At 36.7% G+C, this 62,088-nt stretch overlaps 6 protein-coding genes across 14 annotated transcripts in view; 3 read left to right on the top strand and 3 right to left on the bottom strand.

The window, feature by feature from the left end:
- Positions 1 to 1,999: 1,999 nt before the first annotated feature.
- Positions 2,000 to 11,440, bottom strand: LOC132180249 (putative disease resistance protein RGA4). 9 transcript variants are annotated; one of them, XM_059592999.1, is made up of 13 exons: positions 7,916 to 9,314; positions 7,701 to 7,821; positions 6,850 to 7,210; positions 6,417 to 6,662; positions 6,268 to 6,292; positions 6,006 to 6,125; positions 5,577 to 5,710; positions 5,408 to 5,452; positions 4,030 to 4,155; positions 3,650 to 3,900; positions 3,501 to 3,512; positions 2,448 to 2,594; positions 2,000 to 2,304 (listed from the first exon to the last, which is right to left on the bottom strand). In XM_059592999.1, the coding sequence occupies exon 1, from the start codon at positions 9,263 to 9,265 to the stop codon at positions 8,237 to 8,239; it is 1,029 nt and encodes a 342-aa protein (XP_059448982.1). In that variant the 5' UTR covers positions 9,266 to 9,314; the 3' UTR covers positions 2,000 to 2,304; positions 2,448 to 2,594; positions 3,501 to 3,512; positions 3,650 to 3,900; positions 4,030 to 4,155; positions 5,408 to 5,452; positions 5,577 to 5,710; positions 6,006 to 6,125; positions 6,268 to 6,292; positions 6,417 to 6,662; positions 6,850 to 7,210; positions 7,701 to 7,821; positions 7,916 to 8,236. The 9 variants fall into 9 exon arrangements, 8 of the variants coding, with proteins under 8 accessions (XP_059448982.1, XP_059448981.1, XP_059448976.1 ...); XM_059592998.1 differs by having other exon boundaries at positions 6,090 to 6,125; XM_059592993.1 differs by having other exon boundaries at positions 6,268 to 6,662.
- Positions 11,441 to 16,583: 5,143 nt separating this feature from the next.
- Positions 16,584 to 21,757, bottom strand: LOC132181345 (uncharacterized GPI-anchored protein At1g61900-like). Its single transcript, XM_059594526.1, has 8 exons — positions 21,565 to 21,757; positions 19,802 to 19,981; positions 18,625 to 19,224; positions 18,196 to 18,438; positions 18,047 to 18,058; positions 17,281 to 17,424; positions 17,096 to 17,140; positions 16,584 to 16,949 (listed from the first exon to the last, which is right to left on the bottom strand). Exons 1-8 carry the CDS (start codon positions 21,629 to 21,631, stop codon positions 16,876 to 16,878), a joined length of 1,365 nt encoding a protein of 454 aa, XP_059450509.1. The 5' UTR covers positions 21,632 to 21,757; the 3' UTR covers positions 16,584 to 16,875.
- Positions 21,758 to 28,744: 6,987 nt separating this feature from the next.
- LOC132182853 (uncharacterized) lies at positions 28,745 to 29,987 on the top strand. Its single transcript, XM_059596207.1, has one exon. The coding sequence runs from the start codon at positions 28,893 to 28,895 to the stop codon at positions 29,370 to 29,372; it is 480 nt and encodes a 159-aa protein (XP_059452190.1). The 5' UTR covers positions 28,745 to 28,892; the 3' UTR covers positions 29,373 to 29,987.
- Positions 29,988 to 30,755: 768 nt separating this feature from the next.
- Positions 30,756 to 40,155, bottom strand: LOC132180412 (aconitate hydratase, cytoplasmic). The gene is made up of 20 exons (XM_059593219.1): positions 39,659 to 40,155; positions 38,481 to 38,585; positions 38,194 to 38,354; positions 38,023 to 38,115; positions 37,433 to 37,618; positions 37,105 to 37,266; positions 36,777 to 36,921; positions 36,530 to 36,672; positions 36,387 to 36,443; positions 36,197 to 36,276; positions 36,005 to 36,080; positions 34,743 to 34,928; positions 34,472 to 34,539; positions 34,270 to 34,388; positions 33,958 to 34,079; positions 32,782 to 32,880; positions 32,219 to 32,698; positions 31,700 to 31,798; positions 31,369 to 31,611; positions 30,756 to 31,049 (listed from the first exon to the last, which is right to left on the bottom strand). Exons 1-20 carry the CDS (start codon positions 39,939 to 39,941, stop codon positions 30,981 to 30,983), a joined length of 2,976 nt encoding a protein of 991 aa, XP_059449202.1. The 5' UTR covers positions 39,942 to 40,155; the 3' UTR covers positions 30,756 to 30,980.
- A 13,203-nt stretch (positions 40,156 to 53,358) lies between these two features.
- Positions 53,359 to 54,040, top strand: LOC132183235 (uncharacterized). Its single transcript, XM_059596638.1, has one exon. The coding sequence runs from the start codon at positions 53,411 to 53,413 to the stop codon at positions 53,828 to 53,830; it is 420 nt and encodes a 139-aa protein (XP_059452621.1). The 5' UTR covers positions 53,359 to 53,410; the 3' UTR covers positions 53,831 to 54,040.
- Positions 54,041 to 56,954: 2,914 nt separating this feature from the next.
- LOC132182711 (NEDD8-activating enzyme E1 regulatory subunit AXR1-like) overlaps positions 56,955 to 62,088 on the top strand; it is a 5,945-nt gene continuing 811 nt past the window's right edge. The window contains exons 1-13 of the mRNA XM_059596030.1: positions 56,955 to 57,091; positions 57,444 to 57,616; positions 58,046 to 58,209; positions 58,509 to 58,619; positions 58,875 to 58,954; positions 59,152 to 59,302; positions 59,409 to 59,502; positions 60,116 to 60,204; positions 60,838 to 60,911; positions 61,028 to 61,190; positions 61,453 to 61,538; positions 61,808 to 61,891; positions 61,991 to 62,088. The exon at positions 61,991 to 62,088 is cut by the window's right edge and continues 83 nt beyond it. Of these exons, the coding sequence (XP_059452013.1) occupies positions 57,054 to 57,091; positions 57,444 to 57,616; positions 58,046 to 58,209; positions 58,509 to 58,619; positions 58,875 to 58,954; positions 59,152 to 59,302; positions 59,409 to 59,502; positions 60,116 to 60,204; positions 60,838 to 60,911; positions 61,028 to 61,190; positions 61,453 to 61,538; positions 61,808 to 61,891; positions 61,991 to 62,088 (1,405 nt within the window). The 5' untranslated portion in view covers positions 56,955 to 57,053. The remainder of the gene's footprint in view (positions 57,092 to 57,443; positions 57,617 to 58,045; positions 58,210 to 58,508; positions 58,620 to 58,874; positions 58,955 to 59,151; positions 59,303 to 59,408; positions 59,503 to 60,115; positions 60,205 to 60,837; positions 60,912 to 61,027; positions 61,191 to 61,452; positions 61,539 to 61,807; positions 61,892 to 61,990) is intronic.

Here is a 62,088-nt window from a genome sequence, read left to right as displayed (position 1 = left end):
ATATTTAGTTATAATTAAACTGCGATAAATACTATGATTCCTCATTAAGTTCTCACAATTAATATACGTTAATATTATTTTTTTAAAATATATATATATATATATATGAGGAACTGTCTTTTATAAAATAATATCCATATAGGTTTAGGAGAACACCATAAAAATACCAAGAAGAACATACCCTAACATATATCATTAAAAAGTACTACAATGTCTTCTTTGTGTGTGGCCAATCTCAAATCCTTCTCAAATATAATGTGATCTTCAATTTTTTTTTTCCAATTCTTATTAGTTTCCCTGTCTCCTAATTACTTAATTCCCTCTAATTGCTTACTCTCTTCAATTTTCTCTAAATGCTCATTCTCCTCAATTTTCTCTAAATTAATTTCTGAAATCGGTGAACATAATTCATGACTAGGTGAAATAATTGTGGGGGTAGAAACAACACCCAAATTTTTTTAATTTGCTTCTTTTTATTGATAATTCTTAAAAGATGGGAATGAATAAAAAGGAGTGTACGTGTATAATTAAATTTTTCTTTGACAATTTCTTGCAAATTTGATTCTACTTTAATTGCTTTTTGTTCTACCAATTCTTTTTTTTTTTTTTTTTCTTATCAGACTTCAATTTGTCAACTTTATTCTATTATCAATTTCAACTTTCTCTAACCATTCAAAAAAATTTAACATTCTCTTTAATTTCATTCATATATTTATAATAATCATTTCTAATTTTATTTATTTTGAATTTCAAAAAATATCCTAAAAATCCATTCCATTTTTTCATCAATTTCTTTTGATATAAATTCATTTTCAGATAAATCAAGAGCGCTTAAAAGATACATAAAAGGGCGTATATGCAGGAAACATGATTAGGATCAATGTGTAAACACTATAATAAACCGGAAAATGTTTAGGTCACAACATAAATCCAACTTATGGCTAACTTCTCTCTTACGTGTCATTTAAAAAAGAAAAAGTGACAGAGAGAATTTTAGGATTCTGAAAATTTGGGACAAAAGACAATTTGTTTGGTTTAAAATTCAAATTTTGTTTACACGTAGGAGAGAAATTGGCCATGAGTTGGGTTTGTGTTGTGTCCCTATCAAACCTCAAATAAACCACTCAATCCAACCTTATACAATGGATTGAACAAAGTTCCAAATTTCACTGGAGGGTTGAAAAATGAAACAGGAAAAAATAAAAACTCAATCTTGGGATGGGAAGCACCACCATTTTGCCTAATGCATCGTTTGAAATGGGCCCAGAAATGCTTGATTTTAGGAAAATAAATATATAAAAAAGCCTCTCAAACCGACAATCATTTGGGAGTTGGCCTCCTAATATTCAAAATGTACTAAAATAGCCCCACAAAGTACCAAAATTTATCAAAGTGGCCACTCCGTTAGTCAGCCCCGTCAATTTGGATGAAAATTGCATCACGTGCTATTTTTTGACTTGAAGTTACCAAAATACCCTTGTATGAAAACAGCAAATTTCTGCCTTATGCCCTCTAACTGACATCGTTTGGCCTAGCTTATCATATGTTATTTAGCTATTGCATAATAACCTGAGGGAAAAAATCTCCACACCTCACTCGTACAGCCTGAGCCTCCATCGTCTTCTCCAGTCTCCTCCCATTCCTATCACTGGTCATCGCCAAAGGGATGACTTAAACTTTCGTCAAAGTTTGAACCCAAAATGACAGGACCTTTGGCTTTGATATCATATTAAATTACTACTTATCTCAAAAACTTAAGCTTATATGAATATGTAAAGTTTAATATTTAATCAACACTTTAACAAGATTGTGAAAAAAAAAAAAAAAACTGCAAATCGCTTGCCGACAGAGTACCATAGATTCCCTTTTAATATGTACAACAAAAACTATTGAACCTAGTTTTTATGTCATCACTCAATTGGCTAATCCCGCTCTAACAACAAGCTTCTTGACACAATACACAATTTTCAAGCATCTTACTCCACTATTACACTCTGGATCCTCAAGTCTCTATAGATTTAATATGTAGAAGTAAATAGAGTTTAGCCAGCAGCTTGAAGCCTGACATATTAGAGACATAGGTTTCCAACTTTCATATCATTGCCAAATTACATTTCATTTTATTTGTATAATCTCCTAAGAGGATCCATGCAGCCCCAACTTCCATTTAGTGGGGAATTAAGAGTAAAGATGTGACTTGCTGCACAAATTAGAAAAACTGATTTTTTTTATGCAGCAATATAGGTCTAAGTCCCTTACCACTTTGTGCAGATGTTGCTGTGGCGAGTGCCGGATGCTTGGTAGCTGCAATTCCACAAAGTGCAGAAGAAATCAATAAAAAAGTGGGAGGGAGAAAGAGGGAGGGGGTGCAGTAAAAAGTGGACGCAGAATATTGTAAGCAAAAATAGAGTCCATTGACAAATGAAGATTAAACATTTAAGCCATACTTTTATTGTTGCAGGTAGAAGCAGGTAAGTAAGATTTAGAGGGCCAAGGAGCTGCAATGTTATCATTATGATCACAAACGAAGCCGATCCCTGAAGTTTTATCATATGTTGCATCCGAAGGCAGGCTTGGTAAAAGGCAGCCAGACTCTAAAGAAAGACGGGTGAAACAAGGTTAACTTTACAGAATTCTCACTAAGGAATAAAGAAAGGAATTTCCAGAAGCATTTTAAATGTAACGAACAGATTACCATCAACACCTACATTTTTCAGTGTCTTCCATGGTATAAAGGGACTAGTAAGCTAATCATTTTTTAAAAAATAAAAATTTAAACAACTCCTTTTTTTTCTTCTTTTACGGGGCGGCGGGGGGGACATTGCAAGTACATGCTAATATTTATTAGCATAAGTTTCCAATGTAGCAGAAGCTGAAGGTAGCAAGGCCAGGAAAGTTTTCGCACCTTTGATTTTCAAAGAGATGTAGACTATCAGAAAACCAATCTTGAAAGGTAATCAAAGTAAGTAATCAAAGGAATTTCCAGAAGAATTTTAAATGTAACAAACAGATTACCATCAACACCTACATTTTTCAGTGTCTTCCACGGTATAATAAGGACTAGTAAGCAAATCAGTTTTTTTAAAATAAAAATTAGGATTACAACTAATAGTACCTAACTGCATTTCTTCTTTTGCAGGACGGCAGGGGGGAACATTGCCAATTACATGCTCATATTTATTAACATAAGTTTCCAATGTAGCAGAAGCTGAAGGGGTTGCAAGGCCAGGAAAGTTTTCGCACCTTTGATTTTCAAAGAGACTATTTCTTATGTAGACTATCAGAAAACCAATCTTATAAGGTAATCAAAGTGAGTAAAAGACACATCCTAGAAAACCAGGAGACGCTAAAAGCAAACCTACACAAAGGAGTCAAATAAAGGCCTCTCCTACAAATCTTGAGATGCAAGCAAGATAATTACACGGAACATCAAACTGAAACCTCCAAGATTATGAAGTTTAAATAGCTAGAAAACAGCATTTTCAAAATAAAAGCATTACCTTGTGTTCCCACTGGCATATTCCATTAGTAAATTCCACCAGCATCAACAACGAATCACAAACAAAGCACACTTATCAGAATCATTTCTTTCTACCACGCTGAAATAGGAATGCATTTGCTCATTTAAGTGCTATAGAGTACAACTAACCTGGAAGAGAGAAATCCTTGAGGTTTATATGACAGAGATTATAAACATTGTAGGAGACATTAGCTTTTTGTAACCTCATGCCAAGTGATGCAGAATAATTCAAGGCTTGCAAGTTTGTGAGGAAGCTCTGTTGTTGCAATTAAGACACATAACTCTCCATGGCTTTGCAGTAAGCTGTCTGGTTGTTTATCAGATTTCCACATTCTTTCACAATGTTTGTCATGTTGGGAAAAACCAGTGGGCAGACTGAACTAAGTAATTAAACAAAATTGAAGATCAGCAATTCATATCTATACAAGGTCTTTGTCAGAGTCTTGCCAAATTTTCAAGACAGACATGTTCTTTCTTTTTGGCATTTTATTTATTATTTTCATGCTAACCTTTATTTACATTGCAATTTGGAAGTCTTCTAAAGAAAGATCAAGTTTACTGGCCAGCTACCGACAGACAATATTCTTGCAATCATCAATCCTTTGTTGAGTGCTCAGGTGGGACAGGGAACCCATCTATATTTGATATACCATTTAGGGCAATTTTTCTAGCAGTATCTAGAAAAACAAATAAATAAATAAATGAAGAAGAAGTAAAGCTAAATGTCATCCATTTTTTCTAACTGATTTGATGCGGCCATGGCGTTTATCTCGGTGCTCAAAGTGATAATGCTATTTGATTAGGCCCGAAACCAGTTGTGTTGTTACAAGTTACAACCATTTGACAACCCAACAACTCCCCAAAGAAAATTAGTATCTCCATATCTTTCCACGAAGTTTACCTTCAGACGAGTTTGAAAACCTTTTTTTATTAATGCATATAATTTTTATTTGTATTTTTAAGAAAGCATGTGATTCTCATGTGTAATTTTTAAAATACATGTAAAAACTTGAAAAGAAAAAAAGAAAAAAAAAATTGCAAGAATTACATGCATTTTGGACACGTACATTTTAATTTAATAAATTGAGTTGAAGAAAATTCTTTTGAATAAAACTTTATCCATCTCAGAATTTGAGTGGGTAAATGACTGATTCTGAAACATGCTTATTTCCCCGTCATTAGTTAAAATGTTTACATATTTGATTTCCGATGCCACTTACCATCCCAAAAGGTATGAGAAAATGAGAGACTTCTTCAAGATATTAAATATTCTTATGCATACAAGTAGTTAAGATTTATGAAGCTGTTTTCAACAAAGAGCAGCTTCTGTTTGTGGCCAAAAGAAGCAAGTAGCAGTGAATACGAATATCAAAGAAGCATGTTGAGAAGCAGTAATGAGGTCACAAGCAGGTGAAGCATCAAGTTGTCAATGTAATGTGACTTGATGGAGAAATTATGAGTGAAAGATTTGAGTGAAGCTATTACTTAATGGAGAAATTATAAAAGAATGAATGAATTATTAGTCAGGATAAGCTTCTAACTCTACTTGGGTCAGCAATTTTCTTTAGTATCATACCAGAAGACAATTATTAGCATGATCTTTAGAATGAAAGATCTAGCAGATGACATTTAATATGCACAAGTGAATAGAGTTTAGCCAGCAGCTTGAAGCCTGACATATTAGAGACATAGGTTTCTAACTTTGATATCACTGCCAAATTACATTTTCATTTTATTTGTGTAATCTCCTAAGAGGATCCATGCAGCCCCAATTTCACTCTAGTGGGGATTAAAAGTTAGTTGAGTTGAGTAAAGATGTGACTTGCTGCACAAATTAAAAAACTTAACTTTTTTTTTATGCAGCAGTATAGGGCTAAAGTCCCTTACCACTTTGTGCAGATGTTACTGTGGGGAGTGCCGGAAGAATGGTAGCTGCAATTCCACAAAGTCCAGGAGAAATCAATAAAAAAGTGGGAGGGGGAAAGAGGGGGATGCAGAACATTGTAAGCAAAAATAGAGTCCATTGACAAAGGAAGATTAAACATTTGAGCCATACTTTTATTGCAGGTAGAAGCAGGTACATAAGATTTAGAGGGCCAATGAGATGCCATGTTACCATTAAGACCACAAACGGAGCCGATCCCTGAAGTTTTATCATATGTTGCAGCTTGGTAAAAGGCAGCCAGGATTCTAAAAAAAACAAACGGATGAAACAAATTTGACTTTACAGAAATCTCACTGAAGAATAAATAAAGGAATTTCCAGAAGCATTTTAAATGTAACAAATATATTACTATCAATGCCTACACTATAAGCGCATGCCACAACTAATTTCAAGTTTCAGCATGATTTAAACGACTCCTCTTTTTTTTCTTCTTTTGTAGGGCGGCGGGGGTGGGACATGCAATTCCATGCTCATATTTGTTAACAGAAGTTTACAATGTAGCAGAAGATAAAGGTAGCAAGACCAGGAAACTTTTCGCACCTTCGATTTTCAAAGAGACTATTTCGTATGGAGATTATAAGAAAACCAATCTTATAAGGTAATCAAAGTGAGTAGAAGACTCACATGATCCTTGAAGATCAGGAGGCACTGAAAGCAAACCTACACAAAGAACTCAAATAAAGGCCTCTCCTACAAATCTTGAGATGCAAGCAAGATAATTACATGGAACATCAAACTGAAACCTCCAAGATTATGATGTTTAAATAGCTAGAAAACAGCATTTTCAAAATAAAAGCATTACCTTGTGATCCCACTGGCATATCCCACTGGTAAATTCCACCAGCACGAACAATGAATCACAAAAAAAGCACACTTATCAGAATCATTTCTTTCTACCAGGCTGAAATATGAATGCATTTGCTCATTTAAGTGCTATAGAATACAACTGACCTTGAAGAGAGAAATCCTTGAGGTTTATATGACAGAGATTATAAACATTGTAGGAGACATTAGCTTTCTGTAACCTCATGCCAAGTGATCCAGCACAATTCAGGGCTTGCAAGTTGGTGAGGAAGCTCTGCTGTTGCAATTGAGACACCTAACTCTTCATGGCTTTGCAGCAAGCTGTCTGGTTATTTATCACATTTCCACACTCTTTCACAACGTTGGTCATGTTGGGAAAAACAAGTGGACAGACTGAACCAAGTAATAAAACAAAAATTGAAGATCAGCAAGTCAGGGGTAGAATTTAGTATTCCTAATTGATTTTTTGAGATCATGGTGAAAAAGCATATCTATGGGAGGTCTTTGTCAGAGTCTTGCCAAATTTTCAAGACATACATGTTCTTTCTTTTTGCTTTTTAATTATTATTTTCATGCTGACCTTTATTTACATTGCAATTTGTAAGTCCTCTAAGAACACTATTTGCTGAAGGAGGATCAAGTTTACTGGCCTGCCACCGGAGGACAATATTCTTGCAATGCTCAGGTGAGACAGGGAACCCATCCTTATATAACATACCAATTAGGGAAATTTTTATAGCAGCATCTAGTATAGCATTTTGGCAAACTTGGTCACAACACTCATTGACAGGATCAATTCTTCCACAAGCAACCATAAGTGCACCCAAACTCATCAACATCCGGAACAGGGCAAGAGAATTCTGTGAGGCTCTCTGGGTGAAACGAACAGATCTTTTGGAAATTCTCATTTGCCCCTTGACTCTCTACGATCTTTTCAACACCTGAGAGGCAGTGAAGTAGCTTAGATACATCATTCATTCAATTTTTTTCACATGAATATTCAGGATTGCTTCCATATCCGAGCATATTGCAGAAATCCCCCAATGATTCTCACACCCATTTCATGAATTGATGCTTTTCTATGCATGTCGATCTGACCATCAAAAAACCAAATAATAAACTCAAAAATTTCCAATGAAAACAGTAAAGAGGTAAAATCAATCCATGAACAGAGAGAGTTGCAGTTAGACTTCAGTAACAATAATAATAAAAAGTATCTGTTTAAATCAGCATACATTTGATTCTGAGAAAACTCATAGTTATGCGGAATTTCTATTGAGTGTTTTTTATGAGAATTTGGGGTGGGAGTGACTTCCTTGATCTATCATAAGTCTTTTACCCGATACATGATGCTACCACTTGTAGAATAGAATTTCAAATGAAAACGAAAGAAGCATTGAAAAAGAAAAAGGAAGAAGCAAGATATTTTACATGGGAATGTCATTGAAGTGAAAGATAGGAAACAATAGTGGAAATTTGAGAGCTTTGTGCGAATCTGATTGTCGGCAAGATCTGAAAACATGTATATTCTTAAACCCTTGTTTGTTCCATCCTATAGTTAGTTCCACATATGAAATCAAATAATATATATAAAAAACCCAACAGAGTAAAACGAAGATGAACAAGAAGAAGAAGAACAGAGTTACCATCTAATTGGTGACTCAAGGCAACGTATTCGAAAAGTCTGGGACGTGAGCAATCTTTGGCCAATCCTCTCCTGTTCCTTGGTCACATCTTTTTTCCAAGTGAGGACACCCCGTAATTCTCAAAAGACGTGAGACGGCGAATACCTTCAGGCAGTGATATTAAATTGGGACAACAGAAGATCCGAAATGTCTGAAGTGAAGTGAGGTCGCCAGTCCACTCCGGTAAAGACTTCAGTGTAGGGCAGTTGTTTATGTCAAGCTGTTGCAAAGTGGTAACATGTCTAAGCTCCCTTGGGAGGGACACCAAGCTTGTAACATTTTTTATAGATAGATGACGAAGTGTTGTAGGTCCAAGGCATTGTGCTCTTCATCCTCATTGCTGATAAGTTCCATTAAGTCATCAATCCACAGATCTTCAAGCGCGGTGAGATGTTGAAAGAGCGGGGACATGGATATTCGTAGTTTACAACACTTGACAATATGCAACCACTTAAGAGAAGTGAGATTTGGCAGCCACTCCTCTGGCAGAGATTCAATTTCCTCTAATCCCCAAAGAGTAAGACGCGTCAATTTGGAGAGATCGGAAAAGGGAGAGGAAGACGAGTGTGTTGTTTGGCTCCCTGGTGCTATAAGCGGTAGTAGAGACATGATCGGGCAAACTCTAAGTCTAATATCTAACTCAGAAAGGCATGGAAATGACGGAAATAATGGAAGATGATGATGTTCATCATGCTCTGCTGTTACTGCTTCCCTCATCCTCCACCATCCCCTCAACTTTGGCAAATCCTGAAGGAAAATACTTTCGAGGGAAGAAGAGGACACGTCGCTGCCATCATTGCCTATGTACTCCAGCGCGCTCAAGTTCTCAAGCGAAAGACACTTGAGAGAAGGGAATCGGTTCAAAGGTGGGATATGTTGGCACCATTTACAATTCAATATGAAAATAAAAACCAAATTCGAGAGCGAGGACACCCAGCTAGATAACCTCACACCTGTATACCCACTTATAGATAATTGTTTCAAATTTAGTTGTGGTCGAAGGCTTTGCAACAATTTTTCATCATTTTCAATTGCCTTATCCCTATCATCTCCAGCTTCTACATATGAGCCCCACTCCAATTTCAAAAATCGAAGGTATTGCTTCCTCTCCAAGTGTGCATTCTTGGCTTCTAATAATGGAGAAAATCTCAAGTGCTCTAAACCAACGATACGTAAATCTCCTCTCAATTCATCTAAACTATCTAGGTCGCCTAGCCCACCCCTTCGCTTTGGAATAGAACTTTCCTTCTTCCCCAAAGTGTATATCGACAGCGTCCGGAGAGCAGTCAACTTTCCTAGTCCATGCGGCATATGAGTCAAGTTGGAACAATGAACAAGCCCAAGATGCCTAAGATTGATCAAGTTTCTAGTGTCTTTTGGCAATTCTTTAAGATTGGAACACAAGTCAAGTATCAGTGTTTGCAAATTCTGCAATTTACTTATAGAAGCGGGGAGTAGTTCCATTTTATCATTCCAAGAAAGATCAAGAAGTCTTAGATGCTTTAACTTGCCAATGGAATTCGGCACTTCTTGAATATTCGACCTACTCAAATTCAAGGCACGCAAGCATTTAAAACTTGAAATAAGTTTATCATCGACCAGTTTATTCACCTCATGTACCCCATGAGTATAGAATGAATGAAGTGGACTTACCGTAAGAAGCGTGTGCCTTGAGCAAGGGAGCTGGAATGTCGGGAAATGAATGTAAAGAATCAAATGCCACATGACGAGTTCTTTCCATTACTTTTTCTGCATCTGGATTTGAAATTATGCACTCATCCCCTGCCACTAACTGCGCAAGATCATGAATAATCATGCATTTTGCACGTTTCTATATCACCATATACATCTCTTTGTATATCTTGGAAAAATGACCTCCAAAGCAACTCCATAAAATACTCGCGACCAACATCTTCAAGACATCTGGTTCTATCTGACCAATAAATAAAGCCTTGAGCTATCCATAGCTGAATCAACACCTCCACTTTAATTTCAAAATCTTTTGGGAACAGGGAACAAAAAGCAAAACATTGCTTCAATTGTGACGAGAGATGATCATAACTCAACTTAAGTATAGGAAAAATATCATTTTTCTCTTGTTGAGTTATTTTGTGAAGTTCACTATTTTTAAAATACAACCATTCAACTTCCGATTTTTTGAAATATAATAGCCTCCCTATGCTCCTTATGGCAAGAGGAATTCGTGCACACTTTTGTACGATCTCCTTTCCTATTTCTACTAACTTTGGATTCTTTGGCTCTTCCCCGTCTTTAAATGCCATTCTCTTAAATAAATCCAAAGAACTGCTTTCAGATAGACCTCCCAGAAGATACAGTGACACTGTGCCTGTAATCTCTGCAACTTTCATGTTACGTGTAGTAATCAAAACCTTGCTTCCCTTCAGGCCACCCACTAACAGTCTTTTGAAGCTCAACCATGTTTCACGATTCTCATTCCATACATCATCTAAAACAAGTAAATATCGCTTTCCATCAATTTTTGCTCGAAGCTCACGTTGCAACAAATCCATCTTAAGGCTTTCAGTTGTAGACTCTATAAACTTTTGAACAATAGTTTTCTCGTCAAAAGAATCAGAAACGCACACCCACACTTTTAGATCAAAACAACTTTGGACCTCAAAGTCGTTGAACACATATTGAGCAAGTGTGGTCTTGCCTAGTCCACCAATCCCAACAATGGGAATGATGGAAACGTCCTCTTTCACATTGGAATCCAATAACAACATTTTAACATCCTTTTGTGCATCCTCTCTTCCAATGACTTCTTCCTTTGATATAAAAGAGTGTGTATCTTCTCTCTTCATATGCTCAGACTGGATCGCCATAGGACGCTCAATTAGGCCAAATGTGTCCCTATAAGCAGCGATTTTAGACAGTCTCTTCCTGATTGCCTTGATCATGTGACCCATTTTAAGGCCATATATAAGTTGGTTCGATTTGGAAAAGAAAATGTGTACCTGTAAATAAACCCCCCAAATATTTAGTATGGTCTATTCCTAAATATTTAGTATGGTTCGATCATTGTGATACATTTGGAATTCTCCTAGGAACAGTACTTTTAAACGTTAACAATTCTTTAGCTAAAAAAAAAAAAAAAAAATTGTTGTTGTGAATTTCTTCTTTGGAAATGTTGTTAAAAGTACCTGTGTTGCCTTCTTATCCCGTGTCATCACCTGCCGGCGTTGAAGTTGAGTGGAGAAGTCGTCGAGCAAGTCGTCGGCTTCGTACATGACATCCTTCAGATTCCCAAGCCATTCTTTGACCGCATGGTTATTGGCCTGCTTCTCCTCCGCATCCAAAAGCACAGCTTGGATAGCGAAAACCGTGTTCTTGAGCTTTCGAAGCTCATCTTCGAAACCCCAGAGCAGTCCAATCTCCTGGAGAACCAGAGAGCCCAAACTCTTAATGATACTCCCAGCAGTGTCGAAGAGAACTGTTTCGGCCATTTCTTTGGTGGTGAGTCGAGTGATGAGAGAAGGTGTTTGAGCGTAGAAGGAAGATGCTTTGGCTGTTGGCTGCTGCTGCTACATATATTCTTCCTGGATGAAAGTCCTTGAAAAATTGGTCGGACATTTTTGTCTTTTACTTGTATTATTTACATTTTAATACAACTCAGCATGGACCCACGGCTTGACTTTTCTTTTGTTCACGGTTGCTGCCTTTAAATTTCAGCATTATTGGACAACCCCACTCATGCATGCATAATTAGGGCTCATGCATGCATAATTAGGGGGGTAAACGAGCCGAGCTTAAGCGAACTTTTCTTGTTCAAGCTTGGCTCGTTTAAATTTTACTCGAGCTCGAGCTCAAGGGCGAGCCAAAAAAATCGAGCTCGAGCTAATGATAAGTCGAGCCAAGCCGAGCCAGCTAGCGAGCTAGCTCTTATATTTAATGTTTTTGTTTTAAAAGAAATTTTTAACTTCAAGTACTCTTAAACGGCTTAAGAAGTTAGTTTGCATATGAGTATTTGCTTAGCCTGACTAGTCGAGTATGGAGCCTGAGTCAATACAGCAAGGCATTTGGTTTCAAAAAGAGAGGATATGCATCATTTTATAAATAAGCAAACTTGGAAATTGATGTTTTCTTAACAATGTGGGACAAGTTAACAGATTGCATTCAGACTGCATTGGGACAACGCCCCCTACAAAAAAATATTTTTTTAACGTCTCTCTCTCAATCCCCCTCACCAGTCACAACGGATCTTCTACCTGAACTCTCATTTCCCACTCTCTCACTCTCACTCACTAGACATGTAGTGATAGTGTTTGGGTCTGTTTGATTCATCAATAGTTTATGCCTTTCGCAATCTCCCTCAATAGTTTCTGCTTGATTCTTCTTCCTTTCGTTTGGATCTGCTCTAATTGAATCGAGGTTTTTTTAATGATTGCTCTCTTTCTCTTTCATCACGAATGGTCTAGAATTTTTCATTCTCTAACGCTTAAATATAAATGCAATTTTAAGGTTTTAATAATTATGAGATTTATAATTAATTATCTATTACTTAGTTTATATATATATATATATACACACACACTCGAGCTTATACGAACTGTTCACGAGCTTAGCCGAGTCGAGTCGAGCTTACTTCGTTTAATATTCGAGCTAGGATTTGTGTTCATGAAGTGCTTCATTTAATATTCGAGTCGAGCACGAGCCGAGCTTATGCGAGCCGAACCCGAACTTGCTCACGAGACGCTTCGCTCACTTAACAGCCCTATGCATAATTGAGTCAATTGACCCATGCATCATCATGCATGCTTTGTTTCCTTCTCTTTTTTCTTTTTCTTTTTATTATTTTTATTCCCTTCTTTTCTTCCACACTAACCAACGGGTAAAACAAAACAGCACGCGGCGTGCGTGGCACGCCCAGTGCAAAACCACTCACCATTCTTTCCTATTCTTTTTCCTTTCGTCTTTTTCTACTCCCTTTTCCCCACGCGTCCCACCAGGCCACCCACTTCAATATTTTTCTATTTCTTTCCTTTTCTATGTCCCCTCTTTGGCTCTTTCTTTTCTTTTTCTTTCTTTCTTTCTTCTTATCTCCCCCTCCTTTCCCTTCACACGCCTCAGTGCCTCACTCCTTCCCTCCCTCTCTTCTTCTCATTCCTCACATGTACACCCACAGTGAAAGAAAGAGAAAGAGAAAGAGGAGAAGTGGCAGATAAGGATTCATAAAAAAAAAAAAAATTAATTAATTTCTTTTTGGGAAAAATTCTCTTTATGAGAATGTTCATGCCTTTCACAGCAAACCCATCTTTTACTAATGATAGTTTCATCATTGAGGGAAGATTGACAATTTTTAATAGTTTGAGAAGAATACTGTTGAAAGTTTGGAAAGACCTTGTCAATTAGGTATAGTTTGAATGGTGTAAGTAAACTTTTCCCTAAAAGAAATCAAAGAGAAAGGAAAGGAGGACAAGTGAACACGTCGACGTTAGAGGGAGACTTGAGCCAAGTCTTTAGAATCATCACAAATATTAAAGCAGCAAACGCTATAATAAGGACGTTAAGGGCCCTATCACCCAAAGAAAAAGAGAAAGCAAACCAAACACGAAAATAAAAATAAAAAAGGAAATTTCAAGGGCATTGCCTTTGAAAATGAGAGACGGCAATCTACAACCGACATATCCTCAATCAATAATTTTTCCCTATAAAGCCACTTTTTTTTCTTTTTTTTTAAGGGAACACTCATGCCTTTTCACAGCAACCCCATATATAAAATTTAAGAACCACATCAAATCTCTGCTAAGCACATCTTCCAAAATTGAAGCACACTAACAAAAAAAAAATCCATACCGTGGCAATAACTCCCTCTTTTAATCTCTTTGATATACCTCTCTTTCAAACAAAATCCACCAAACAATCATCAAGCACATACATAAACACTACAAAAGTAGAAATCTTTTTTTTTTTTTTTTTATATGAATCCTTACCTAGACTGCCACTTCTCCGCTTTCTCTTTCTTTCATCATGGGTGTGCAACAAAACCCACAAAAAAAATTGTCAAAATTCCATACAGTTAGAATATTTTATATTATCGTATTCCATATTAGGGTTTATTCATTACCTGAGGTTTCTTACTTATTACTCATAACCTCTCTATTTATAGAGGCATATGTAATCACATCAATAACAGAGAAAAGAATACAATGTAGTCATTGTATATGTTTATGCTTTCTCTCTCTTTTCTCTCCTTCTTCTGCTCTCCAATATATTCAACAATATATTTAACACATACAAAACCCACCAAGAAGATAATTAAGCACATAAATAAACACTACAAAAAAGAAAGGGAAAAATTCACTTTACCCCTGAAGTTTGAGGTCTTTTTCAATTTGAACCCAATATTTAAAAATTTACAATGTACCTCCTCAATGTTTCAAAAATTTGCAATTAACACCTTCCGTTACTAATTGTCGTTTAAGTGGACGGAAATGACATCACGTGCTTCTCATGTGAGATTTGTATGCTGTCTCTCCATTTTGCACCAAACCCACTATGTACAATTACTACAATACCCCTCATTAAACCCAAGGCATGTCTTCATGTTTTTCTCGTCAACTCTTTTGAACCTCAGTGCGACGAAAAGAAAGTAACATTTTGATTGTAAAGCATAGTAAAAATCTTTTGACTTCTGTTGAAGGGTTCCAAAAATTTTATGGAAAATGAATCATATAATAAAATTCGAAACACCATTCTCATTCTCTATCTCTAAAATTAAACAAACAGTTTTAAAAAGAAAATGTAAAATAAAATAATAAAATAAACTAATAAAAATATATGGGGTGGCAACCCCATATATTTATTAGTTTATTTTATTATTTTATTTTATATTTTCATTTTAAAATTTAAAAATTATTTTATTATCAATGGGACACGTGGCGGCTTGTAGAGCATTGAATAACATTGAAGGGAATTAGAGAAATTTTTGATGGGCAATTTTTTGCCCATTGCTAGGATTCCCAGTCCAGGTGTGGCCAAGTGCATTTTCTGAACCTTCAATAATTCAACAACAGGACAACATAGATTTTCCAAAAGATTTGACACGGCCATGTGCGTTTCTCATATTTTAGTTAAGAAAAATGCTTATAAACAAATTTGGATTAGGCTTTAAAAAATTTGTTTGTAAGTGTAAAATTCTTAATCTTTAAACTTTTTAAGTAAACGACAAGTAGAAGAGGGGATAATGGCACAATCATCTAGCACTTGTATTCAGTGGAGAAACTGAGAATGAGAAAGTGTCAATGTGATAATGCTATTAGGCCCCAACCCAATTGTGTCTTTACAACTATTTGACATTAACCCAACAAAAGAGACAAACATAAAGAATATGAGAAATGTGAAAACTTGCCAATAAAAAATAAAATAAAATCACATGTATTTTAAACACGTATCAATTTTAATAGACTAAATTAAAGGAAATTCTTTTTTAACCATTTTGAGATAAAACTTTATTATCTCATAATTTAAGTTGGCAAATGACTGATACCAGAGACATGCTTAAATTTCCTCGTGATGAGTTAATTTGTTTACTGTTTTTGAATTAAAAATTTACTAAAAATCATGAATGCACATTGTTTAATTACTAGGTGAAATTGGCTAAATAAAAGTTTCAAATTGACTATTTAGTTCGAAATGATAGCTCAAATATAACAAACACTTTATTTTGTTAACGTAAACCAAAACAACTACAATCCTCATGTGTGAAATAGTAATTAGGAGAGATGGCTTTGTATTCCGTTGGAGGATTGAATGTGGGCAATTGTGTAATTATATTTCTTATAAAAAAAATTGGCGACCCTTTTTTTTTTTTATAGTTTTAAGTTTTTTCCAGAAAGTTTAGTATTTTTTGTTTTTAATTTATTAAGAGTAATTTCATCATTGGGAAAACATTGACAATTTTTAGTAATTTGAGGGAGACATTGTCACAAATAAAAGTTTGGAAGAAACTTATTAATTGGGTGTAATTTAAAGGATTTACGTAGACTTTTCCAAAAAAGAAATCAAAGAGAGAGGAAAGCATGAAACTTTTTTCTTACAAGTGAAAGCGTCCACAGTAGAGGGAGACTTGAGCCTAGTCTTTGGAATCATCATAAGTATTAAAGCAGGGAGACTTGAGCCTAGTCTTTGGAATCATCATAAGTATTAAAGCAACAAACGTCATAATCAGGACGTTAGTAACAGGTACCTGCCAAATAAACAGGTACCCGTTTATTCTATACATGTAACTATTCTTTATGACGCCTAAATGAACTTTATTATAAAAAAACATGTATAGAATAAACGAGTCGTAAACGAGTCATGTCAGGTACCTGTTTTGCCAATTACCCACAGAAAAAGAGAAACCAAACCAAACACGAAAAAAAAGAAAAAAAAAAGAAGAAAGGAAATTCCAGGTGCATTGCCTTTGAAAACGAGAGACGGATCTACAACCGACATATCCTGGATCAATAATTTTTCCTTATAAAACCACTTACCATACTAAAAAAGTATGAGAAAATGAGATTTGTGATTTAATTAATATCATAAACACTTCTTCAAGATATTAAATAATCTCTCTCTAGGTAAGGAAGTACCAATAATAATATATTCGAGCTCTTCTAAGATATTTTGCCTCTTAATTATAAAGAAAATAACAAAGGGAGAGAAAGAAGGAAATAAAGCATGTGCACTCTTTTAACTTACACTGGGTAGTTTATAGGCAGGAATAGAATTTTATCTTCTTCATTTATATTTCATTATAAAAACTAATTACAAGTGATAGCAATTAGAATACCCCCCTCTTCTTCCTTTTCATTCTATCCATACGTATACAAGTGGTCAAGATTTATGAAGCAGCTTTGAACAAAGAGAAGATTCTGTTTGTGGCCAAAAGGAGCAAGTAACAGCGAATATGAATATCAAAGAAGCATGTTGAGAAGCAGTAATGAGGTCACAAGCAGGGGAAACATCAAGTACTTGTCGGTGTATCGACCTGCAATGTATGAGTGAAATGTCTGAGTGAACCTATTATTACTTAATGGAGAAATTATAAAAGATGTATCTTGCTGCACAAATTAAAAAACAGATTTTTTTTTTTTTTTTTTTTTTTATGCAGCATTATAGCTCTAGTTCCCATACCACTTTGTGCAGATATTGCTGTGGGGAGTGCTGGAAGGTTGGCAGCTGCAATTCCACAAAGTCCAGGAGAAATCAATAAAAAAGTGAGGGAGAAAAAGGGAGGGGTGCAGTAAAAAGTGGACGCAGCACATTGTAGGCAAAAATAGAGTCCATTGACAAAGGAAGATTAAACATTTGAGCCATACTTTTATTGCAGGTAGAAGCAGGTAAGTAAGATTTAGAGGGCCAAGGAGCTGCAATGTTATCATTAAGATCACAAACGAAGCCGATCCCTGAAGTTTTATCATATGTTGCATCCGAAGGCAGGCTTGGTAAAAGGCAGCCAGACTCTAGAGAAAGACGGATGAAACAAGGTTAACTTTACAGAATTCTCACTAAAGAATAAAGAAAGGAATTTCCAGAAGCATTTTAAACGTAACAAACAGATTACCATCAACACCTACATTTTTCAGTGTCTTCCATGGTATAATAAGGACTAGTAAGCAAATCATTTTTTTTTTATAAATAAAAATTAGGATAACAACTAATAGTACCTAACTGCATTTCAAGTTTAAGCATGATTTAAACAACTCCTTTTTTTTTCTTCTTTTGCAGGGTGGCAGGGGGGACATTTCAATTACATGGTCATATTTATTAACATAAGTTTCCAATGTAGCAGAAGCTGAAGGTAGCAAGGCCAGGAAAGTTTTCGCACCCATGATTTTCAAAGAGACTATTTCTTATGTAGACTATCAGAAAACCAATCTTATAAGGTAATCAAAGTGAGTAAAAGACACATCCTAGAAAATCAGGAGACACTAAAAGCAAATCTACACAAAGGAGTCAAATAAAGGCCTCTCCTACAAATCTTGAGATGCAAACAAGATAATTACACGGAACATCAAGCTGAAACCTCCAATATTATGATGTTTAAATAGCTAGAAAACAGCATTTTCAAACTAAAAGCAGTACCTTGTGATCCCACTGGCATATCCCATTAGTAAATTCCACCAGCACGAACAATGAATCACAAAAAAAACACACTTATCAGAATCATTTCTTTCTACCAGGCTGAAATAGGAATACATTTGCTCGTTTAAGTGGTATAGAATACAACTGACCTTGAAGAGAGAAATCCTTGAGGTTTATATGACAGACATTATAAACATCGTAGGAGACATTAGCTTTCTGTAACCTCATGCCAAGTGATGCAGCACAATTCAAGGCTTGCAAGTTGGTGAGGAAGCTCTGCTGTTGCAATTGAGACACATAACTCTCCATGGCTTTGCAGCAAGCTGTCTGGTTATTCACATTTCCACATTCTTTCACAACGTTGGTCATGTTGGGAAAAACAAGTGGACAGACTGAACCAAGTAATAAAACAAAATTGAAGATCAGCAAGTCAGAGGTAGAATTTAGTATTGCTAATTGATTTTTAGAGATCATGGTGAAAAAGCATATCTATGGGAGGTCTTTGTCAGAGTCTTGCCAAATTTTCAAGACATACATGTTCTTTCTTTTTGCTTTTTAATTATTATTTTCATGCTGACCTTTATTTACATTGCAATTTGTAAGTCCTCTAAGAACACTATTTGCTGAAGACGGATCAAGTTTACTGGCCAGCCACCGGAGGACAATATTCTTGCAATCATCAATCCTTGTTGAGTGCTCAGGTGAGACAGGGAACCCATCCTTATTTAACATACCATTTAGGGCAATTTTTCTAGCAGCATCTAGTATAGCATTTTGGCAAACTTGGTCACAACACTCATTAACTGGATCAATCCTTCCACAAGCAACCATAATTCTTGAAGAGTCCACAATGCGCTCAAATTCATCGACATCCGTAACAGGGCAAGAGAATTCTGTGAGGTTCTCTGAGTGAAGCGAACAGATCTTCTGGAGATTCTCATTTGCCCCTTGACTCTCTAGGATCTTCTCAACATCTGAGAGGCAGTGGCTAGCATGAGTCTTGTTTATAGCAAGGCTCCTGGAGTACTTGCTGGACTGCCCAATAATAATCACTATTGTTGCATCAAATTGAGGACAACATGCTACATTGGCTAAATATGGTGCAAAGGAAGCCCAGCAGTCAGTTGCTGTTATGCTCATCACACTTTCAGAAGCTGAAAAGTTTAATGTACAGAGTCCTGGAAGATAATCAGCAGCATCCAGTTAAGCATTTTGATGGAAGCGCTATGAAAGGATTTTCATTATGATGAAGAACTTCAAAAGCATCCAATGAAAAAAAATCAACCAGTACAACTTCACATAGAATAAGAAGGTACAGTTAGTTATAAATGGGACCATGAACTTTGAAGTTCAGACATCAGTTCGGCCTTTGTAGTTGTATATTTGTGTTTCCACTAGGTTGTCAAAAAGACTCAATGGATCACAGCATTGCTTCAGTTTCACATATACATCATCCATTCAAATTTTCACATTAATAATCAGGATTGCTTCCATTTTCTACAATAGAATTATGGATCTGTAATATAAAGATACATAATCAACATAATGGAGCTACTTAAATTGCATAGGATGTTCAATGCACCTTAGAGAATTTGGAAGGCAAGATAGACAAGATTAACTAAAGTCCAATTTAAGCGCATGGGGAAGTCAAAGCTTCTTCATCTCACACAATAGTTAGGGGACATGTCCATGAAACCAGAGCAAAAAAATAATTATAAGGTTTAACAGTAGCCATAAAGGGAAGATAAACCAAACCTGATAATTTCGGCACAGTGGTATTTGTAAATGGTGTCAATGGTGAAGGAGCTAACAGAGGAAGAAAGGGCTGAGAGTCTGCACTTGGAGAAATATCAGGAGCCAATGCATTGACCTTTGTTTCCATAAGAAGAGACTCTTTCATATCAATAAAGGGGGCAGAATGGGTCTGACACAGACCTGCATAGAGGTATATGTACAGCTCAGTGAGTAACCCGCATACTGACAAGAAACCTTGTATGGTAGGACATAGTGGAATAAGGTTTTTTCTGTGAGTGCACATTTAATTTAAGTGTAGAATTCATAATTATATTTTAATTATTTACATGATGAGACATTTCTTTTTAAATATTATGAATGTATAGCACATCTCATTTAGCTGCTTTTTCATGTTTTACAAATTTTTCCGTGCAGTCTCTTGGTTTGTTATTATACAAACGAAAACATAATTGTTTGGGTCCATATAAAGCCACCATAAGCAGCCCAAATTTGAAACTTAGCATGTAAGTTCACAGATGCTCATGGTCAATTTGTATAGAATGTTATGTGGTTCTACCTTCCAATAGGTTATTGGACTTCAACTATAGGTGCAAGAAAGAATCTATATATATCAAAATGCTTTTTGTGTTTGATAAGTAAACGTATCAAAATGATAATAAATTTGGTTTCCTGATTTCCCTTGCATCTGCTCCGCTACCCAACACCATAAACCTACATTTTTTTTCGTTTAGCTCACTTATTACTTCAATGGCAAGAGGTTTAGAGAATGAGTGCTGCTGCCAGCATCATTGAGGTTATATGTTATATCTTTTACAGATATTAAAAGATATATCTGTAAATGAAGAAATGGTAGGCAACTCATTGGTGCCACATTAATGCAGAAAATGTTTTCAGCTCAATACTCCAAAATCTCCTAATGTAGGAGAAATGACTACCTTTAAGCATCATCCACATTGATGATATACTTCTGGATATAAAATAATCTTTTAGCCTAATATTTAGAACTAACACAATCAAGCTAGTGGTTATGAATTTTCTTCAAACATTCAAATAGGCAGTTCCAATAACTCCACTACCTCATTAGAGGTACTTGGTTTAGCCAGACTTATGCAATGTTCATATGGTGCTTAAGGCTGTGTTTCGTATGAATAAGAGTCTGGAAAATAAAAGTAACAACTTTCTTTTGTTCGATGGAATGACACTTACACTTACCCTAACCATATTCTCCCACATTATTTTTTAACTTCTAGAAAGATGAAAAACAAAATCTTTTTACCAAATTGACCAAAAATGAGAGTATAGCATAAAATCTTTTTACCAAATTGACCAAAAATGAGAGCATGGCATCTTGGTTCTCTTAAAAATGAACAGCCATTCCATATCTGACTTGGGCAAGAAACACAAATACACACAATCTACAGTGCCTTATACACAATGCATATATAAAGTGCCCATAGACACCCAGTATTTCCTTCTTAGGCATAGCAATGTCAAGATGACCCAACTGAGAATTTGACAGAAATCACACCCAAAAAAAAAAAAAAAATCTTTAACCATAGTAGCTATAAGGGAGACAATGCATAAGTTCTGAAAACAACATCAAAAGTCCATCGCAAAAATCCACACTGCAGCAAATAACCCAGCAACACCAAGTAGTTTCCCTAGCAATTTCATGAAGACCAAGCAGAAAATTTGGCAGAAATCACAGAGTAGGAGTAGCAAAACAGTAAAGAAACTCAGAGATAAGCTATGAAAGAACTTACAGAGAAGAAGAAGAAAAAGAGCAAGTTGAAGAGTGAGACTGCAAGAGACCCTTTGCTTTTGCTCCATGCTTAGTGACCACCAAAGAGAATGTGACAAAAGAATTGGTGAAGAAAACTATGTGAGAAAAACATTGAGAGCTTAGACTGCGAAAACAAATGTCACGGTGAGAGTGGATGCAATGCGGTGAGTTGCAAGCTCGTCTAGTTCTAGCTCCTGCTTACTCTCACTTCCCAGTTCACACGTGTGGAGAGAAGCACGTGAGGCTTCTTATGTCAGAGGTGATCGCGTGTGAATCACGTGATGGCTTGGAGGAGGCACGTGAGCGGTTGCTTGGAAGGTTGAGCTTGTGTTTCCTCTACGCGTGACAGGAGTGGCTTTTGTGCTTTGCCCCTCCTGATGCTGCGATGGGAGAGGACAGCCGTTGGATGTGAGGAAATACAAGTTACATCTTAAAGGGAGTTGATCAATTAATGCAAAGTTAAAAATGCATTTCATTGCCTAAATTATATTTATAGATTTAATGTGTATACATTTTCACGTCATTTAATGTAATATCATGTATATTATGTGATGTAATAAAACAAATTGTAACAGCACTAAATAGCAGAAAAAGAAAACTTTATCCTTTGTTATTTAATATATTACTGGAGTCATATAATTGCGTATATATTCTTCAATTGTAAGTCAGTAATAGTTTTAAACTGTGACTATTATTTTCGAATTTCATAGTATACTTTAACACACGTGATAGTGAAGATCAATTCTTAATTTTTTCTTTTTTGTAAATTATTATTAATCCAAATGCTGATTTTCACAGCCAAGTTATTCTGGTGGTATGGTACTAATAAAATAAATCTTCTCATTCTACTTGAAACCAAGAGAGGATCTTATATTTGTGGGGCATTAAATACGATTTTTCTTTTTCTTTTTCTTTTTCCTTATCCAAATATTTAACAAAGTCTTATCTATAACACCAAATCACCCTTTTAAAAAGAGAAAAAATAAAACGTAAGATTTAAGAAGAATAAAACAAAGTAGTTCCAAGTCTCTTTGTTCAACTTGGATCCCTAATGAGTTACAAAGTGAAAGATTAAAAAATATATATTCTCAGTTTCTTCAAATCTTTATCCTCAATAAAGATAAGATTTGATGCCAACCCATTAAGCAGAGTGTAAACCCGTACGAATGGATAGCCAATATCAATGTGAATGGTTAAAATCTTTATGACAAATTGGTCATCAAAGAATCTCTACCTGGTTTGTGGAATAAACCCTTTTTATTCTCATAAAAATAATAAGAATACATATTTCTCTAAGAAAATTAGATGAATAAATATTCTTAAAGGAATAAACAACTATTTCAACAACAACACCAACAAAAAACTCATATTATTTTTCATTTTCTAAAAAAAAAAAATTAAATGCTCAATATGTGGGTGGTCGGCCACCCATAACAGTCTTTGGAGGTGTTCGCACCACCCTCAAAGTCCCTCATGATTTTTTTAAGTAATTTTGATTCAATTCCAACTAAATAGTATATGTTCTCAACTTGTCACCAAAATAAAGAATAAGAATAACTATCTTCTATTCTCAATAGTAACTATTTTTTTCTTAATAGAATACTCATTTTGGGTACCGAACGAGGCCTAGGTATTTACCTAACACCAACCACCTCCAAAAAAATAGTGTTATCGGCCTAGGATCATGATTGCTTAGAGAGAGAAGGGGTATTACGTGCAAGCCATAGGAGTTCAATCATCCCAACCCTGCCATTCATTTAAAATGAACGGTTGATATTAAAGCTATTGCATCTTCTGCAATACTTGAGATCTCAATCCAATGGCCTAAATTGCGGCATTTTAGTATTTATGCTTTTTTAAAAATACAATATGCAACTAATAATCGTTTGCACAAATTGAGTTGTCAATCTTGCACTACAACACAATATCTAGGCAATATTTTGCTGCCATCCCCACCAAAAGAAGAGATAACTTTTCAAGTAACATAATGTTATTTGAGTTTGCTCTTAGATTTGTTGCATGATTTAAGGATATAGGATTGATGTCTAAGCCCAACCAACAACATGTTGGGATGCCTCTCTCATTATAGGTCACCCTAGTTGGCTACAAAGAAACAAGGTTTTCTTTCAAATTGAATTGGAAAACAAATATAATCCAATATATTAAATTGACATATATTATTAGAGCATATGATTTTCACATATATTTGTAATAGGATTAATTGAACATATAATTCCAACTTGTATTAAAAAAAAATGTAAAAATCACATAATCCTTTCATTCTAATTTGGAGAAAAACTTTGCGCTTTAGCCAATTATCCAACTTCATAACGTATACACTAGACTTTGTTTGCCTGGATTGGTTATCCCATGATTAATCTTAGGAATGTGTCAAAAGTTATGGACAAATTACTATTCATTGCCTTTTCCTTTCGTAAGGCAGCTTGAAACTTTCTCTTGCTTTTTTGTTTCTTTTGCCAAAAAAGCTTTTTAGGTCACCCCTTTACATAGTAGGCACTTTGCTTTTGTTTGCCATGGTTGATTATCCTATGATTAATCTTAGTAGTATGTCAAAAGTTATGGTCAAAAGTAATTCTCAAATAATTATTCATTGATTTTTCTTTCCGCAAAGCAGCTTGAAACTTTCTATTGCTTTTATATATATATATATATATATATATATATATATATGTTAACAAATAACTCATTTTCATATTCATAAAGTTTTGATCATTTTTCTAACGGAATCATGAAATTACAAATTCAATTATCTCATTCAAATATTAAAAAGAAAGTTTGGGCTCCATGATCATAGGGATGGTTTAACATGGCGAACTATCTTGATAGCTATGTAAATGATTTGACTACTCTCAATAGTCAAATTTGGGGTGATTGAACCACCATCACGCCTTGATTATGATTTATGAGGATCGTCCGCCACCTCACCTCACCTCCCACCAAGCAACCAAAACCTTTTTTTTTTATATATATAACATTTTAGGGTAAATTTGTAATTTCATAGTAACACTGTAAAAAAATTACCGAAACTTAAATATATATATAATTATTTGTTAGAGGCATATCCAGCGAGTTATTTGACACTTTTAAAATCCCAAATAGAATTATTCGTCACAATCTCAAACCACAAGAACCAATTTAACAATTTATTTTTTTTTGGCCAAAATACTTTGGATTGGTTTAAAAACAATCACATGCCAGTAGACAATGAGATATCTCACACGTTTATGGCCAACCACCTTAGCTTTGACGACAAAGGCACCTATATTACAGCTGGCATCCACAACTTTATCCGTGTTGTGCTAACTCCGAAAAAACCAGTTCACATCAATCAAATTAAATGAGTCTATTTACTTAAACTAAAAAAATGTATAATTTAATTTTGTTTGAATATTAATTAAATAGTTAAATCTACTATTTTTTTTTAATTAGTTTAAACTTAGGAGTAACTTGAAAATCGTAGAAAGTGTACTCTTTGAGAATGAGGATGCTTTTAAATGCTAAACTGTGATTTTTAAGACTAAATTACAGTTTTATTAAACGTTTAACTGCATTTTTAAAACTCATGTTTTCAAGTCACACGTTTTTTTAAATCGTACATTTTTAAACTACACTATGCTCTATCTCACTTTCATCTCAATGAGCTGATATGACAATGAGAAAAAACGAGCCTAATATAAATCATTTGTGTCGATTCAAATATACCCTTAGAATTGCAAATTTCCAAACTACTATGTGAGTATGAAAAAACATAATTGGTCTATCTTTCTCCCCCTCCATTATACATCATGATGATGTGAAGGTTTTTGATGTAATGTAAACACATCCATAGGTGTCACCCATAGTCAAACACAAAAAAGCAAAAGAATTTGGTAGGGAGCTTAGCTCGGTGGTTGTCACCCATTAATGACAAGTACTAAAGAAAGGAAGAAATAGTGAAAATGGGGTCGGTCCACATGCAATGAGGCTCCAATTGTTTTCTATGGAAAATGACCTAACGCATGTGAAGAGATGCCCCTAGTCAATTTTTCAACCACCCTGATCTCATGGAAACATATGCAAATCACAAGCTAAGAGAGAGAGTCCTAAATGGTGACCCCAATTTTGAAGGACATGTCACATGCACCCAACACACCACCTCCACCACCCTCAACCATTATATGTGATGTCCAACACATACCCACGTATATGTATTTTTAGTATTTGATTTCTTTCATTTTAGTATTCTCATTTATCTATTCAAATAATTTGGTTGTTAAAATAATAAAATAAGATTTATGAGAGAAGTAAAAGTGGACAAAGAGGAAAAGGGCATCAAAATATCTAAGCTGGTTGTTCGGTCTTAAAAGCCTATTTGGGAGAAGAATTCATAGGACTACATCTTTATTGAATGAATTAATTATGTATTTGTGTATTACATGTTTTATTTACAAGGAAAAAGGTCCTAGAAATTTGACTGCATACATACATACAATTATGGTAAGTACTTAAAAGAAAACATATATTAAAAAGGCTAATATAGAAAAGAAAAATGTTTTCCTCCAAATTAAGTTGGAGCTTCTAACTCAACTTATTAAACTGACATATATTTAAAATACATGTGATTCTCGTATACATTTTAAATAGAACATGTGAACTGTCATGTGTTTAAAGAAGGAAATACCATGTTAGTAGGTAGTTAGGAACATAGTTAAGTAGAAAAATTTGGTTAGGGAGCTACCTCATTTATCACCACATTCCTCAACGTGAAAAGAGAATAAATGTGATTTCATTTGCATTTTTTAACCGAGCATGTGAACTGACGTGTGTTTAAAATAATTGTGATTCTCACGTGCATTTTATACATAAAGTATTCAGAATGTAGAAGAGGCCTATTAGGGCCCAACCAACTGTTCATTTGCCTAGGGGCAGACCTAGCCCCAGCCTAAGACCTGAGCTCACCAATCAGCGCACACTGGAACCTCAAAGACCCTCCTAATTAACGACCTACCAATAAAAAGATGTGCATAAAAGGAAAATAGCCGTTGGTGATTTTCCCTATAAAAAAAGCCAGCCACGAGCCTTAAATGACCTGTCATTTCAAACCCACTCGATAAAGAAGGCCAATCAATCTAAGAGCAAAAAGAAAATAAAATCACAAAAATACACCCGTGTTCATCCACACTTATCTCACCCAGCTCACTTACAAACTAAGGAAATGAGACCTCTACAAAAGTAAGAAAAATCACAACATAAGTACATATTCCCCTTACATACCATTTTTTTTTTTTTTTAAGATGAATACTCTCTTCTCTTACTTACACTATGATTATCCATCTCCTCAAATCCACCTTCAATCAGCACCGACATCCCACTATGAGCCTTGGCCTTCTTTGTATATCTCAATTAAAAAACTTTATTAAACGGAGCTTGAAATGAAAACTATATATATATATCGTAATCCGTGAAGTTGATTATGTATAGGCTAGGAATTAACGGTGGGGAACGGTGGGAAAAGACGCGGTTCGTCAACAACTCCCTTGTTTTTGGTTGACTAATATTAGACTATTACGACCAAAATTGCTTTATCATCAACACAAATGCTACGTACTAAGCTTCCTCCTAAACGACTTGGACCACCGATTACTTGTCTTCAATTCAAGGTGTATTTAAAAAGTTTAATTAGGTAAATTTGATGTTAACGGTTTCTTTTTCTTTATAACTTTGAACGTTGAAAGTCGTTAAAATCTTTTTCCAATATCCAGAAAAAAAAAAAAAAAAAAAAAAAAAAAAAAAAAATAAAAAAAACCCCCACATTATAGCAATCATTGAGATTAGACGTTTCTGCCTGTTGATAGTTTGTAAAGGAACATATTCAATCTTGTAGTGGTTAGAGATGTTGAGATTTAAAGGGGCCCACGCTACCCTTCAACTAATTGGTAATTATGTTCACTTATCATCTAATCCAAATTTAAGGTTTGTTAGAATATTAATTACTTTTTTTTATTAACTTCAATTTTTGGATAATAGAGAATAATTTTAATCAGGTCGCAGTCGAATAAAAAGTATACATCTAAGCTTAAAACACCAAAAAAGTAATATAACTCTTCACGCTAAATAATTTTTCTTCTCTTAACAAGCCACTGGAAGGTCTGAAACCACCATCTTGGTTGGTTTTGGAGGGAGGCACGGAGGTGGGGGGAGAGGTTTGGTGGTGGGTGTTAGGTTAGAATGAATGAAAAAATAAAAATCCATGGGATATAATATCAAAACAAAAGTTCTTAATTCATTTATTGACTAAGAGTTTGATCAGTATATTCAGTCGAGTAAGGGGAAGAGTGTTAGAATATTGACTAAATATTTAAATTTACTCTTTTTTATAAACTTTAACTTTTGAAACAATCGGTTATTTTAATAGGGTTGATTATCATTGCCACCACTCTAGATTAATAATTTATATGAAAAATGTTAGAGATGACGGCTCATATTTTGAACGATAGAGAAAGTAATACTAATTTCTAATAAAAAATTAGCAACATGTTCTCATGAACCTAAACATTCTATCAAATTACGTAAATTCGTAATTTATTGTTTTATCTTTATTTTCTCCTTTACTTTTTACTAAATCGATTAGTCGTAAACCTAATTATCGCATTAGTTGCTTAATTAACCCGGATGCCTGGCTTAACAATGTTTGAAACCGACATAAAGTGGAATCAAATTTTCTTAGAGATTCCTTTCAAAAAAAAAAAAAAATCTTATAGATTAATTAATCAAGGTAAAGTGGTGTGACCACCCCCGGCTTTTGAGCAGTAATTAGGGGCCCTTAAACTTAGCAATTAGCATGATCATTGCTTGTCATTATGCATAAAGCTAAGCATACTCTCTGGAGACTGGTCACAAGGAATCTAATACAACGAATTGAACAGTAAAATCGATTTTAAAATAAATAATTTTTTTTTAAAAAAATAATAATTAAAAAATGACAATAATAAATGATATTGATCGATCGTTAGCAGGTGCTGCCTTGTGCATAAAGTACGTCCATGGTGGACCACGAAAATAATTATAACGTACACTTTCGTCACAAGCTTAGAGACGGCTCTGTTCTAAAATATTCAAAAATGACAAAGACAAAAAGGGTATCAAGAAGATTATTTTATGGGTGGTGTTAATCTCAAGCAAGAGAATCCCATCACTTTCTCTGTACTAATACCCCGGCGCAACAACCGCTTCTTCATGTGCTTTCTCTCTACAAATATCCTTCTCCTTCTCTCTCTCTCTCTCTGATCTTCTTGTTTCATATCCAAAATGGGAATTTGCTTGAGCAACACAAACACCATAGTACAGGCTGAGATAGCTGAAGAAACAGAGTCATTTGCAGAAACAGAGTCATTTGCAGAAACAGAGTCATTTGTAGAAACAGAGTCATTAGCAGGAACAGAGTCATTTGCAGAAGCAGAGGATGATGGGAAGAAGAAGAGGAGGGGGAAGAAGAAGAAGAAGATGGTGAGATTCAAACTCCAAGAAGATGAAAGTGGTGGTAGAGGAAGTGGTGATGATCGTGGGGATTCTGGAAGTGGGGTTGTCAGGATTCGGGTGATGGTGACCCTTGAAGAGTTGAAACAAATACTGGATTGTAAGGACAGCTTCAAGCAGGCTTCTGTGGAGCAATTGGTGAATGCAATGAAGTTGAGAGGGAGGAGGATTTCTGCTGAAGTTAGAACAAGTGATGAGGGAGAAGAGAATGGTTGGAGGCCAGCTTTGGAGAGCATTCCAGAGGACCCTTAACGATGATCAACTAGTTTCAGTTTGTCACTAACAAGTTTTCTCTCTCTCTCTCTCTCTCTCTCTCTCTCCCTCTCTCTCATATCTGTGAGTTGTAAACAATTTTCTTTGTATATGATGCAGACTTTGATCACCATATCATTGTACTAGTTTGCAGTTACGACTAATTGGATTATGTAGATCAATAAATGGTTTGTGGTTTAGAGTGCGATTTTAAATCAAATCGCAGAAAACGTAGAAAGATTTGTCTTTTTTGTTCTACGTTTTGAAATTGCAAACCCAAACAGATTTTTAGTGTGGTTGTATGCAAAAACATTTAATGTAAAAAGTTTTCTTTCAGCTATATGTTGTTGTGCATCAGCTTCTTTCTCTAATGAAACGCATATCCATGCCCAAAGTGCAAGAACTTTCAATGTGCTTTGATTCTTGTTCTCATCCTTTTCTGTGAATTCTCTCGTTGAGTTTGATGTTCGGGTGGTTGTGATTTGATTTTACAAGGTATCAAACACCGTCCAACTTAACGAGAGCTTGAGGATTGGGGTGTTGCAGAGGAGCTCCCTGATTTGGGAACAGACAGCTCTAGCTCTATGATTGAAGAATAAGATCCTCCAAGTTAAACATCCGTAATTTTTTTATGGGTAAGAGAAAATTCACTAAAGGATGGGGTGAGGTGGTGGTGGGGGGGACCCTACGGACACGCCAATAAAATCCATACAAAAGTTTTTTTTTTTTTTTTAAAAAAAAAAAAAAAGGTCAATGAATTGGCCCGGTACAATGTTTTGTCGGCTTGAAACGCAAGAAAAGGGGCCACCAAACTGGCAGTTTTTGAAACAAGAGATGAGTGAGTTGGATGGAGAGCCACCTGCTATGGCACCAAAGGAGCTTGAATGCTATAGCAGGGAAGATTGCTTTGAGATTGACGACAGGATGTACTAAAGAAGAACACTACTCCGATGGGGAGGTGAGAAAGGTGTAGTAGAGGAAGTGTGCGAGGAGGGCGATATACCTGGCTTAAAAAGTGGGGAAAAAGTACAGGAAAAGGAAGGAAACGGAAAAATAGGAGGAAGGAGAAGCGAAAATCCATCAACCAGGATGAAGGAAGGCAACATGTCTTCATATTGCTGTTCTTTAATTACTATTAATGTAGACATTATTATTATTATTCTATTGACAATGATGACGAAGAAGCCATTGTAAAAGACAAATCGTAGCCGTTTGGAACTGTATCAATATTTTGTCCTGTGTTTTTGTAAAACCAATTTGGTCGATTAGCCTTCAACATCATCAAGTATAATTTATATGTAGTCTCAAAAGTCTATGCCGCACTCTTTCATCAAAACAGTTCAAATTTAACCCTAACCATCATATACACTTTGAGAACAAGGATCGCAAAATAGGAAAAAGAATAATATACTAAAAACACGCTCTTCCTTTGTTGACAGGCAACAACATGGTTGCACCCCTCAATAACAATGTTTTGAAACGAAAATTCCTGTCCCATCAAAGGGATTTTTTTTTCTATTATTAAGAAGCTTATTCCCTCCTCACATTTTACAATCAAAGAGAACTCAAAAGGATGCGGCAAGGCCGATAATCAAACAATGCACTCGTTTATTGCTTGATCAAATTCCGGAGAACATATTGAAGAATGCCTCCGTGATGGAAGTAAGCCAATTCCACCTGCAAATGCAACAAGAGAATCAGGTAAATATCTCTCGATTAGACGGACAAGGTTTGTCATATGTTTCTTGAACATGAAACGTCTAAGGTTTGTCATATGTTTCTTGAACATGAAACGTCTAAGGTTTGTCATATGTTTCTTGAACATGAAAGAACCGTGTTTTTTTTTTTAGTAATTTCATATGGGAATGACAAGTAAAAATTCTTCTTAATTCAATTTTAAGCATTATTAAATCTTGTTTCCAATTTCAGTTTCTTATAACACATGCAGTAGTAGTAACCTTCTATTCTCCATAAAACACATTAAAGTGGGAAATACCTCAGTGTCAAAGCGGGCGATGCAGGTGAAAGATTTTCCGGTATCAGTTGTGACAGTCACATCTTGGCCCGGCCTTATCTCGCTAATGTTGCTTGGGAGGTCAATGGTGTAACGCTCATGACCAGTCAATCCTAGAGTCTCTGCATCCTCACCAGCCTTGTAACAAAGTGGAATAATACCCATTCCCACCAAGTTACTGCGATGAATTCTTTCAAAGCTTTTGGCAATCACTGCTTTAACACCCTGTTATATATGTTATATACAGAAGTGAGACAAATGACTAGCAGGACACGTTAAATATCGTCAAGATGAAAAAAATTAAGAAACTCACCAATAACATTGGACCCTTGGCCGCCCAATCCCTAGAGCTTCCACTCCCATACTCAGCACCAGCCAGTATGATCGTGTCCTGCCCAGCAGCCTTATACCTCTGAAATAGACACAAGATCAAATGCACATATTTAGTGATTACCATTTGGAGAATACAACTTCTTTACACTTAAGGGTGGCATCCATGAATCACAAGTAACTACTTCAGATCACAAAAGTAATTATCTTTTCACATGATGAAAACGTCTCAGAAAATATCTGTCATAACAGTTCCCCCAATAACAACAGTAATATAATTAATCGCACAATGAATTTATATAATATGCACAAAAAAGAAAGGAACGTATTAACTATTAACATAAAGCATGCCATTTTTTTGTACACGGTCCAGCATTACTAACAGACCAAGTGTGTGTTTGCCACCCAAAAAAAAAGGACAAATTCATAGTATACCATTAAATCTCAAGCAAAAACGTTGACGAGGAAAAATTGTGCAACAATTTGATATGAAGAAACTCACCGTAGCTGCATCAAAAACATAGAGTTTCTCTCCTGTAGGAACATGAATTGTTTTCGGACCCACTTCCCCATTCAAGAGCTTGTTAACAATGCGGATATTGGCAAAAGTTCCCCTTGCCATTATTTCATCATTGCCACGGCGACTTCCATAAGAGTTGAAGTCCTTGCGATCCACCCCACGCTCGAGGAGGTATTTGGCAGCAGGACTGTCCTTATGAATGCTTCCTGCGGGGGAAATGTGATCTGTTGTAATACTGTCACCAAAGTTCAGCAGGCAGTAAGCATCCTTCACTCCATGGGCTCCAGGAGGATCCATGGTCATGTTCTTGAAGTATGGTGGATCATGAATGTAGGTTGAGTTGGGGTCCCACGAGTACAGGGTGCCAGTTGGAACTGATAGCTCATTCCACATGGGATTGCCTTTTGTAATAGCCTCATAAGTACTTTTGAACATAGCAGGCAACACACTGGATTGAACAGCCTAAATAGTATGCCATCCAAAGTTAATTTATGCCATACAATTCTCAATTTTTACAACAAAAATTAATCATTATAATTCTCTACCTCCGCAATTTCTTCTGTGGAAGGCCAGATATCCTTGAAAAAGACACTCTTACCATCCTTCGATGTGCCAATTGGCTCCTTATTGAAGTCAATGTCTACCTGGAAAACAATTTCATGTTAGCCATCTGTATGCAATGGGTCATTAACTTGTAAAAAAGAAAATAACTGTAAAATAACTTCTTTTTTTATAAGTAATTGGGGTCCAAGGGAGGAAAAATTTGAACTAGTGACCTCTACTTCATGAAGTGTGGTCCCCAGCTAATTGAACTACCCCATAAGGTTTACTGTAAAATAACTTATAAATAATTCTTCAACATTCAAACAAAAAGTGAATATATGCTGCGTGTCATAACAAATACACATGCTGATCATTGCAATTATTACAAATGTTTGACTCCTCACTTGCTAACATGCTATTGCTTCATAATTATTGGGCATGACATAGAGTCAGGCTGTGGCAGGGAAAAGAGCTGTGAGGTAATTCAAAATGAGGAATGCTAGGCTTACAAAAAATTTTACAAAACACACTTTTACAAAGTGATGTGGCACAACATGATTGGGAATGAGGTAAATCTAAATTTTAAGAAACCCAATCATGTTGTGCCACATCACTTTGTAAAAGTTCTTTTTTTGTAAAACTTTTTGTAAGGCTACATTTCTCATTCAAAATACCTACCCATATCTCTAGTATATAAGTCTCCTTCTACGGAAACAATATACTAGTTGCTAGAAAACCTTTTGCTATATCATAATAAGGCCACAAGATGTTGTATAGAAACACAAATTTAAAGGGGATATGTAACCTGAAACTATCCAGTTAATGTCAACCAACTCAAATGTTGAATGTGTCAGCCAAACCATGATGGGTTTCCATGAGCGGAAACTGGAATTTGCAAATTATATTGGCCTTAGACCTCAATATAATGAACTATGGGTACGGATAAAAACGAAATTAAAAAGCATAACGGTCCCAGAGTTTGAATATTCAAACCCAGGTTGTAAATTACAGTGAATGAGCTTAATCTTTGGAATCTTGTGACTGACCCTTCTGCCATTACATTTTTTACATCAAACGAATTAAAAAGAACCAGGTTTTCCCTACTATGCAGATTATTCTATCAATCTTCCATTTACAACTAAAATATATAGACACCATTAGCAATTAAAACTACATACCGTGCCAGCCAGTGCATAGGCAACCACTAAAGGGGGTGATGCAAGGTAGTTAGCTCTTGTCAACGCATGAACACGTCCCTCAAAATTTCGGTTCCCAGAGAGCACAGCAGCTGCTACAATGTCTGCATAAACAACCAGATAAATTTAGTTGGAGATGTTGATAATTAATAGAGAGAAAAAAGGACTACACAGAAAATTGAAACTCATAAACAGGGCAATGATTTCAGTAATACGTAAACATGCCTAAGCTTAATTTATAGCAATTATTTATCCCTCAACAAAATTAACATATGATAGAGAGATAAATGTTACCATTTTCTGAAATAACAGAAGCAACCGATTCATCTAAGTCCCCTGAATTCCCAATACATGTTGTGCAACCATATCCAACAATATGGAAGCCCTGTTGATTTAAATATTTTTGCAGGCCACTGCATCAAGCAAATCCATATTTAGAAAACGCATTTTATACTGAATGTTCAAAGTAAATATTTCTATATATAATCAGAAATACCTCTGGAGTAAATATTTTGTAACAACTCCAGAACCTGGAGCAAGACTTGTTTTTACCCATGGTTTGACCTGATAAATTATTCACAAATTAGCATTTAACCAATAGGATAATAAAAGAAAGGATCCAAGGCATCAAAACATCAATCCTTTACATTCTTATAGTAAAAGGAAGGCCAACAAAAGTTGTGCGTTCCAAACTGGGAAGAATGAGGGGGAAAAGGAATCAGAGGGCAGTTTCGTCCTGTGAAAAGTAAAACATAACCATGACCAACCTGCAAACCAAGTTCACAAGCCTTTTTCGCAACAAGACCGGCACCAAGCATGACACTAGGGTTTGATGTATTGGTGCAGCTCGTGATTGCAGCAATTACAACACTGCCATGCTTAAGCTCTGAAGGCTCTCCATGAAATGAAAACTTGGCCACTTTGTCTTGTGCTTCTTTTGGTATGGCAAACCCCTGTAGTATGGTAAGACATTTAGGAAGAATGGCAAGCAACATACAGAAAAGCTATTGTAAATAAAACTAAATGATACATGAATGGCATTACAACTACATATTCAAAAAAGAAATTCAAAAAAAAAAAAAAAAGAAAGAGAGAGAGAGAAGTGCACTATAGATGGATCAGGATCCTATCTAGTTTGTGGGTACAGTGGAGATCTCCAACCCATATCTGTGATGAAACACATCATATCCACACAAAAATAAACTGACTAGATTAGTCCACATCATCACTTCAATTATTATCCGTGGAACAGTAATGTTCGTCCCTGGTAATGCACCCACTTAGAGAGAGAGAGAGAGAGAGAGAATCGTGCACAAAGGCCATAGTGAAAGCATGGCTGAGGACTGGCAGAGACGGAGGTGGCAGCAGATTGGAGATGCAGGCTTGCAGCAATGACCATTTTGATAGTAGCTCAGATCAGAGGTGCCTTGATGTTCCAAAAGGAGGATGGGGCGGCAGCAAAAAATTTTGTGGAATTAATCATCAAAATAGTCTAATTGGCAGGGCCATGGCCAATTAGTGGCAGTGACAATGGTAGTGATTATAGTGGATTTGGATACGAGGGATATACAGCAACGTGTACATGGAATCCAGTAAAAGCAAGGCAAAATTGTAACTGAAAATGTTGATGGAAATTATGAGAATGATCGAACATTGGCTGTTAAGAAAGAGAGAGTGATCATGGTTATAACTTTCTCCTTTTTTGAGATAGAATACTAGGATTTCATGGGTCGTTCATTGAATCTAGGTATCCTAAGTCTAATCATGGATAGGGAACTAATTCTTTCCTGTATGCTATGTTATGGTTCAATCTTTACTGATGGATATACATTAAAACTAAAAACTATTATCTACACGCTTAAATGAAGTTTTCATATATAGAGGGGGGGAAAACAGAAGATTACAAGGGAAAAAAAAAAAATAACTATATTATAAAATAGACCCAAAACATCTTGTAGATTAATTAGGCTGAAAGATTTTAATAAAAATTTAAAAAATAATAATTAATGGAGCAATAGGTTTGACTAACCTTGAATCCAACTTTGTTATCAAGACAAGAATGCCAGTCAGCCTTCATTTCTTTCAAAGCCACACGATCATGAGGTCTGAAAAAAAAATAGCAGTTAGATATAAATGAATCATATGAAATTGAGTTCAAGAAGCAAAATTTGAACTAAGTAGAGTCAATGTGAGACAGTCTGTTCAAGAACAAAGTATACACCTCTTTGGTCCTGAAATACAAGGCTCAACATCCGTAAGATCCAGTTGTAAGTAAGAGGAGTACACCCTTTCTAGTTGAGGCTGAATTTAGGCAAAATCAGTTAGCATTACATCTCAAAGAAAACATGATACAAATAAATAGTCAAACAATTACAAATTAAAAAATAGGGGGGAAATAAAAAAACCTTTACCTCATTGTAGTCAACAAACAGCTTATTTGCACGGAGATAAGCTTCTATCATGGCCACCTAATTTTAAGAAACAAAGGAGTTCAAATGATGCTCTAAGAATTTCATATCCCAAGGAACCAAGTATAATTAAGTGAAGTACTCACTGTCTCATCACTTCTTCCAGTTAATTTGAGATACTGTAAAGTGACACGATCTACAGGGAAGAATCCCATGGTTGCACCATATTCAGGAGACATATTGGCGATAGTGGCCCTGTCAGCAAGTGATAGCTCACCCATGCCATCCCCTACAAGTACATTCAAACATGATAACCTTATATCCATCTAGTTGCATGAACAAACCCTTCCAATTTAATACTAGATAACCTCAACTTCATGGAAACTAAATTACCATAGAACTCAACAAATTTGCCAACAACGCCATGCTTTCTCAGCATTTGTGTCACAGTTAAAACCAAGTCGGTAGCAGTAACACCATTTCGCAATTTTCCAGATAACTTGAACCCAACAACACCAGGCAACACCATGCTCATGGGCTGTCAATGTCAAATTGTAAGGCGTAAGAAGAATAACTTCAGCACACTCTTCCATTCAAGGGGATGCGCAAGTAAGCAGTAAGGTGTATACAAGAGAGTCCAAAATAAATGAAATAAATAGAATTCAATATGCCTTCTGCAGTCCTTACATGGTTATACATTCTATGGTCAGAACTTAATTACCTGGCCAAGCATTGCTGCCTCTGCTTCAATACCTCCAACTCCCCAGCCAGCAACTCCTAACCCATCAATCATGGTTGTATGGGAATCAGTTCCAACCACACTATCAGGATAGAGTATGTTGTCAGTGTTGAAAACAACTCGTCCGAGATATTCAAGATTAACCTGAGAATTCAACACTTTGAGTCATTCCATGCCAAGTCCGCATAAGACTCTCTATAGAGATCCAACATTCTCAATTTTCATTTCACATTCGTAGTAAAAAAAAAAGATACGAGTCATATAAGCCGGCATCATATGATCTTTCAAGTCTGCTTCCAAACTACTTTACCTGATGGACAATACCAGAACCAGGAGGAACAACAAGCATGTTATGGAAAGCAGTAGATCCCCATTTAAGAAAACCAAATCTCTCCTTGTTTCTCTGAAATTCAAGATCCATATTGGCCTGCACGGCATTTTCAGACCTTGTTACATCAACTTGAACCGAATGATCAATTACAAGATCCACCGGAACCTGCATGTTTAGAACAAGAGAGATGGTAAGACAAAATAATTAAGAATATAACTAATATAACTGGTAGGGTGGCATAAAAATATTGGCAAATAGTTTACATATCACGCCATGCAATATTATATAAGACTTCTTTATCATCACCATGTGTTAAGCTATCTAGGAAGAAAAAAATACTCAAGTAACCGAAAACCCAGAACAAAATGTGATTGCTATACAGACACTTAATAGTTTTACTACTATCAATATAAGATGCAAAACCACGAAAAAATCTTATTCGAGGTCAAGATACACCCATACGCTACTAAGCCAAAATATGAAACTTGTAGCCCAAAAATGATATCTGAATGACCTATATCAGTAACTTCAATGATAGCACATGGACGGATTATAAGAACAACACGCACCAAAGGATTGATCTTGTTAGAATCACTGCCAAGTCTGTTCATGGCATCCCGCATACAAGCAAGGTCGACCACAGCAGGAACTCCAGTAAAATCCTGGCAACAGACGAGAAACATTAGAAGAAAGAGACATGTTTAAAATAATTACAGACTCAACTTCACTCCATTAGTTACCTGCAAGAGAACACGAGCAGGCTTGAAGGGAATTTCAACTTGCTTTGGAGAAGTGTTCTCCCAATCAATAATTTTCTCAACATCTTCCTTCTTGACTTGGAAGTTGTCACAATTACGAATTGCAGACTCAAGAAGGATTCTGATAGAGTACGGCAACTTCTCTGTTATGCATATATGGGTAATTATTATCAGTAATAGAACGGCTATGATGTAGTGGACAGATAAGGTTATTTGCTGCAATAAAACAAACATAATCCTGTAAAAAGTAGTGAGGAGAAAAAAGTTACCAATCCTTGGATCATTCAAAGACGGAAGGCTGTAGAACTTTCCAAACTCGCCGCCTCCTGGCTTCGGAAGACTTGTCAAGTTTGCCTTAAAAGGATGTTCAGAAGCTGAAACCATGCAGATGAACAATCAGAGCTTAAATTTTCCTCTTAGTAATTAAAATGTGCTTATTCAAAAACTGTGCATTAGCTTCACTATCTGTATAATTCATATGTATCAAAAAAAAATGTATATGTTTCATTTTCAGTTACCATAAGCTGAATCTACCACCTATAAAATTAATAATAACAACGACAATTATTATAGGTATAAGAATAGTGATGATGATGATGATAATGATAACAACAATAGTAAGAACAAAAATTCTTATAATAATATTAACAAGAACAATAAAAACATAGTAGTGATCACAAATTCAGAATAATGTGTTTCTTTTTCCTGATTCGAGATCCTGAGCATCCTCTCTTAAACCGTTGAAAGAAATGCAGGAAAGGAATATCAACTGAAAAGCGCTGATATTTGTATTTTGTTTTCTTTCTATTTCCTTAGCTTTCACGGACAACAAAGAGAGCGTATAAACACTAAGCTAAGCTGACTAGAGTAGTGGAGTGTATCAAACGAGAGGGAAACTATTTATTATTAGTAAGATTGGGCGAGAGAGGAACGAACTGAACCAAGACTCGAAGACAGAGAACGAGATTGAAGGTCCTTTTTCTCGTTGACCGACCCTTGTTGCACTTCCTTCATCCTTCTGTTGCATGAAATTCTCCAAAATTACATCGTTTCCGGGAATTTATAAGCTAGATTCAGTGCATCAGAAACAGAATCCATTTCTTGTTCGCGATCACAGATCCCGAAATACCACTGCTCTGATAATAGCCGAGAAATTGTACGAAACGAAGAACAACAGAAAACAAAAGCGAATCAAAATGTTCTCAGGTTTCTTTCTATTTCCTGAGCTTTCTCAGCAACCAAACAGAGCGTACAACTACTTAAAGCTCAGCTCGGCACAGCTGACTTTGTAGTACTGGAAAAGTTTCATTCTTTTCCCTCTTCTCAGCACCCAAACAGAGCAAACAAATTAACACACATCACAAACCAATCAAGAAATTCCAAAAAAAGAAAAAAAAAAAAAAACGCTCCGAAGTCTTCGGAAATGAACAGAATTTAGACACTGTACCCATGGTGGAGATCTTCCTCTGGAACTGTTCGATCACGGGAGCGACGGCCCTGATTTGAGAGCGGAGACTGATCGGAGAGCGCCAATCGACACCGTGACTCCAGCGAGGGGCGGAGTACCGGAGGGACCGAACCGCAGAGGAGAAGTTGAGGGATCGGTAAGCCTTGGGAGGCGAAGAAGCAACCAAGGTTCTAGAAAGCGAGGGAGGGACGAGCCTTGCCCTAAGATAAGAAGAAGAGGCTCTGAGGATTGATGAGGCTGAGGACGACGCCGTTATATACATGACGCCTGGTGATGCTGATAATGGTGGTGGTCACGCATCCAGATGAAAACGGCGTCGGATAAGGATTGGCTCAGAGAGGAGTGGGAGGGGTTTTGCAATGGTTTCGTGTATGTTTCTGCGTATTATGAATTTGTTGTCAGAGAGAGGCGTGTGGAGATATGAGGCGAGACGGGGCCTAGGGCTGCGTGCCGCTTTCTAGAAGAAGAAGAAGAGTTGTTCTTCCTGGATGGGCGCTCGAGCCGTGGAATGGGCCAAGGGGCGGGGGGTGTGATTGTTTGTGGTGAAGGTGTATTTTACATAATGATGCTATCAAATTGTGTTCTGCCACGTCACATGAGAATCTTTTATTGAATGATTTTTTTTTTTTTTTCTTTTTGGTAAGTCTATTGAAGGATTGTTTAATCAAGGCAATTATGCCTTTTTTCTTTTGAGCAATCCTACGACTCCTACCTATTATATTTTGATTATATTATTATTTTATTGGATTTGTGTGACCATGTTAGCTTATTTTGATCGGACGGGCTCTCTCAGTTGAACTTGAGAGAGCGCATGTGATTTTTACTGTTTAGATTCTTCATGTGCAGTTTCTAGCCGATAAATACTATTGTAGTCACACTCAAATAAAATAGCCACAATTAATCTCTTCGACCTACATTTCAAAAAACAACTTAAAAAAAAAAAAAAAAAAAACACTGAAAGCACAAATGTCAAAAGTTGTCTAAAGGCATAGAGGCATGTGAACCTGCCCGCAGGATACTACTGCAAACTTTCAAGTGGTCAAGTGGCATCAGACTAGTGTTCCTTTTGGTCCCTCGAATAGTAGGAAGAGGCATTTGGTGAAGAAAAGATACTATGTGCACCACTCAATTTGCACCACCTATGGAATCATTTGACTTTAATTATTCGACTATAATTAATTATGCAAATAAAAAAAAATTGACCTTATAATTGCTCACATCACATGCTATCCTCTCCTTCTATGAATTTTATATGCAAAATAAGCCAATCAACTCTATGTGTAACCTTTATACACAATTTTTCTTTTATTTTTCCATTAAAAAATTCCATATTTTAATCATTTCCCCTCACAAATTTTTTTTTTATAATGTTATTATTGATATTATAGCGTTTACATCAAGTCTCTCACAAATATACTAGATTTTATTATATTGTCACATCATTTTAAATTTTTAAATAATACACTAATATATACAATAAAATATAATCTTAATACACCATAGGTCCAATCCATTTCACTAGAAAATGAATTATATTCCCTTATAAATTTACATGAAAGTTTATATAAGATTTATTGTATTAAGTATTAAATAATTAATGTGAACAAAAGATGGAAATTAAATATTTTTCATTAAATAATTAAATATACGTATCAAAATTTATTGCTTAATTTCAGTAAAATCTTTTCCTTGTTTATGTCAGGCTGTGTGAACGGTTAGATGCGAAGCTGGCCCCCCGAGGGTGCATTAATGATAGATGCGTATGCAGTATTTGCCCCGCAAGGAAAAGTCTTGGGTCAAACGGTGACGGCTCGCCGTGGCGAAAATAGGAATTGTATAAAAATCTTCACCGTGAGACACTGGGATACTTTTGGGGCCCCGCAACTGTTGACAATTCCTGCTTTGGACCCTTTTATTGTTCTTTTCTATTGATTTTTGAAAAGTTAATTTGGAGTTGGATGATTGGACTTCTCTTGCCAGCAATTTTAATTAGTTAATTTGGAGTTGGATGATTGAACTTCTTTTGCCAGACATTTAAATTTAAATTGATTTTCCCTCTTAAAGAAAATGGAAATGGAAAATTCCCACGTTGTTTAAGATTGCGATTTCATAAGAATAATAAATCGCAAGAATAGTTTGCATTTTTAAAAGATATTGTAAAACGTAAGAAATTTGGCATTGTAATTTAAAAAGCATTTAATATAAAATATGAAGAAGAAAAATCTGTGATTTTTATAAGCTCAAACACCTTTGTGATTTTAAAAATCGCATTTATTAAAATTACAATCCCAAACGAACCCGTAGTCTTTATCCGATTAAACTACCCTTTGAAGACATCAATAAAGAATTTTGATTAGAAATATTGTTTTGGTTCTATATCGGTTTAGTAGCGTCCCTCATGAAAACTTTTGGATAAAGTAGCAATTTTTCAAAGGTAATGCGCTTAGAAGCATTTTATAGAGAATGCAAGGAATGGTAAGTCATATTATCACTCACTAATAATGGGATGGCATAAAAGTGAGGGTGGTAATTTGGGTTTATGGGTCGAGTTTGTATTGTGTCGAGTTGTAAGTATACAAGTTTATAAGTGAATTTAAATTCAACTCATTTGATTAAACGAGTTAAATCTTTCAACCTTAACAAGATCAATTTAAATAAATTGCAGACACAGCAATACCATTTAATCCGTTTAATAAATATATTGTGTTGGGTCAACTCAAACACGACCTATCCAACTCGTTTTGACTTGTTTAATATAAATTGGTTAAATTGACCCAAATAGTTTGTATGACCTAATTAACACAATTTCATATGGTATAAGAATAAATTATATCAATTATACACATTCATGACTAGATTACGAATAATCAATTTAATGATTAATATCAAATTGTCCATAACCCTTAGTAATAAACATAGTCCACTTCTCAACACAATATCTAATCAAAATAATATTACCATGCAATAAAATTTCCTTAGTAATAAAAATACATTTAACCTATCAGAAGTTGTACTAATTTTTTTATTTTGAGTTTACTGTTTAAATGTAACAACTCCATCAATAATTTCGATCTTCTCTAACATAAAAATGTCCACATATGCTCCAAGTGGGTTTTTAAGGGTTGAAAAGTCCTAAATGTCCCCATTCCCCCCTCCCCCCAAAAAAATAGAAAAAAAGGTTTGCTATAACCACCCCTATATGGCCAGAATGAACCACCCCCTAAGGGGCCGAATGGAGGTGGTTTGGAAGTTGGAACCACTCCCAAACCCCCTATTTGGCCCTGGGGTGGCGAATTATAAACACCCCTAATCTTTCTCTATTTTTTAAAAAATAAAAAATAACCAATTTGGGGAATTTTGGGAATTGTATGTGTGTATTTAGAGGCAATTTTAAAAAGTTTGCACCAAAAAAAGCACGCCTGGCACACGCAAGCCATTTTTTGTCAGATAAGACAAAACTGACTAACGGATGAGTTACATTAAAAATTTCGAAAACTTTGGTGGACTATATTACCAATTTTTAAATTTGGACTCAACAGTGAAAAATGTGGTAAAACTTTGAAGGAGTAAAATATATTTTTGTCATAAATAAACTAAAGATTAAACTACAACAAATAACACAATAAAGCTTCCTCCTCACTAGGTATAATTATTAACTGAATGAAAAGTATATGAAGTTAAAAGTGTAATTTAAATTTATACGGAATATGCATAACGCATGTTGATCTGAAATTGACTTGTTGCACAAACCTAATACCAATGAAGAGTTTTCTCTCTAGTTTCAACTTAGAGGAGAAGGAATAGTATCCACGTCCAATGAAGACTATGGAGGAATTTACGAAGCAGTGCGTCAAATGGCAGAGGATTTAGTGAAGATGTGGGAAAATTTCTCTTTGGAAGAAGGCGAGGAGGTGGAAATCGAAGTCCAGGCGGCAGATTTTCGAGAGGTAACTACTAGGGGGAAGGATTGCGTCGTTGGGAAGCTGGTGGCTGACCGATATGTGAGTAAGGAAACGATTAAGAATACTTTGCAGAGGTGGTGGAGACCAATAGGGAAAATGTCCTTCAAAGTTTTGGGGGAGAATCTGTTCCTTATTGAGCTTGAATATGGCAGGGATAAAAAGCGCGTATTGGAGGGTTGTCCGTGGGTCTTTGAGGGTACCCTCTTTCTCATTGAAAACTATGACGATCACACTCTGCCAGCACAAATCAAGTTTGATAGGGTGTCTTTCTGGGTTCGTATGTTTCAATTACCACTGGGATGTATGGGGCGAGAGGTGGGACGCAAGATCGGGGCATCAATTGGGGTAGTGGAGGCGGTTGATACGGATGCAAGTGGCGTGGGATGGGGGGAATACCTTTGGGTAAAGATTTCTCTCGATTTGGCTAAACCCATTGCCCGTGGTCGAAAGATGAGTTTAGAAGGGAAAACCAGATGGATACCATTCCAATATGAAAGACTACCTATTTTCTGCTTTCAATGTGGAGTCATATGCCACGGCCCAGGAGGGTGCTCGAAGAGGAACAAGATGAAGAACCAAAAGGATACAATTCAATATGGCCCTTGGCTAAGAGCACCGTCCCCAACCAGGAGATCGGACTGGAATCAAGGGGGAGGTACCTCGAAGCTTGGGCGGAATTATTCTGAATCCTCAGACCAAGACAGACGATCTAGGCGGGGAGCAGGCGGAAGCCGGAGAGAAGAAGACCGGAGCAAAGAAAGAGCATTCATCGGCGATGGGGAGGAGGAGTTTTTTCCGGAAACATTCCATTCAGCACCAAATCAGGGAGACCGCAGATATGATGGCGAGAATTATGGTGATGGAGAAGGAATTTTCCATGAGAAGAAATATACTGAAAGGGAAAGTGTTATCCCAACAGCTGGTCAACATATGGGTATTAAATGGGCACGTGAAAGGAAAGAAATGGAGATTGCGAGGACTGTGATGGAAGGTATTAAAGTCCAAGATTTTCACCCCCCAAAGGAAATCATGCGGAAGAATCCAGATAAGCAACCATTATGTGGGCTGGGCGTGGGCATTACTCAAAAACGAGAGCAAGGTGGGAGCCCAGTGCACATACTGGGCCAGAAGGGGAGTGGGGAAAAGCGGGCCTATCCTGGAGGAGTGTACACGGGTATTACACTGGCTGAGATCGAAAAAAATGTCAAGGATGCTCGAACAATTATTAGTGAGCAGAAAAATAATGAAGCGCTCTGGTGACCTGGAAACGTAAGGAGAGAGAGAGAATGGTTGGAGGAATCACTCGGAACAAAAATTAACGGGGATGCTGGAAAGGAGAAAAATTTGAGTAAATCAAAGAAGGGTCGAAAGGTTGGTGAAGAGAATGAAATGTCAAATGGATCAGGATTGGCGGAGGCTGGTAGCCAGCCCTGCCGACCGCAATGATCATTATTAGTTGGAACTGCCGGGGGCTTGAGAACCTCTGAACAGTTCAAGATCTTTGCTGAATGGTGAAGGATAAGAAACCCGACTTGGTTTTCTTAATGGAAACCAAGTTACGTAATAAAAAAATGGAACAAATGCGAATAAAATTGGGCTTCTCCAATATGTTTATTGTGGACTGTGTAGGGAGAAGTGGAGGTTTGGGTCTTCTATGGAGGGAATGGGTTAAGGTGGAACTTCAAAACTATAGCCAGAGACACATCAACGCCACCATAAATGGACCGGACATCGACAAGTGTTGGAAATTTACGGGGTTTTATGGTCACCTCGATACGAATAGAAGACATGAGGGGTGTGAACTACTTAAGTATTTGGCCCGGTTGACACCTCACCCATGGGTATGTATAGGCGACTTTAATGAGATCGTCAATGAGACGGAAAAATGGGGGGGATGTGTACGTCAAAGGAGTCAGATGGAGAAATTCCAAAACACTTTGGAGGAGTGCAATATGTTAGATATGGGTTACCGAGGCCCCAAATACACTTAGTGCAACTGTAGGGAGGGAAGGGCAATCATAAAGGAGAGGCTCGATAGATGTGTAGCAAATTTGGAATGGAGATCATGCTTTCCAGCAGCAAGGGTGTCGGTGGAAGCCACTGTTTCATCAGATCATGCTCCATTGGTCTTAAGCTTAAAAAAACTAGAAGACTGGCGAATAAAGCGAAGACAGAGCCCGCAGTATGAAGCTGGATGGAGGCTGGAGGAGGGATTTTTGGAAATTATAAATATGGCTTGGGAGAAGGAAGGGGTACATCATGGAGGGTGGACCCACGTGGAAAATAAACTCTCTGTATGCATGCAGAGTCTTGCCCAATTGAGTAAAAAATTAAAAGGGCCAATAAATGAGAACATCCCACACATGAAGGAAAAATTAGCTATGTTACTGGGGCAGGAGCATATGGGCAGCCAAGAAGAAATTCAACGCCTGCAGAACACAATACAGGTCCAACTGAATAAGGAGGACTTATGGTGGCGTCAAAGGGCAAAAGTGAACTGGCTTAAGTATGGGGATAGGAATTCTCACTATTTTCATGCATGTGCCAACTCCAAAAGAAGAAAAAATAATATTGAGAAAATAAAAGATATGCATGGACGGATGGGGACTTCTACAGGAGAGGTTAAAAGGGCTTTCATTGAGTATTTTACTAATCTGTTTTCAGCTGGCAGTGAAGGGGATCTTGGCCCATGTCTACAGAACATAGAGACCCGTGTGTCTGAAAGCATGAATGGGGACTTAATGGCAGATTTTACTACGGAAGAAATTAGTGCAGCTTTGTTTCAAATGGCGCCGCTAAAAGCCTCCGGACCGGACGAATTAAATGCATGTTTTTTTCAACAGAATTGGACAATCATGGGAGAGGAGGTATGTAGAGGTATATTTGATATTCTCAATTTTGGAATTATGCCTTCTAATATGAATTCAACCTTTATAGCACTCATACCCAAGAACAGTAGTCCGGAAAGTGTGTATGAATTCCGACCCATAAGCCTCTGTAATGTAGTCTATAAATTAGTATCAAAAGTACTTGCCAATATGCTTAAGAAGGTCCTTCCTCATATCATTTCCCCATCTCAAAGTGCCTTTATCCCGGGGAGACTAATTACAGATAATATTTTAGCTGCTTATGAAACCCTACATACTATGAATACTGGATTGAAGGGTAAAAAGGGTTTCATGGCGGTTAAATTAGATATGAGTAAGGCTTATGACCGAGTAGAATGAAGGTTTTTTGAGGCAGTAATGAGAAAAATGGGGTTTGATGAGAGGTGGATATGGTTGCTGATGATATGTGTCTCCTTAGTCCATTATGCGATTTTGATCAATGGGGAACCGTGTGGAAATATTACTCCCACGAGGGGGCTTAGGCAAGGAGACCCTATTTCTCCCTACCTATTTCTCAGATGTGCGGAGGTCTTGGGTTCCATGGTGACACGGGCGAATAGGGATGGGCTATTATCAGGGGTTCCCACTTTCAGAAGGGGACCCAAGATTAGCCATCTATTTTTTGCATATGACAGTTTGTTGTTTTGCAGGACTATTCTTGCCCAATGGAGTAATTTGTCAGCTATTCTGCGGATTTATGAGGAGGCATCGGGGCAAAAAATGAACAGTAACAAGACCTCAATTTTTTTCAGCAAGAATACTCCTATGGGAGAGAACGAGACCATTATTGAATTTGCAGGGATTCCAGCTACTTCTACATATGAAAAGTATTTGGGATTACCAGCATTGGTGGGTCGATCTAGAATGAAAGCTTTCAAAAATATAACAGAGAGGGTGCGGAAAAGACTCTAAGACTGGAAGTTAAGATTCCTTTCCTAAGCTAGGAAGGAGATACTCTTGAAAGCGGTAATCCAAGCTATCTCGTCGTATTGTATGAGCATTTTCCTTCTTCTAAAATCTTTGTGCTCCGAACTCAACTCCCTTATGTCAAGGTTTTGGTGGGGTCATAAGGCGAACGATCGAAAAATTGCATGGATGAGTTGGAATAGCATGGGGGTTCCCAAGGCATGCGGAGGGATGGGATTTCGAGATCTCGTTACTTTTAACAAAGCCCTCCTAGCAAAACAAATTTGGAGGATGTGGACTATGCCAGAAAGCCTTGTGGCCCGTATTATGAGAGCGAAATATTTTTCGGAATGTTTGATCCTTGAGGCGCCTCTACCAAAAAACCCTTCATTTGCTTGGATGAGCATTCATAGCTCCTGTGCTCTCATGAAGGAAAGGCTGGTATGGAGAATTGGGAATGGAAAGACAGCGCGAATATGGGAAGATAGATGGCTACCTAACCCCTCTACCTACCGGATCCAATCTGCCCCCACGGAATTAGATTCGTCCGCAACGGTAAGCCTTCTATTTGATGAAACGGGCCATGCTTGGAAGCAGAGTTTATTGGCCCAACTCTTCTCGGCTGAGGAGCAAGAATTGATACAGACTATTCCCATTAGCAAATCGGACCAGGAAGACAGGCTAATCTGGAGGGGTACTGCCAGAGGGATGTTTTCAGTTAAAAGCGCCTACCATATTCAAAAGGAATGGGAACTTGCTCAAGGCCCCGAATGCTCTTATCAGAGAAACAAAAGTATTGTTTGGAAAATTCTATGGAAACTTCAGCTACCACATGTGGAAAATGTATGTTTTTGGAGGGCCTGTCAAGACTTATTAGCTACAAGAACCAAATTGTACAGTCTCAAGGTGCTTACTAATCAGAGCTGCCCCATTTGTGGCCGTGAAGCAGAAACAATAAGTCATATTTTATGGCACTGTCCCTCTGCACAGGATGTCTGGAGTGGGGGTTGCACGAAGTTCCAAAAAAGTTCTTCTGCTGACCCCGATTTTTTGCGGATTGCAGAAGGAATGCTGGCAAAATGTGACGAGGAGGAGTTCAAAGTTTTTGTGGTCATAGTCCAAAGACTTTGGTTAAGGCGTAATGAACTCATCCATGAAGGCTCTTTCACCCCTCCAAATGCTATTCATGTGCAAGCAAGGGTAATTATTCATGAGTTTCAACAAGCCCAACAGAGCCTGCCACGGATTAGTGTGCAGACTGGACGTATGGTTGTGGAAAAGTTGAAACCTCCCCAACCCGGGTACTATACCGTGAACTGGGATGCTGCAGTCAGGAAGGAGATGGGATGGACTGGGCTGGGAGCAGTTATCCGAGATTCCCAGGGTGAGTTGGTGGCAGCAAGGAGTGTAACGCATCAGGGTCTATTGGATCCAGTCGCAGCTGAAGCAGTAGCAGCGAGAATGACCCTCCAATTAGCTAGCAAAAGGGGCTTTTTGCTGATTAATCTTGAAGGGGACGCAAAAATGGTTATCGCTGCTCCTGATTGGAGCCGTATAGGCCACCTGGTAAAAGATATTCGATCTGCACTCCAACATTTCACTAGATGGACGATGGCTTACGTGAACCGTGCGGCAAACCAGGCTGCCCATATGGTGGCTAAGATGGCAACAACGATAAATTTGGATCGAACGTGGAACAATGATTTCCCTGATATGTTAAGGGGACTTTGTTCTTCTGAGCGGAGTGCTCTGAATAACTGTTGATCCGTGTATTTTTTAGCATGCAATAATATCAACAATTCTTTCAAAAGAAATTGACTTGTTTATTAATTGGGTCTAATCAGGTCGACCTAGTTTGGCCAAAATCTTATTTCATTAGACCATAACCCATTAATTTCTGTGGTATGGTTGCTAATGTATTTTAGGGGTTTTTTTTGGTTGTTTAAAAAAATGTTATAATATAATGTAAGTGTGAAAACCATTTTTGTGTTTTGATGAATGTTTTGTGTTTTATTTTTTCGCTAGATGAGAAAGTTACAACCAAACAACAAACAAGAGAAAACAAAGATAAACACTCTTACAAATGGGATCCTTTCCACTATCAAGTTGATGGTCTAATAAAGCAAATTAAATCTTTTATCACTTTTGCAATCATATCTTTAAACTTTAAAATGTGTCAATTCAGGGTTATAATTTTTCAGAATACACTTTTTTAATATTTGAAGGTATGATTGCAAAAGTGATGAAATATCACAAGTAATAAGTGAAGTTTTCCCTAAAGCAAACTAACAAAAAGGGAGTGCTCATAGTGAAACTTGATACAACAACCCATTTGGTGCCCAACTTTTGAAGGAGCCAAGCAAGCCTAGGATGTTCAAGATCAAGGCCTTGGTGGAGATCTTCCAAGAAGCACTGAGGTGATTGAATTGCAGTCCATCCTCGCTTTTCAGCCTCACCATTTTGATTATTTTGGTTTGTAAAATTTGGTGAAGTTGGTAAGAATGCTCTAAAACCTTTTGTTTGAGACCACTGCTAAGGTGTGAGTATCTATTCCTTGTCTAAAAAGTGCCGTTATTTTTATTTGGATTAGGCCTATATATATATATTTTTTAAAGGGAAAATCATTTCGGTCTCATTAATTGAAGAATGATTACGAGCATAAAGCTCTTACATCGTAGAGCATAAAGTTCTGAGAAAATCATAGCCGAAGCTACAAGGTTATAACATCATAGATACATACATAACAATATTACATTAAAGACCTATCTATGACATCAACATCCGCTAATCCATGACTAATATTCAGTTGTAACAATATGTCTGCTCTAGACAGACTCAATCCGATACATAGGTAGCAACATCCTCCTGCTGAAACTCATTCTCCTCGACTCGCAAGCTATGAAATTATTCACATCCTCAACTCAACAGGCCAGGACCACAAAATATAGAGAAAACGAAAAATACAGAGAAAAATAAAGAAAATGCACAAAAGTCTACAAAACATCACTAGAGGAAGGCTGCCAGATGATTCTGGCAAGAGCACGAAAAAACCACGCACAGGCACGTGCGAGTCATGATCCGTCGCAGGGTTGTCGGAATCAGAAGCGGCAAGTGATGTTGGAAGCAAGCGGGGCCAGTGCATGTGGTGGAGGGGCGCGTGTCGAGGTGGGTCTGACGGAGTGACGTAGATTGAGCTTTGAACAGTCCGATCTAAGAGCCCCATCAACCTCAGAAAAATACACGGTAGAAATGATAGATGGCACACCCGGCACGGTAACGCTTGAGCCTATAACAAAAGAAAAGTAAGTAAAAAGAAAGGAGGGAGGGGGGAAGAGTTGGGGAAGGGAGAGGGAGAGAACAAAAGTTTTCTCCCAGCTGTGCGACACTATCTGGATTAGGCCAATATGAATATATATGATTTCAGGATATTCCTTTTTCCATCTAGTTGCCTTGGCTTTATCACCTTACCTTCGCTTGACAATTTTATTGAAGTGTTTTCACTGAATTGTTCAAAAACTTGAAGCAAATACTGGTATATGAGTTTTATTTCAATTATAAATGTAACAACACACAATAATAATAATAATCAATAAGATATGAAATAGAACAGAACAATATAAAATGATACAGATATATTTGCTTCAAGTATGAACATACCTGTTGGGTCATGGATCCGCTATTGAAACCCAATGGACTCCAGACTCGATCTTGACTAAACGGAATATCCGACAAGGCCTCGGTATAGCTTTCCCCGAGAAGGCCTCGTAAACCAGCACGGTCTCGGGATATGACACCGAGACATTTCCTCGGATAGGAGTCGGATATCAGATCCGAGACACTACTCCGAATGCGAACAAATCAAAATACCAAGGGTAAAGTTGCCATTATACAGTTAAGGATATGCAAAGATTCAAACTCATTTCAGTAAACATTATCCTACATTCGAAAGAAGCCTTCTACAAACAATCCCTGTACTAGCGGGATAAGAGGCTATTCAAATTCAAAAAGGCAACGTAATTCAAACGAAGGCTTTACTACCTTATCCCAAGATTCCTCTCTTATCAGAATAACTGCAAACCAGATATGTAGGGATAAGAGTCCCAAGATATGCGGGAAACAAACTCTACTCCATGCCTATAAATACAGCTCTCGATTTCCATCAAAGGTAAGTGCAATCCTAGCTTTGAAAACTTTGATTGCTTAAACACTCTTTACTCAGTTTCTAACTTAGGCATCGGAGCTCCTCCGCCGGGACACCACCGGGGGCTCTAATCCTATTTCTTCTCTTCTGTGTGTAGTCTGGGATATCTTCTCTTCTGTGTGTAGTCGGGATATGACACCGAGACATTTCCTCGGATAGGAGTCGGATATCAGATCCGAGACACTACTCCGAATGCGAACAAATCAAAATACCAAGGGTAAAGTTGCCATTATATAGTTAAGGATATGCAAAGATTCAAACTCATTTCAGTAAACATTATCCTACATTCGAAAGAAGCCTTCTACAAACAATCCCTGTACTAGCGGGATAAGAGGCTATTCAAATTCAAAAAGGCAACGTAATTCAAACGAAGGCTTTACTACCTTATCCCAAGATTCCTCTCTTATCAGAATAACTGCAAACCAGATATGTAGGGATAAGAGTCCCAAGATATGCGGGAAACAAACTCTACTCCATGCCTATAAATACAGCTCTCGATTTCCATCAAAGGTAAGTGCAATCCTAGCTTTGAAAACTTTGATTGCTTAAACACTCTTTACTCAGTTTCTAACTTAGGCATCGGAGCTCCTCCGCCGGGACACCACCGGGGGCTCTAATCCTATTTCTTCTCTTCTGTGTGTAGTCTGGGATATCATCGAAGCCGATCGCATCACCTGAAGGCGTGCCACGTCACCATCCCGGAAACTGTGTATCAACAATACCTTATGAGCTTGATTACATATTCTTACAAATAGTAATTTACAAAAACTCAATAAGTTTTCTAAGAGTATAGTAGCTCTCGTACCATTTACAAAGAAGAGGAGAAGATTTTAAAAGAAGACTTCGAAGAGCAAAAGAGTTGCATGAGGATATATATTCCTTTGAGAAATGCTCGGGTTACAAAATCTTTTACCAAGAAAATTTTATCAAACTGATGCGTAACTCATTTATTGGAGAGAAAAAAAGACAATTAATTAAAAAAAAATGTAACAGGTACGAATAAATTAACTATACATCAGTTTGGTAAGACTCTCTTGATAAAAAAATTTGGTACCCCTAACATCAAAAAATAGAAGATGCTAACATAAGTCACAACATTTTTGGTCATAACCAGAATTATTAGTCTAGTTCTTTACCTGTTTTTTTATCATTGACTAGCAATAGACATAAATTTCATTCAAATTCAGTTGGATGAAATTTTTATACTAAAATCATACTCTATAAAATGCTATGTGTCCATTAAATATATGAGAAAAACATGATTTTTTGTTTGGACGAATAAAAATTTATAAACTGGTCGGGTTGAAAGAATTTCCTGCATAAATTTCTATCAAACAACAGCAACTTCTCCCTCATTAAGCTCTAAAAAGAAATCATAAAACAGAAAAAAAAAAAAACAAATAAATAAAAATAGTCCTAAATTACCGGAGAAATGCTTTTTTGATAATATGACAAATATACTGGGCTGGTGGGTGAGACAAACATGAATAAAATGGTTTGGTTTCGTCTAGTTCACGTTCAACTGCATGAGGACCACACATCCACGCGTCACAATCTCCTGCAAAGTAGGTCACGAGTGCAAGAGCCATTATTCATACTCCCGCGCCTGAGCCCTCACTCGCCCTTTCAAACCCCACCTTCCCCTCCACTCCCTCCATTTCTTTCCCGCCTATCTCACTCCTCGTTAAAAGCCCCAACCCCTCCCCCCTACCCCCTCACAAACCCTAATCTCACTGAAAACCCTATTCTATCCAATTCTCTCTCGCTGCACGCCATGAACCGCAGGCTCAGAGCTTCTACCAATTCCTTCTCCACCTCCCCGAACCGGACCGAGCCGTTCCACAGATACCTTAAGCCCGGCGCTCTCGCCCAAATCCGCGACTCGCGAATCAGCGCCCGGACTCACCGAGTCAACTCGTCGTTCCACTCTCTCTACGCATCGTTTCAGATCTCTCTACACCGCGCGACCCCGCCGTCGTCCCCGACTGCGAATGCCGGAAGTCAACAGCAGTCGCCGGTCAACGCGATCGAAGGCGTGCCGTGCTTTGCGGGGAGGATCTACGGGCCGCGGTGCCCGCAGAGGAAGAGGCTCGCGGCGGCCAAGTCTGTGCTGTTCCTGAGCCCGAGCCCGGTACCGGACTCGCCCGATCCGGTGGTGGACGCGTTCAGTAGTGACATTCTTGTAGCGCATTGACACGGAATAGGTCCATTTTTAGTTCTTCAATCTGTCGAAATTGCTGAGGGATTTTCATGTTGTAGAGCGGTTTCTATTTGTAGTTGGTGGCACTTTGATGAACAATGTGCACAGAGAATTTCTTAGATAGAACTGAAATTAATAATAAATTCATCAAAAAAATTTCTAGTTTTGGATCTATTATTTCAGATCCTGATTTTATTCTGGTTATATTTTGAGTTCTTGAAGTTTTAATTGTTGTTATTCATGAATGAGCTTAATGTTGATTCTGATGGTGTATTGGTTAAGTAATTTTGACCGATTTTTACTATAATTGCAAGTACAGAGGCTTTGATTGCGAAAAACAATTGGTTCTCAATGTGATGCTGGAAAGGGAAGACTTTGAATTGACTTGGTTTGGGCCTCTCCCAGTATGCTATTTACTTTATGATCGAGTTAAATGCACTATTCCGCAACGAGATTAATTTCTAAGCATGCTTTGGTAGTCTTGCTTTGCTTGTTTAGTGTTGTTTTGGAATTTTTAGTCTGCTTACTGATATAAGCATCTTAACATGTTAGCTTTGCAACATATATTGAGTTCTTGAGAAACCAGAGTTATCTTTGGGGTATGATAAGAAGAGAGAGCTCACGTGGAAGGGTTCTCATGGTGCCAAGCATTAATGGCTTTCTCTGATTGAAATTAACAAGTTGGAATTGCGTTCATGTCTAGAGATATATCTTGTTTTTCAGTTAGGCGAAACCATTTCAGCACTTAATCTGCTTTTGCATTTGATTTTGAGATGGTGGTGAGCAATGTTGGAATTGGAAACCGCAGGTGAGATTTGATACCCTTGTCAGTAGACACGATGAAATTCATAACAGAAGTTGTATATTATCACGTTGTTGACATGCTTTAACTTCTCAAGCTATTTTTATGTTGATGTTTATATGCATGTTTGTGTGTGTGTTTTAGCAGTTGGCAGCTCCATTTTAAAGACATGAAGTACGAAGCTAGTAGTGATACAGTAGGCTTTTAAACTTGACATGGCTTGATTATGTTGATGGGTCTTGCATTCATAAATTGCTGTTATGTTATGACTTTGGAGTTTGTCTTGTAAAGATTGAGTCCCTATTAACAGTGTACCAGATATGCTTTTTACCTTCATGTTTTGCATTGCATTTTAGTTTTAATCTCAGAATGCATTATTTCTGTAGTTTCAAACTTCATGCAAATTAAAAATTTCACTTGTTGAGTAATGCTAGGCTAGTTTTGCGTCAAGGGTCAGTATTCTTTTTGGAGGAAGTAGTTATACATTAGTTTCTGTTTATCATCAAATGGTTGTATAGTTGATGAAGCTCAGTAAAAACAGTAGATGGCACCATCATATGAGTACTTGATTTCTTTGTGCTTTTGGGATCATGTTCCCAATGGTTTTGTAGCTTAGTTTTATTTCTCTCATTTGGGGGAGGTTCAGGGTTTAACCCACTGTGTGTGTGGGATTTGTTGTACTTCTCTCCCTTGCTATCTAGAGTTGTAGTTATGTGTTTCATTTTGAGAAACATGCTAAAGAAAACTTTTGAGAAGGAAGGTAACCTAGATATGGGGGGTATGATGAAGAGTAGGGTGAATTTGGAATGTTGCCCATTTGTATTCGTGAAGGCAGGAGTATCGAATTTCGATGCATGGTATTATGGATGAGACTAATTAGGAAACTCAAGCATTTTCCAAATCTACAAAAACTATGCTTAAACTTAAACAGTGTACTTCAAACTTGTTTCACTCTTAGATTACTCAAACCTGCTCATGCTCAATAGGCTAATAATCTACCTGGCTTGGCTTATGTACTCGATTATTCTAGATATGTACTTTGTAAACATGAACAGCCTAATAATTGATTTGGTTCAATTCTTTGCTTAAGCTTTCTATATTTCTATATCTTTGCTATGCATTTGAAGCCCCTTCTTTTTGCTTTGATGAATAATATAGAGATGAATCAATAGATCTGGTGGTTCTTTAACTATTAACAGGCATATGTACATTTTTGACATGATGTTCAATAGCTCGAAAATTTTGTTTATAAAACAAAGATTTTTTAAAATAATTATTTATTGTCAGTTCAATTGCCCTAATGGGTCTCCCTTTCAGTTCATTTGACATAAGTTGTTACATATAATATTATTAATTCCACATTCTTTGGTTAGGCATTTCAAAAGCTCTTGTTGAACAAATAACATCTTTATTTTATTGAAACACTGTTGCAGAAGAATAATACAAATACTTGATTAAACCTGTTTGCTGGGGTAAACTCTGTTGAAGGATGGTATCTAAAAGCCAAGGATTTTTGCAAAATTGTGTTCCCTGTCTTATTTTCCTTCCTTCAATGTCTCACTTACCTACACCAACACCATCAAGTTCAATTCCATACCGAGAGAGACACAGAGAGAGAGAGAGAGAGAGAGAGATCGTCATCTACTTCTCACATTAAATATATTCTTTATAGGTAGATTTATTTAGACCTTTGTGAATATGAGTGTTTACATGTAAAAGGTTTTAAAAATTTATTACATGGAAGTACAGTTAAAAAGACAGATTTAATTTGGTTGAAATAGACAACTAATATAGATTCAAAAGCAAAAAATAAAAAATACAAAATAAAAAATAAAAAATCATTCCATTTGTAATTCAAGTCATTTGGAATGTGTTTGACCCTACAATTTCACAGATCAAATGTGTAGTTTTAAACATTTTGCCCCGTTTGAGAGCCAATTTGAAAAATAAATGATAATGTTTTTAAAAATCATGTTTTCATTAATTATATTTTGAAACCTCTAAATCAAATATTTGCTTATGAGATTAATGTTTGCTACTAGTATAAAGTGTGAGTAATACTATATACCGCACCAATATCCTATTATTACATTGACATGACATTGTGAATCTATTATTAATTTCTTTTTTTCCTTAGAAAAATATATTATTATTTAGTTTTCTTTTAACAATGAATAATTAAAAGTGTTTGGCAATATTGCCATGTGGTGGACAATACTCATAAAAATGTCGTATAGAGCCTGGGAATAGACATAAACGACGCCGTTCGTCCTACTTACTTGTCCCGTCCGCATCAAGTATTGCCTTGGAGCTCTTTCTCTTTCTCTCTAAAGCGCCCAAGTCTGTCTGCGTAGGTACCAAGCGAATTAGCAGTGAAAGAAAGACGCAGCGCAAAAACGCAAAGCAGTAGCAGAAATGGCTGAGCCCAAAACCAAATACGATCGTCAGCTCAGGTACACCCGACAACTCTTCTCATCCCAATCACCATTTTGCCCCCCTCACATTCCACCATTTCCTACTTTGCCCTAACTGTTTACCTCCACTCACTTTTCTCTCTCTCAGTTCTGTTAATTATTTTCCCTAGAAACCGTTTTCCCGAGAAAAAAAGAAAAAAGGTATTTTACCAAAAATTTGGTTTTTGCTTAGTACCTTTTTTCGTTTTCTGTGGCTAAAATATTCAAGGAAAGAAACAAGCACGATTGTTCTTAGATATATAGATAGAGAAAATTGCTTCTTTTTTTTTTTTCTTGGTTTCTTTGCTACTGTGAGAAGCTGGATTGGTTAAAATGAAGAGAAAAATTGTAGGATCTGGGGTGAGCAAGGACAAGCAGCCCTTGAGAAAGCCAGTATATGTTTGCTCAATTGCGGTCCTACTGGTTCCGAGACTCTAAAGAACCTTGTTCTTGGCGGGGTTGGAAGCATCACTGTGATTGATGGGTCCAAGGTTGAGGTTGGGGACCTTGGAAATAACTTCATGGGTATGTTTCTATGTTTCTTCTCTGTGTGTGTTTTGCCAAGTTTGTTGGATGAGCCAACGTAGAATTCTTTTGAATTAAATGGTTCAGATTTTTACCAACTCGGCATTTGTCATGTGATATTCAACAAATTAAAGTATTAAAATATCAATTAAATGATTAAATTTAGCATTTCCTATCAAGCCTAAGCTTTTGAATAGGTGGTATTTTAACATGGTACCAGATTAGAGGTCCCGATATCAAAGTTGATTCTATAATTACCTTCAATCTTTTCTAACAAGCTTAAATTTTTTGTAATAAGTGATGATTTAGTATAAATAAAAATTATGAAAATTTCAAAATCTGAACTCTAGAGGATCTAGATTAGAGTTTGTTAGTTGCATTCTGGAGTTAATTGTGTTTTCTTGTTATTTGGTTGTGCTGTGTTGTTAGTGGATGAATCAAGTGTTGGGCAATCGAAGGCGCAATGTGTCTGTTCGTTTCTTCAGGAGCTGAATGATGCAGTTAAGGCCAAGTTTATAGAAGAATATCCAGAGGCGTTGATCGAGACGAACCCCTCGTTTTTTTCTCAGTTTACATTGGTAGTCGCTACTCAGGTATTGAAGCTGATGTTTATGTACATTTTCAACCTTGAAAGTGGTCTAGTTGAATGCATGGCTTTATGTCTTATGGTTCTTTTTGCAATCTGTGTGAGTGTCTTGCCAAGACTGCATTCTTTGCTGTTTATCATAAGGGTGTAGATAAACTTTTATGTGCGCGAAAGACAAAGATGAGTGTCAAGGTGGCTTGTACTTACAATTTCATTGTGAGATGGATAATTCAATGGCATTCCGATTTTCTGTTTATTCTAATTAAGTGCAGTAAATGTAACGGGGTTTTTCTATTTCACTTTCAGCTGGGGGAAGACTCGATGGTGAAGCTTGATACAATCTGTAGGCAGGCCAATGTGATGTTGATCTTTGCTCGCTCCTATGGCCTTACTGGGTTTGTTAGAATCAGTTTGAAGGTAATATACTTTAACAACATTATGGTTCCTCCCAAATGGAAAACTTGGATGCACGAATGATGACCAATGGGGTTTCTCTAAAGCCCTGTTCTAGATTAAATTCTGTTAGTTGATTAGTCACTGACAACATTCCTTTGACCAATAACCTGTTTGCATAGAATTTCTTTTAAGGTAGGGACTGCGGTTGTTCAGTCAAAATTTGTTGGAGAACTTCTACCAATATAGTACATATCCATTTTTTCTAATTTGTCGTAGGAACATACCGTGGTCGAGTCAAAGCCTGATCATTTTCTGGATGACCTCCGGTTAAATAACCCGTGGCCTGAGCTCAAGAGGTACAAAATCTATTTTTATATTTTTTTTTCTTTGGTTGATTTTGTGCAGGTTGTCTAATATATGTTGGTATTTGGTCTGGCACACTTCTGAGCCTATAACTATGACCCTAAGAACCTCCACCTTGCATTCCATATAAATGATTGTTGTTGTCTATGTATGGATTAAATGATTGTGATCGTCTATTTATGGGTGTTAGGTTTGCAGAAAGCATTGACTTAGATGTGCAGGATCCCGTGGTCCACAAGCACACACCATATGTAGTCATTCTTGTCAAGGTGGCAGAGCAGTGGGCCAAAAGCCACGGCGGTAGCCTTCCATCAACCAGGGATGAGAAAAAAGAGTTCAAGGTTGACCAGTTTGGTTCATAGTTTTTATGCTGGCTTCTTTATTTTGTTAATTATTTTCTAAAATTGCTTTTCAGAAATGTGATTTAGTTGTGTCTCAAACATTTAGGACCTTCTTAAAGCCAGGATGATTTCAATGGATGAAGATAACTATAAAGAAGCTATTGAGGCCTCCTTCAAGGTCTTTGCTCGTCGAGGAATTGGTAATAAGTATATAATTTTCGTAATCACTTGTTCTGATTTTTTAGGATATTGTGATGAAGAAAATGAACTGCATGTTGAAATTAATTAAGAATGGATTATATAGCCATCATAAATGTTTTGCTCGTAGTACATGTTCTTGTTGGATAAATATCTAACTCAAGGTTTCAGATCTGTTACTATTAAAAAAATGCATAAATATATCCAAATGCTTGGTTGGCAAGGTGGTCGGTATACCCTGAATCCCTATTTTTCACTTCCAATTACATGGGGGTGGATTTGGGTTGGCTTTTTTACCAGCATCACAATTGGAATGACAATGGACTTGAGTCACCTGCCCCCAGTATGACTGATGGAATTAAGTCAACATGGTCCCTAGACATATTTATATCTAACATGATAAAGAGCCAACTTGCGTAACAATTCAAATAGAAAGGGTATACTTATGGGGTTGTAAACACTTAAGAGTTCTTATGAAGTTTTAATGTGGAACTGCAATATGCCTTTTTTGATTTTGTCACCAAGAACTGTTTGATTTCTACCTAAAAGTTAAGACTTCTGTATTGGTTTCATGTAAGTAAGCGTGTAATTTTTTTTCTCAATTCTGGCATTCAGGTCCAGATTTGCAACAGATACTTAATGATAGCAGTGCTGAAGTTGATTCTAATTCATCAGATTTTTGGGTGATGGTGGCTGCTTTGAAGGTTTGTGAATCCAAGTGGCATTTGTGACATGAGTTATTAGTTTGCTTTGCTTGAATCTGGTATAACTGGCATCATATTGAACAAATTTGAATGCTTATTTCTTAGAAGGTATCTGGCGTTCTTGGCTTTTGTGCTGCTTTTTCTTGCATCCTTTTTCCTTTCAAATGTACTTTAATAGAATTAAATACATGTTTCACATATGATGAACTGGACGCATACTACTTTTTTTTTTTTTTTTTTCCAACTTTGCAAAGTGGTCCAGAAAAACTTTGTGCATGCCGGTTCTGTTGTTTCAAGTGCCTGGGAAAATGTGGAGATTTTGTTCTTATACTTAGATTCTTTCCATAAGATGGGGCAGCAAGAAATATTTGTTGAAGTTTCTCTCGAGGCCTCCTGGAATATTGCCTCAGTCATCTATAGGATTTGAATGTACAGAATCTTCCATCTATCACCATCAATCTCTATGTTGTTTGAACGTGTCAACTATTAAAATTTTCTTGGTAAATCTGGACAGGGTTTAGATTCATCCTGGCATAAATATGTATATCATTTCTGGAAACTTAACATTGATGTTCTTTTTGGTATGGTGAAGTGCATCTTCAAGTTATATAACTGTGTTTCCTCACTTTTTAGGAATTCATAGCAAATGAGGGCGGTGGCGAGGCACCCCTTGAGGGATCAATACCTGATATGACATCTTCAACTGAGTCAGTAACTAAATCTCTCCATAATATAATGCTAACATTTCTTTTTTTGGCATCAGAGTTAAATATAAACAAGAAACATTTTTTTTGAGATGAGAGCTTTATCAACTCTCTTGTAGGCTTTATGTAAATCTGCAGAATATTTACCAAGCAAAGGCAGAGGCTGATGTTCTTGTTATTGAGCAACGAGTTAGAAATATTCTGAAGAAAATTGGTAAAGATCCAAATAGCATCTCACAGACAACCTTAAAAGGCTTCTGTAGAAATGCAAGAAAACTCAAAGTAAGTGTGGAGTTGCAGCCCTTTTTTTATCCCATTGGTATTACAAAGTATTTTCAATTATAAATATGGTCACAACTCTAGTACTTCTTTAACTTTATACTGCTATCTCTCCCCATTAGATGACAATGTCTCTCGCAACTATTCCTCTTAGCTAATTATGGGCCTTCCTGCTATATATTTGATATGGGAAAAGAACAACTCATGTTCGATTATTATTTTTGCCTAGGTGGCCATCAATAAGATATTGATTTTCACTTTGTAGGTTTGCAGGTATCGCTCCATTGAGGATGAGTTTAATTCTCCAATCTTACCAGAGTTACAGAAGTATCTGACAGATGAAGATTACAGGTGTCATAAATTTATTATTTATTCTTTCAGATAATAATTTAGTGTTCAATTCTTAAGAAAGTAGGTAATTTACCATTTTCTGAACTATTTTTGTTATATACCCCAATAAGTGACTCGTATATATTCTTTTTGGTACAAGTTTTTCTGAGTTAAAACAAAATGAAAATACATTTAACTGAACTACGACCACACCCAAAACAGAAAGAGAAAGTTACACAATGAAAGAGATTCCCTTCCTTAGAGCCTTGACATTTTCTTGTTAATTGCAGTGTAGCTGTTGGGTTCTATATTTTGCTTCGTGCTGTTGATCGGTTTGCTGCTAATTACAACAGTTTTCCTGGACAATTTGATGGGTAACACCTGAAATACTAATGAAAATATTTCTGAAGAATCTTCTTATTGTACCTTTTAGCCCTACTTTCCTTGCTGACTCTATTGTTAATGTTGCACAGAGGGATGGATGAGGAAATTTCCCGATTGAAGACTACAGCCGTTGGTCTCCTTAGCGACTTAGGTTGCAACGGCTTAACCCTGACAGAGGATCTTATCA

The sequence above is a fragment of the Corylus avellana genome, chromosome ca5, assembly GCF_901000735.1.
Source record: "Corylus avellana chromosome ca5, CavTom2PMs-1.0".
Lineage (NCBI taxonomy): Eukaryota > Viridiplantae > Streptophyta > Magnoliopsida > Fagales > Betulaceae > Corylus > Corylus avellana.
The sequence above is the reverse complement of the archived record's forward strand: the minus strand, read 5'-3'. Positions and strand labels throughout refer to the sequence as shown.

Coding starts and splice junctions, on each gene's coding strand:
- LOC132180249 (XM_059592993.1), bottom strand. CDS start 9,265: ATGCCGCATGGACTAGGAAAGTTGACTGCTCTCCGGACGCTGTCGATA.
- LOC132181345 (XM_059594526.1), bottom strand. CDS start 21,631: ATGGAGCAAAAGCAAAGGGTCTCTTGCAGTCTCACTCTTCAACTTGCT. Junction 19,225..19,801: donor CACTGTGCCGAAATTATCAG/GTTTGGTTTATC, acceptor ATTATCTTCCAG/GACTCTGTACATTAAACTTT. Junction 17,141..17,280: donor TGCTTCTACCTGCAATAAAA/GTATGGCTCAAA, acceptor GTGGAATTGCAG/CTGCCAACCTTCCAGCACTC.
- LOC132182853 (XM_059596207.1), top strand. CDS start 28,893: ATGGGAATTTGCTTGAGCAACACAAACACCATAGTACAGGCTGAGATA.
- LOC132180412 (XM_059593219.1), bottom strand. CDS start 39,941: ATGTATATAACGGCGTCGTCCTCAGCCTCATCAATCCTCAGAGCCTCT. Junction 32,699..32,781: donor CCACAGAAGAAATTGCGGAG/GTAGAGAATTAT, acceptor CATACTATTTAG/GCTGTTCAATCCAGTGTGTT. Junction 31,799..32,218: donor ATGTTTTTGATGCAGCTACG/GTGAGTTTCTTC, acceptor TGTCTATTTCAG/AGGTATAAGGCTGCTGGGCA.
- LOC132183235 (XM_059596638.1), top strand. CDS start 53,411: ATGAACCGCAGGCTCAGAGCTTCTACCAATTCCTTCTCCACCTCCCCG.